This window comes from Rattus norvegicus, chromosome 20 (assembly GCF_021556685.1).
Source record: "Rattus norvegicus strain SHRSP/BbbUtx chromosome 20, alternate assembly SHRSP_T2T, whole genome shotgun sequence".
In the NCBI taxonomy this organism is placed as follows: domain Eukaryota; kingdom Metazoa; phylum Chordata; class Mammalia; order Rodentia; family Muridae; genus Rattus; species Rattus norvegicus.
In genome coordinates, this window is record NC_141553.1 from 27,331,763 (window position 1) to 27,400,782 (window position 69,020).

Here is a 69,020-nt window from a genome sequence, read left to right on the forward strand (position 1 = left end):
AGGGAGACATAACTACAGAATCAGAGGAAATTCAAAAAATCATCAGATCCTACTACAAAAGCCTATATTCAACAAAACTTGAAAATCTGCAGGAAATGGACCATTTCCTAGACAGATACCAGATACCGAATTTAAATTAGGAACAGATAAACCATTTGAACAACCCCATAACTCCTAAAGAAATAGCAGTCATTAAAGGTCTCCCAACCAAAAAGAACCCAGGTCCAGATGGGTTAAGTGCAGAATTCTATCAGTCCATCATAGAAGACTATATACCAATACTATCCAAACTATTCCACAAAATTGAAACAGATGGAGTGCTACGGAATTCCTACTATGAAGTCACAATTACTCTTATACCTAAAGCACACAAAGACCCAACAAAGAAAGAGAACTTCAGACCAATTTCCCTTATGAATATTGACGAAAATACTCAATAAAACTCTGCCAACCCAATCCAAGAGCACATCAAAACAATCATCCACCATGATCAAGTAGGCTTCATCCCAGGAATGCAGGGATGGTTTAATATACGAAAAACCATCAATATAATCCATTATATAAACAAACTGAAAGAACAAAACCACATGATAATTTCATTAGATGCTGAGAAAGCATTTGACAAAATTCAACACCCCTTCATGATAAAAGTCCTGGAAAGAATAGGAATTCAAGGCCCATACATAAACATAGTAAAAGCCATATATAGCAAACCAGTTGCTAACATTAAACTAAATGGAGAAAAACTTGAAGCAATCCCACTAAAATCAGGGACTAGACAGGCTGCCCACTCTCTCCCTACTTATTCAATATAGTTCTTGAAGTTCTAGCCAGAGCAATCAGACAACAAAAGGAGATCAAGGGGATACGGATTGGAAAAGAAGTCAAAATATCACTATTTGCAGATGATATGATAGTATATTTAAGTGATCCCAAAAGTTCCACCAGAGAACTACTAAAGCTGATAAACAACTTCAGCAAAGTGGCTGGGTATAAAATTAATTCAAATAAATCAGCAACCTTCCTCTACACAAAAGAGAAACAAGCCGAGAAAGAAATTAGGGATGATTCTTTCATAATAGTCCCAAATAATATAAAATACCTCGGTGTGACTCTAACCAAGCAAGTGAAAGATCTGTATGAGAAGAACTTCAAGCCTCTGAAGGAAGAAATTGAAGAAGACCTCAGAAGATGGAAAGATCTCCCATGCTCATGGATTGGCAGGATTAATATAGAAAAAATGGCCATTTTACCGAAAGTGCTCTACAGATTCAATGCAATCCCCTTCAAAATACCAACTCAATTCTTCAGAGAGTTAGACAGAACAATTTGCAAATTCATCTGGAATAACAAAAAACCCAGGATAGCTAAAACTATCCTCAACAATAAAAGAACTTCTGGGGGAATCACTATCCCTGAACTCAAGCAGTATTATAGAGCAATAGTGATAAAAACTGTATGGTATTGGTACAGAGACAGGCAGGTAGGCCAGTGGAATAGAATGAAGACCCAGAAATTAACCCACACACCTATGGTCATTTCATTTTTGACAATGGAGCCAAAACCATCCAATGGAAAAAAGATAGCATCTTCAGCAAATGGTGCTGGTGCAACTGGAGGTCAGGATGTAGAAGAATATAGATCGAATCAATCTTATCACCCTGTACAAGGCTTAAGTCCAAGTGGATCAAGGACCTCCGAATCAAACCAGATACACTCAAACTAATAGAAGAAAAAGAGGGGAAGAATCTTGAACACATGGGCACTGGAGAAAATTTCCTGAACAAAACACCAATGGCTTATGCTCCAAGATCAAGAATCGACAAATGGGATCTCACAAAACTGCAAAGCTTCTGTAAGGCAAAGGACACTGTGGTTAAGACAAAACGGCAACCAACAGATTGGGAAAAGATCTTTATCAATCCTACAACAGATAGAGGCCTTATATCCAAAATATACAAAGAACTCAAGAAGTTAGACCGAAGGGAGACAAATAACCCTATTAAAAATTGTGGTTCAGAGCTAAACAAAGAATTCACAGCTGAGGAATGCCAAATGGCTGAGAAACACCTAAAGAAATGTTCAACATCTTTAGTCATAAGGGAAAATGCAAATTAAAAACAGCACTGAGATTTCACCTCACACTAGTGAGAATGGCTAAGATCAAAACTCAGGTGACAGCACATGCTGGCGAGGATGTGGAGAAAGAGGAACACTCCTCCATTGTTGGTGGGATTGCAAACTAGAACAACCTCTCTGGAGATCAGTCTGGAGGTTCCTCAGAAAATTGGACATTGAACTACCTGAGGACCCAGCTATACCTCTCTTGGGCATAAACCCAAAAGATGCCCCAACATATAACAAAGACACATGCTCCACTATGTTCATAGCAGCCTTATTTATAATAGCCAGAAGCTGGAAAGAACCCAGATGCCCTTCAACAGAGGAATGGATACAGAAAATGTGGTACATCTACACAATGGAATATTACTCAACTATCAAAACAATGACTTTATGAAATTCATAGGCAAATGGATGGAACTTGAAAATATCATCCTGAGTGAGCTAACCCAATCACAGAAAAACAGACATGGTATGCACTCATTTTAAGTGGATATTAGCCCAAATGCTTGATTTACCCTAGATGCACAGAACACATGCAACTCTAGAAGGATGTCCAAAATGCGAATGCTTCACTCCTTCTTTAAAAGGGGAACAAGAATACCCTTGGCAGGGAATAGGGAGGCAAAGTTTAGAACAGAGACAGAAGGAACACCCATTCAGAGCCTGCCCCACATGTGGCCCATACATATACAGTCACCCAATTAGATAAGATGGATGAAGCAAAGAAGTGCAGGCTGACAGGAACTGGATGTGGATCTCTCCTGAGAGAAACAGCCAGAATACAGCAAATACATAGGCAAATGCCAGCAGCAAACCACTGAACTGAGAACGGGACCCCTGTTAAAGGAATCAGAGAAAGGACTGAAAGAGCTTGAAGGGGCTCGAGACCCCATATGAACAACAATGTCAAGCAACCAGAGCTTCCAGGGACTAAGCCACTACCCAAAGACTACACATGGGCTGACCCTGGGCTCCAACCTCATGGGTAGCAATGAAAAGCCTAGTAAGAGCACCAGTGGAAGGGGAAGACCTTGGTCCTGCCAAGACTGAACCCCCATTGAACTTAATTGTTAGGGGGAGGTTGGTAATGGGGGGAGGATAGGGAGGGGAACACCCATGTAGAAGGGGAGGGGTAGGTGTTAGGGGGATATTGGCCTGGAAACCAGGAAGGGGAATAACAATCGAAATGTAAATATGAAATACTTAAGTTAATAAAGATGGGGAAAAATGAGAAAAAAAAGAAAGAAAAGAAAGAAATACACTTAAGAGAAGTAGAAGGCAGGAAATAAACTCAGGGCTGAAATCAACCAAATAGAAACAAAAAGGACTATACTAAGAATCAACAGAACCAAAAGCTGGTTTGTCGAGAAAATCAACAAGGTAGATAAACCCTTAGCCAGACTAAGTAGAGGGCACAGAGAGTGTGTCCAAATTAACAAAATCAGAAATGAAAAAGGAGACATAACAACAGAATCAGAGGAAATTCAAAAAATCATCAGATCCTACTACAAAAGCCTATATTCAACAAAACTGGAAAATCTGCAGGAAATGGACAATTTTCTAGACAAATAGCAGGTATCAAATTTAAATCATGAACAGATAAACCAGTTAAACAACCCCATAACTCCTAAAGAAATAGAAGCAGTCATTAAAAGTCTCCCAAACAAAAAAAGCCCGGGATCAGACGGGTTTAGTGCAGAATTCTATCAGACCTTCATAGAAGACCTCATACCAACACTGTTCAAACTATTCCACAAAATTGAAACAGATGGAGCACTACCGAATTCCTTCTATGAAGCCACAATTACTCTTATACCTAAACCACATAAAGACCCAACAAAGAAAGAGAACTTCAGACCAATTTCCCTTATGAATATCAATGCAAAATACTCAATAAAATTCTTGCAAAAAGTATCCAAGAACACATCAAAATGATCATCCGTCATAATCTAATAGGCTTCATCCCAGGGGTGCAGGGATGGCTTGATTGATATATGAAAAACCATCAATGTAATCCACTATATAAACAAACTCAAACATAAAAATCACATGATCATTTCATTAGATGCTGAGAAAGCTTTTGACCACATTCAACACCTTCATGATAAAAGTCCTGGAAAGAACAGGAATTCAAGGCCCATACCTAAACATAGTAAAAGCCATATATAGCAAACCAGTTGCTAACATTAAACTAAATGGAGAAAAACTTGAAGCAATCCCACTAAAATCAGGGACTAGACAGGCTGCCCACTCTCTCCCTACTTATTCAATATAGTTCTTGAAGTTCTAGCCAGAGCAAACAGACAACAAAAGGAGATCAAGGGGATACGGATTGGAAAAGAAGAAGTCAAAATATCACTATTTGTAGATGATATGATAGTATATTTAAGTGATCCCAAAAGTTCCACCAGAGAACTACTAAAGCTGATAAACACCTTCAGCAAAGTGGCTGGGTATAAAATTAACTCAAATAAATCAGCAGCCTTCCTCTACACAAAAGAGAAACAAACCGTGAAAGAAATTAGGGAAACGACACCCTTCATAATAGTCCCAAATAATATAAAATACCTCGGTGTGACTTTAACCAAGCAAGTAAAAGATCTGTACAATAAGAACTTCAAGACACTGAAGAAAGAAATTGAAGAAGACCTCAGAAGATGGAAAGATCTCCCATGCTCATGGATTGGCAGGATTAATATAGTAAAAATGGCCATTTTACCAAAAGCGATCTACAGATTCAATGCAATCCCCATCAAAATTCCAATCCAATTCATTTGGAATAACAAAAAATTCAGGATAGTTAAAACTATCCTCAACAATAAAAGGACTTCTGGGGGAATCACCATCCCTGACCTCAAGCAGTATTACAGAGCAATAGTGATAAAAACTGCATGGTATTGGTACAGAGACAGGCAGATGGATAAGTGAAATAGAATTGAAGACCCAGAAATTAACCCACATACCTATGGTCACTTCATTTTTGACAAAGGAGCCAAAACCATCCAATGGACAAAAGATAGCATTTTCAACAAATGGTGCTGGTTCAACTGGAGGTCAGCATGTGTAGAATAATGCAAATCAATCCATTCTTATCACCCTGTACAAAGCTTAAGTCCAAGTGGATGAAGGACCTCCACATCAAACCAGATACACTCAAACTAATAGAAGAAAAAGTGGGGAAGAATCTCGAACACTTGAGCACTGGAGAAAATTTCCTGAACAAAACACCAATGGCTTATGCTCTAAGATCAAGAATCAACAAATGGGATCTCATAAAACTACAAAGCTTCTGTAAGGTGAAGGACACTGTTGTTAGTACAAAACGGCAACCAACAGATTGGGAAAAGATCTTTACCAATTCTATATCTGATAGAGGGCTAATATCCAAAATATACAAAGAACTCACGAAGTTAGACTCCAGAGAGCCAAATAACCCTATTAAAAATGGGGTACAGAATTAAACAAAGAATTCTCAGCTGAGGATTATCGAATGACCAAAAAGCACCTAAAGAAATGTTCAACATCTTTAGTCATAAGGGAAATGCAAATAAAAACAGCACTGAGATTTCACCTCACACTAGTGAGAATGGCTAAGATCAAAACTCAGGTGACAGCATATGCTGGCGAGGATGTGGAGAAAGAGGAACACTCCTCCATTGTTGGTGGGATTGCAAACTAGAACAACCTCTCTGGAGATCAGTCTGGAGGTTCCTCAGAAAATTGGACATTGCACTACCTGAGGACCCAGCTATACCTCTCCTGGGCATATACCCAAAAGGTGCTCCAACATACAATAAGGACACATGCTCCACTATGTTCATAGCAGCCTTATTTATAATAGCCAGAAGCTGGAAAGAACCCAGATGCTCTTCAAAAGAGGAATGGATACAGAAAATGTGGTATATTTACCCAATGGAATATTACTCAGCTATCAAAAACAATGACTTCATGAAATTCATAGGCAAATGGATGGAACTGGAAAATATCATCCTGAGTGAGGTAACCCAATCACAGAAAAACACACATGGTATGTACTCATTGATAAGTGGCTATTAGCCCAAATGCTCAAATTACCCAATATGCACAGACCACATGAAACACAAGAAGTATGACCAAAATGCAGATGCTTCACTCCTTCTTTAAAAGGGGAACAAAAATATCCATAGGAGGGGATAGGGAAGCAATGTTTGGACCAGAGACTGAAGGATCAGCCATTCAGAGCCTGCTCCACATATGGCCCATATATATACAGCCACCAAAACTAGATAAGATTGATGAAGCTAAGAAGGCATGCTGACAGGAACCAGATGTAGATCTCTCCTGAGAGCCACAGTCAGAACATGTCAAATACAGAAGCAAATGCCAGCAGCAAACCACAGATCTGAGAATGGGACCCCAGTTGGAGGAATTAGAGAAAGGTCTGAAGGAGCTGAAGGGGCTTGTGCCCCATAAGAACAACAATGCCAACCAACCAGAGCTTCCAGGGACTAAGCCACTCCCCAAAGACTATACATGTACGGACCCTGGGCTCCAACTTCATATGTAGCATTGAATAGCCTTGTTGGGGCACCAGTGGAAGGGGAAGCCCTTGGTCCTGCCAAGGTTGGACCACCAGTGCAGGGGATTGTTTGGGGGTGGCAGTAATGGGGGGGGTGGATGGGGAGGGGAACACCCATATAGTAGGGGAGAGGCAGGGGTTAGGGGGCTGATGGAGAAACCAGGAAAGGGAATAACATTTGAAATGTAAACAAGAAATATCCATTTTAATAAAAATGGAAGAAAAAAAATTTTTAAAAAGTTGTCCTTAAAAGTCTTTGCTGGAGGACTGGAGAGATAGCTCAGTGGTTCAGACAACTGACTGTTCTTCCAGGGGTCATGAGTTCAAATCCCAGCAACACATAGTGACACAGGACCATCTGTAATGGTATCTTATGCCCTCTTCTGGTGTATCTGAAGACAGGTACAGTGTACTCATTGAAGGAAGGAAGGAAGGAAGGAAGGAAGGAAGGAAGGAAGGAAGGAAGGAAGGAAGGAAGGAAGGGAGGGAGGGAGGGAGGGAGGGAAGGGGGGAGGGAGGGAGGGAGGAAGGAAGAGGTGAAAATGGCTTCACTGAAGCAATGAGGGAAGTTAAGGCAATACAAATGATACAAAGAGAAAAGAATTTTCTTATTTTCAAAAATCAAATCCCTCACCTCGGAGCTCAAGGAACACTGCAGAAGAGGAAGCAGAAATAGTGTAAGAACCAGAGAAGATGAAGGACACCAAAATCAAGACCTTCTAAACACAGGACTGGCACACATATGAACTCACATAGACAATGGCAGCATGCACAGGACTGGCGTTCATCTGTGGTTCTGGAGCAGAGAGGAGAAGTGAACACATGATCCATTCCTAACCCAGAAACAATCTCCAATTGATAGTCACTTGCAAATGAAAACCTAGTTTTTTCCAAGGGAGTCTCACTGGAGAAACAAAACAGTCTTAAAGACAAAACCAAGGGGCTGGGGATTTAGCTCAGTGGTAGAGCGCTTACCTAGGAAGCACAAGGCCCTGGGTTCGGTCCCCAGCTCCGGAAAAAAAAAGAACCCCCCCAAAAAAAAAAGACAAAACCAAAAAAAAATTAATTCAAAGACATCTTTGGGGGTTCTTTGACACATAATGTCAAATTGGGGCTCTTTAAAAACATATACTTCCAGTTTTTTATTTTAATGTGATTCCTGTGTGTGTGAACATGTGTGTTTCAGTTTTTTGTTTTGATGGGATTCCTGTGCATGTGAACATGTGTGTTCCAGGTTTTTGTGTTAATGGGATTCCTGTAAACATGTGTGAACATGTGTGTTCGGTATCTATATGCATTTGTTATGTTTATTCTTTGCTCTTTTCCATATTCAGTTGTTTTTTCATATTACAACTTGACAAATCATAATGTTTTATTTTATATTTATTCCTTAGGTGTCTGTTAGCTTTTTTATGTTTTTGTTTTTGTTTTTTAAGATTTATTTATTATATATAAGTATGCTGTAACTGTCTTCAGACACAACTGAAAAGAGCATCAGATCTCACTATGGATGGTTGTGAGCCACCATGTGGTTGCTGGGAATTGAACTCAGGACCTCTGGAAGAGCAGTTGGTGCCCTTAACCACTGAGCCATCTCTCCAGCCCTTTTTGGTTTTTTGTTGTTGTTGTTGTTGTTGGGCAACAACAGGGCAAGCGCTCTACCACTGAGCTAAATCCCCAACCCTGTCTGTTAGCTTTATAATGAAAGAGAGAAACGGTAAGGATCCAGTTAGGAGGGGAGGGGTAGAGGAATAAGGGGGAAGGAAACTGTAACTACAACATACTGTATTTTTAAAAATCAATTTTTAATTTAAAACATAATATGCCAACTCAATATACACCTGAGCCTTGTGCTCATACCTATAATAAAATGTGTTTTATAAGCAATATTTTATAAACAAAAAATAATAATAAGGAGAAAAAGTCTTTACCAGCCTACACAGTGACAGAATGGCTGCTCTTTAGAATATTCAAAGAACAAAAAAAACCTATCAAACCCCAAGAAAATAAAGATCAATCCAATTAAAAGTGCAGAATGGAACTAAACATAGCATTTTCAAAAGATAAAACACAAATGACTAAGAAACCTGTCAGAAGCCATCTAGGAAAGGCAAGTGAGTTGCTTGGAGAAGGCCCACCATTTTGCAGGGCTTCAATGGGTGCACTCTAGAGAGGCACAGACCCAGAGACTGTGCCACGATTGTTTCTCACTGCTAAGACGCCTTTCCTGCCACTATTACATAGCCTAATTATTCCTGGGCATCAACCCACCCTATTGGGCAAATTTCCTGCAGCTCAACATGAAGATGAACTTCATGAATTAATGCTCTTGATCCAAATAATTTTAGGAAGAAAGCTTCAGAAAATGGTTTTAGTTGTTTTTCCAGAAAAATGTAATAAAGTTAGAATCAAAAATAGACCCCCTCCTCATAGAATAATAAGTAAAGGCTGTATAATAAGGAATACAATGTAAATTGCACTAAGAAGAGAAACAGGCTTGGGACAGATTTGTGATTAAGGAATAACTGTTAGGCTTCATCCTTGGACGTGTGTGTGTGTGTGTGTGTGTGTGTGTGTGTGTGTGTGTGTGTGTGTGTGTGTGTATGAATACATACATATATGTGGAGGTATATGTGTATGTATGTGAGTATGCATGAACACTTGTAGGATTGATGAAGCAGATTGGTTGGGTCTGGTGAAAATATGTGTGTATGGTGTGTGTGTGTGTGTGTGTGTGTGTGTGTGTGTGTGTGTGTGTATGTGCTAATGTTCTTCCTTTTTTTCTTTTCTCTCTGACTCATGAAGAGGTAATGAACTCCAAGCCAGTGAGGGGTCCTTGAGCCAGAGAGAAAAGAGCTCAGATAACTAAGCTTTTTGTTCCTAATTCCCTGCTGCTATCAGCAGGAATTAAGTTACCAGAAGTGAGAGGCTTTGGGCCACAGAACAGCAAAAGTTAAAGAAGGTAGAAATTGCTGAACGTAAGCAGCTTTGGACCTCTCCCCCACACCCCCACCTCTGCTTACCCTGTGATGCTGGGTTGGACTCCTGAAGAAACCATTTCAGAAGTTTAACATCAAGGGAATGATTATTAAAACTACATTTAGATTTAATGCTAACCAAGGAATAGTGACTAGTAGTTTTTAAAAGAACTAAATTAATAAAAACACATGATGACAAATGTTCATGGATATAGGGGAATGAGCATAGTTACTAAATATTGGTAGGGATGCAAACTGGCTCTATGGCAATCACACAGTGTCGCCAAATGAAGGCCAATAGCACATATGGGAGCCTATGGGGGACATTCATTATTTGAAGTGTCACACTTTCTAACCTGTTTTCCTTTACCTATCTGATGCCATCCCCACTTAAACCTTTATTTCAGTGTATTTGCCCATTCCTTATTGCCATTTTGTGTTCTACTATGCACCTAATTACCTTTTTTTAACTTAAGTTGCAAGTTCCTAGGCCTCCATGTAGCTTTTTCATTCCCACTTCATTTTAGTTAAGCCTTTTCCCACTGACTTACTTCCCCATCCTCTGCTCCTCTCCACGGTTTTTCCTTGCCATTCCCTAGTTCCTGTCTATTTATATTTTACTGTATTTTATTTTCTCCTTTCTCTTAATAGGTATGCTCCAACGACCTGTTCTAATTACCTTACTACCATATGGATTTTGAGCTAAACACTGGGAACAAAAGATTTAAATCTAGGAGCCGCATATGAGAGAGAACATATATACACTGTCTTTCTAAATTTTATTTCTAATATAGTCTGTCTCAACCTTCCTAATGCTGCAGCCCCTTAATTCATATTATAGTGACCCATGATCATAAAATTCTATTCAGTGTGGCTTCATAACTGTAGATTTGCTACTTACATTGATCATTATGTAAATTTCAAATATTCAGGAGACCCCTATGAAAGGGTAATTTGATCCCCAGAGGAGTCTCTACCCACAGATCAAGAACTACTGTTCTAGCTTTTTTTTTTCAAATTTCATCCATTTATCTGCAAATTTCAAGATGTTCTCATACAGTTGAGTAACATTCCACTGAGTCTATGTATCACATTCTCCTTCTCCATTCCACACTTGATGGAAATCTAGGTTGGTATGATTTCCTACCTGCAGCGAATAAAGTAGCAAGGATATGCAAGTTATCTCTGCAGAAGAATTAAAGCTCTTTGACTATTTCCCCATGAGTGATATTGTTGGGTTACATTATGATAGTTCTATTTATAACTTTTTGAAACTCCAGATGTTTTCATAGTGGTTGTACTAGTTTATACTCCCATCAACAGTGTAGAAGAGGCTTCCTTTCCGCACATTCACAACAGTATTGTCACTTGTATTCCTGATCATGGCATTCTGCCTAGTATGAGATAGAATCTTGAATTAGTTTTAATCTGTGTTTACTTAATAGCAAAGACATCGAATAGTTTTCTAAATGTTTACTAGCTGAGCATAGGGGTATACAACTTTACTATCAGTGCTTGGGAGCCAGATGCAGATGCATATCTGAGTTCAAGGCCAAGCCTGTTCTACCTGGTGTTTTCCAGAACAGTGTGAGCTGCATTGTGAGACCCTGTTTCAAATTTTAAAAGCTTACTAGCTATTTGTCTCTCTCTTTGTCATTTATTTTTGAGATTATAATTGTGGGAGCCTATGTACAAAAGCTATAACATTACTGTAAGAGATGGATGGAGTACAGAATGTTCTTTCCAGAAGGCTTCCTTCTAGAAAGAATTACATAAACTATGATAATTGAAAGCAGGGACATGAAGGGAATGCCCTGGCATGTGCTCAATATCTATGTGGGAAAGGCAAAAAAAGACCTGGGAGAAATATTCTTGGCTCTTGTTGTATGACCAAAGATGAGAAGACATAACACAAGGTGTATTCTCTTAATGCACTTATATTTGCTTACGATAACTATAAATGCTACCTCATGTCTTGTTTGCTTTTTCTGAGAAGTGCTTCGTTTGCACTACTCTTAAACTGGAGTCCCCTGGACATCCCATAAAAGTCTTTTCACTTAACCTTTGATGTGCAAAGACTTAGTCTCCCCGACCTGGGCAGCCTAGCAATAATTACATTTCTCCCTTTTCTTTCCTCCCTCAAAACCCTTCTAATGTAATCTTCTCTGCTCTCCATCAATTCATGGCTTTTTTATGAATTGTTATTGCAGACATATATAATATACACATATATTATTAACTATATCCTCTTTAGCCCATGTTACTTGTATGTATGTTTTCAGGGCTATTTGCTACTGGACAACCAACTCACGTGCCCTTCCTTGGGAAGAACCACCTCTCTTGTTCCCAACTCTCCTCAGATGCCTGTAGTTCTCTATGTGGAGTGGGGGCCTAACTGGCTCTTCTCATCCCACTTCACCATATCCATTGATGCATTCCTTGTTCCTTCTTGGGCAGTCACGTTGGTGAGATTTATAGGTGTAGCTTTTGACATTACTAGGAGACAGAATCTCACCCCCAAACTTCCTGATTCTGTACCTCTCACAATCTTTCCAGCCCTTCTTCCTCAATTTTCTCTGAGGTGTGGAAGTGGTTTGGGATGGATCCCTCTGAATACTACTGATGACTGTGGTTTTCTTAGTGGTTCCATCTGTTACAAAGAAAAGTTTCCTTGAAGAGGGGTAAAGACTAAACCCATCTGATGTACAAGGACAAGTGTTCATATTGCAGGGGGTTATGCTGGCTTAGTAAATTAATGGTTGTACACTCTCTTCCAATAACTACAATTTCAGTAGCACCGATCAGTTAGGTTGGTTTCCAGTACAAGGCATGGCTTCCCTTGAGGTATACTTGCCATGCTGAACTCTGACTACCAGGCTGTGCTGGTTATTGTGGTTCATAAGTGGCATACCTGGGAAGGACTTCTTTCCCTCCTCTGGAAGCTTACGTGGTAACTTCCGGTACCAAGAAAACTAGTCCTCAGGGAGCCTATATTCAAGCCAGTTCTAGCTCAGGGTACTGAAGCTGTTTTTATATCATGGGGTAAACACTAGTACTCTCTTTTGAAAATAGTTTACTTTTCAGTTCTTTTCAAGAACTAATGCTTTTTACCTTGGGCTATTTTGCTGTTCTTCTTTCTCCCAAAACAAAGTTGAGAGACCAGTTTGATACAAAACAAGGCATTTCAGAGGGCAATTAAAAAATCTACAGGAAAATCCCACCTCTAGAGCCAGCTTCTCACTGAATTTAAATAGTGCATGGAAATTGACTAACAGTAGGTATTTGACCCACTGTTAAACTGAAGAAAATAACTGTTTCTGAAGGATCAGAGAAAAAAGAGAAGGTATCCAGTTGCTTGCTGTGCTGTTATTGGGAATGAGGATTGAGAGGAGGTAATAATTTTCTCCCCCTCAGAGTATTATCAGGGAGAAAACTTCATTTTGAATGGAAAACCTCTGATGCCTTTATATTTTGTAAAAATCATGCCATATAAATTCCAGAAGCCATGATCAAAACCAACAAAAATACCTGGCTTTTGCCATATGTAACTTTAAACACTCTTGGGCTCTGCTTGGGGTGAGGGCCCAACTGCTTGAAGGCCAGGGCCTGCAATTAGCGTATGCCTATACCTGGAAGTAGACAACCTGAGAAACCTGCTGAATGAATGCCCCATCACCTATGAAAATACAACATGTTGACTAATATTCCCACCCGCAGCCACTTTTTCTGTCCTCTAGTTTATGTTTAGACCATGCTTAACTATAGAAAAATATCAGGGATTTTTTTGAAGGCCTATGTCAGTCTAGGGGTGCCCTGTTATCACTCTATAAGACAATAACGATGAAAATCTGTATTATAATATCTTCCCTCTACTCTCTGCTTCTTCTCTAGAGTCCTCTGGGGTTTTGTTTGGTTGGTTTGGTTTTCCTTATCTTGCCTTCATCCCCTTGTGAGTACCTATGAGGAAAAGGAAGGACTCTCTGACAGAACCCTTGAATCCCTTTACCCTGCCCTCTCTCATTAGTGATCACAAGGGAGGGTGCTTATCAGACACTAGTCACTCTTAACCTTCCCACACTGTGACCTTGGTGAATTCTTTCAGATTAATGCCGGTTTTCAGTCTGATTTCTCCTTTTTATGCAGCCATGGACACCAGTCTGTGGAATGCTGCCACCCACAGTTACTGTGGGTCTCCATAGCTCAATTAATCTTGTCTAGATAAATCTCTCTCATACATGCTAGAGGTTGTCTCCTAGATGATTATAGGTCCTTTCAAATTGACAATATTAACAACACAAGAAGCACCTTAGCCCGTAAATTAATATTTGGAAATACAGAGTCAGCATGCCACCATTTTGAAACTCCTGGGAACGTAATGGATCCCGTGATTTATTCCCAATTACTATTCACAAAGGAAACTATTTTGAACAAGACAGAATTAAGTCACATTAAACTATTTGTTTCACATATGCCTACTAGTCTGGATAGTTAAATTTGTAAACCACATTTTTAAAAACTAGGAAACAAAGTGATAAAAGGAACCTGTGCTCAAGCTTGTCCCTAGGCACAGGACGGTGCTGGGCGACTCAGCATGCTCTGGCTTGGCCAGGGGACCTGCGCACAGAGAACTTCCTCCCAGACACCCAGGAGGAAGCGGAAGTGCCGCTCTGCGTAGCCTTGGAGACGCGGGGGAGGCGTAGTCGCCTCGTTGCAAGACCTTTGACCCGCGCTCCGCCGCCTCAGAGGCGGAGTACCTAGGACGCCTGAAAAGGCCGAGGTGGCCGCGGGTCGCTGCCACGATGGAGGTAACGGTGGGTATCGCGCCTCTCCGCTGGCCCTCCGTGCCTCTCGAGGAGTGGGAGGGTACGGCCTGCACCCTGTCCCCGCCTTCGCGGCGGGACCCCCGCTGCGGCGCTCGACTTTGAACTTGGTGCTGGCTCTTGCTACGGCGACGGCCCAGCTCTGGCCCCTACCGCCTGAAGGGGTCCTCGTCACCACAAATTTAATTGGCTGCCTTGTACCTGGAATTGGGGTGAGCTCTTGTGATGGTTTGTTTTACAGGATTCTGCTCAAGATGCTGTGACTGCAGCACCCTCCGGGACCCCGAAATCCAAGGTGAGGAGAGCATTCTGCCGCCAGGTTCCCCGTAGGGCATAAGGTTAATGAATTGGAAAACTTTGGCGTGGGAAGAATTCTTTCTTTTTTTCTTAAAGAACTAACCTTTCCTCGGGGAGTTCCATTTTAATTTACTATCACTTACAGATTTCCTATTCTTTTTTAATTTCCTGATATGCGAGCCGTTTGTTTACCTCCTGGTCCGTGTTAGCACTATGCTAAGATCCTGCTGTTTTTCAAACATTTAGCTAGTCTGTTTTATGAAAGTTTACACAGTGACACGATGAAGTGGGGATTAAGAGGAAGGAAGAATCAAGGAGCTATATCCTGTTGGCTCCAGCTCCATAGTTAAAAGATGGTTGAATAAGGTTGTTCTTGCAGCACTACAGTGTTTAATGCTAAATGATTCGGAAAGGTAGTGGTTTATTACCAAAATGTATTGTTTGCAGACTGATTTCCAGGCTAAGCACCGGATTCTTTCACGTAAGCTTCGTGAAATAAGTAACTTCGCTCTTCTCATTCTGCAGATGAGGAAACTTCGTTCACAAAGATGAAGTGGTTTTCAGTTAGTAAACCCTAATGTTATAGTCAAGGTCTAAATGTGACCTGATTCACATGTAAATGTAGTTAGACTTTCAACCTACAACAGAATGAATTTTACAGCTCTAGGAATCTTTAGTTTCAGCCCCTGCTTGTACAATTAGAGAACTTAATGTTCTCTGTAAGAGTTTTATGCTGGGGTTTTGTTTGATTTTCAATTCATCTAATTACTTTTAGTTATCAAAACTGTCAATTTAAAAAATATGATTGGCTTGAATATTTAAAGTGTTTCTATCTTTAGGCAGATACTGTGTTTCTTTTGGTGGGCATACTGGAAGCATGGGTTATAAAAGCCAATAACACAACTACATCTTTCAGCTAGAAACATTGCCCAGAGAAGATCTCATCAAGTTTGCCAAGAAGCAGATGATGCTCCTACAGAAAGCCAAAGCAAGGTGTACAGGTACTGGGTTTGAAATTACAGTTTTTTCATTAGACCACCATGCCCAGCCTTTGAATAAATAAAGGAACAAATGAAGTTTTAATTCTTTTTTTAATGCATTTATGTTTTGCCTATCTGTATGTCTTTGTTAGGGTTTTGGATTCCCTGAAACTGCAGTTACAAACAGTTATGAGCCACCATGTGGGTGCTGGGAATTGAACCCAGGTCCTCTGGAAGAGCAGCCAGTGCTCTTAACCACTGAGCCATGTCTCCACCCCGAGGAATATTTTTTCAATGGTAAAATGAAACCCTCTTTTACTTCACATGAATTGTAAATTCTTCTAAATTAGCTATGTCTTTTAGAGAAATCAGCTGGAATATAAAAGTCGCAAAACGTAATCCCCAAGACATTCTCAGAAATTTGAATTATATGTACATGCTGAAGTTGGTTGATTCCCTATTTAATATCTTTTTTTATTCCAAAAGAAAACTAATATTAGTATCTTTTGTTAGTATGATTAGGGGAACTCTTGAATTCTCATTAACTTAAAATTTTAAGCGCCAAGGTTTTTTTTTCTTTCTAACCAGAACAGACAAGTTTATTTTTAGAAGTTGGAACAGTTTGTAGACAAGTAATTTATTTGGGGAGATGACTTAAGCTCTGGGACTAGACATGTATTGAAGAAATATTCATATTAATACATGTATTTGATATGTGTTTAGTTATTGCTCTAAGATTATACAGTAGATAGTTATAACAAAAATAATAGAATGTATGGAACATGTATCCAAATTTTCAAGGTAGTCACAGTGGTGCACACACCTAGTCCCTGATATTCTAGAGGCTAAGACAGAAGCATCAGTTGAGCCCAGGATTTCAACACCAACTTGGACAGCATAGCAAGCCCTCTGCATATATGTGGATGAATAAGGGAAGGCAGAGAGGGAAGAAGTGTGTATAGTTTCAGATGAAACGCAGTTATTCATGTGCACTAAAGCAGGGTAATAAATACTTAGACTACTCTTCCAAATGAAAGTTTTCATATTTAGAGGGAGAAGAAAAAATTGCTATTGTTTGAATGAAGTTACTACTTCTCCAAGTACTGACTTCTTAAATGCATTCTAATTTATAGGCTTGGGATTCTTAGAATGTACTTGTCAGTTTGGTAGTGAATATTTTAGTAATTTTGAACTGGAACTTTTATTATTTAGAATTAGACAAAGAAGTTGAAGAGCTCAAATCAAAACCTGTTGACGGAGGAACTGATGATATGATTAAGGTAATGAAGCACTGTTTGTTCACTTATAGATAAGATTTCTTTGAGGACTCTCTCCCTGCTGCAGACGATCTTGCTTTCTGTTCAATCACCTCATTACTGGCCTTGGTTTAGTCTATTAGTTCTTTGACTCAGAGTGAAGGTAGTATGGGGGAGAGCTGTTGACTCATTTCAAACAGAAAGTTGTTAGTCAGTGCTTCGGTATCTTTCCTGCCCTGATCTCCTCAGGAAACGTGGCCATGTGTAGGCCATCGTGTGCATAGATATTGATAGATACATTGTGTGATAGATACATTGGATAACTGCTTAACCACGTTTGATAGCTTCACTTCTAGCTGCCTCAGGCAGTGTGGGGGATATTAACATTCCCCTTGTAATCTCAACTCAGCTTGCCAGATCCGCACCAGTAGGTGTCATCATTAGTTTTTGTACCATTTAACTTTAACGTTGCTTTCTTTCCTATTTCCTTCCTCCTGCACCTGTGACAGTCACTGCAGACCTGTTGCAGCTTCAGTAGATGGCGCCAGTGTGTCTTCCCCACTTGCTTGGCTCTCTTGCTTCCCGAAACCTTCTGTTTCCTGCAAGGAATTGCTCTGGCTGTCCTCTAGATGTGTTGCAGTTCTGAAACTGCACTTTGACAGTGATCCTGTGAATGTCTGCACAGCTTCCTTATCCTGCACACCTCTTTGCTAGGTTACTTGGTCAAACTTACTGACTGGATTAACATTGGTTTTGATAGATTTGTCCGTACAGGGACCCAAGAATGATTGCACAGGAAATTTTTAAAACAAAAGAAATCTGTTGGGGATTTAGCTCAGTGGTAAAGCGCTTGCCTAGCAAGCGCAAGGCCCTGGGTTTGGTCCCCAGCTCCAAAAAAAAAAAGAAAGAAAGAAAAAAAGAAAACAAAAGAAATCGAGACAGGGTATCTTCTGCCTTCTGCCTCCTGAGTGCTGGGATTAAAGGCATACACCACCATTCCAGGCAAACGTAAATTATTATGGGCTGTTTTCTATTTTTTTAAGGCTTACTCTACTCTTCTTTTTTATTGAGAGCTATGACCTGCTGTAAAACTTTACATGTAAACATTTAGTTTTGTTGAACAGCAAGTTTTTCTTTCTTTTTTTAAAACAGTTTCTCTGTGTACCCTTGGCTTTCCTAGAACTCTCTCTCTGTAGACCAGACCTGCCTCTAACTCAGAGATCCACCAGCCTTTGCCTCCCTAGTACTGGGATTAAAAGTGTATGCCATGATACCAGGCAACAAAAGTTTGCTCAGTTTCAAAGAACTTAAGAATGATTCACGGAAGTATGGAAGTAGGAAGTCCTAAGGAGTCTTTGGACTAGTCGAGACCGACTATCTTTGTTTCTTTGTTCTTATTTTTCCACCCAAGGTGATCAGAAGATTAGTTTTAGCTTTTCAATATCAAAACAGTGGTTGGTTATAAAGATTAAAACAGTCGGGCTGGCTCAGTGATTAAGAACACTGACTGTTCTTCCAGAGGTCCTCAGTTCAATTCCCAGCAACCACATGGTGGCTCACAACCATCTGTAGTGGAATCCAATGATTTTTTCTGGTGTGTCTGAAGAGATGAAGAGAGCTACAGTGTATTCATATAAATACATAAATCTTTTTTTAAAGAGGAGATATAGAGAGACAGAGATAGAGACAGAGACAGTCAGTAGTCAGTCTACAGAGTGTGCCACAACATCTTCTGAATGCTCATCAGGAATTTTCCTTTCGGACTGGAGATGGCTCTGCAGTTAAGAGCACTTGCTGTTTTGAAAAGGACCCAGGTTGGGTTCCCAAGGCTACATGGTGGGTGGCTCACAACCCTATGTGTAACCTAACATCCACAGGCACCAGTCACACATGGTGCACATACATGCAAGTAGGGAAACGCTCATATGCATGAAATAAAAATTATTTTTGTTGCGACTTTTAAATTATTTTAAAATGCTTCATACAGTTTATTGTGCTTATCTTCTTTCCCTACCCCACCCCCAAGTCCTCCCAGCTCTTCTGCTCTTCCTTACCCACCCAATGTCATGTTCTTTTCCTATCAAGGGAAAAAAATCAAACTGTAACAAAGCACAAAAAAAAATAGGTTTTTAGATTGGTCAGCTACCCCTGAGTATGAGGCTTGCCTTGTGGTTGATATACCCAGTGTTACTCTGTTGTAGAAAACTGATTTTCCTTCTCCCCATGAGTATTAGCTCCAAGTATTTTTAAAGAATTATTTGCATCTGTATTCATAAAGGATATTGACCTATTTTCCTTTTTTGAATGTGTGGTAAAATTCTGCGTTGACTGTCTGATCCTGGACTTTTTGGTTGGGAGACTTTTAATTACTGCTGTTTTCTATCACTAGGGGTCATGATTTCACCTAAGTTGTTCATATGACTTTAGTTAATGTTGGTAAGTCAGGCATTCTTCTAATGAGCCTGCCTTTATAGGTGACTTGGTCTTTTCCCTTGCAGCTTTTAATAACATCATTTCTGTTCTGTGCGATTAAGGCTTTGATCAGTATGTATCATGAGGAGATTTCTTTCTGGTCCTGTCTATTTAGTGTCCTTGATTGCTACCTCCTCCTTTAGATTACAGAAATGTTCTGTGATCTTGTTAAAATATTTCCATGCCTTTGACCTGGGTTTCTACTCCTTGTATCCCCACTATTTGGCTTGGTCTTTTTTGGATGGCTTGTTTCTGGATGGCTTGTTTTTGTCCAGGTTTCACATTTCCTTTGGCTGAGCTATCCATTTTTTTTCTACCTTATCTTCAGTGTTTGAGATTTCTCTTCTTTGTCGTAAACACTGTTGACGAAGTTTACTGCTGAGAGCCTGCCTGAGCACTGTTTCTCTCTAGAAGGCAGCTGAGGAGGTGGAGCATTTGCTGAGGGCAAAATTTGGTTTTGTTGAGAGTAAAAGTTGCTTAGTATAAATAATATTTTATCTCGTTGATTCTTCTGTTATTCTGGGGCCAGAAGCGGATGGCTTCAGATGAGTTAATACCTGTTGCTTAACAGCTTGGGGGCTGGGGGAGTTATTAGGTATAAGATTTATTGGGGCTGGGGATTTAGCTCAGTGGTAGAGCGCTTACCTAGGAAGCTCAAGGCCCTGGGTTCAGTCCCCAGCTCCAAAAAAAAGAACAAAAAAAAAAAAAAAAAAAAAAAGATTTATTGCTAGTGTTTCCTTCTCTGACCAGGCAGTCAGGACCCCCTCATTGGCCAGTCTGGTTAACTCTTTGTGAACCATAGAGAAAGGAAAGGAATATGATTAAAATCCTTTACACAGGCAAATATGCACACACACACATACATTCATATACATATTCATACATACATTCATACTTTAGCTAGGCCTAACCACCTGTCTTAACTCTACAAATGTTCATGCATGCATACATACATACACATTTATCTACATACATGCATATTTGGGGGAGGGGATACGGTGTGAAATGGGAGCTCACCATGTTGTGTAGGCCAGCTTCAAACTCCTGGCTCAAGAAATATCCCTGTCACAGTGTCCAAACTAGATGTGGTCCTGATTGGATACATCTAGATTTGTAACATGACCCTTTGATTTACACTTTCTCTAAATTATTTCAGTTAGTTTTTGCATTGCACTGATTTTGTATATCTTTTTTAAAAAGATTTGTTTTGGAAAAGGGGATAACATTTGAAATGTAAATAAAAAAATATCCAATAAAAAGATTTGTTTATTTATTATATATAAGTACACTTTAGCTGTCTTAGACACACCAGAAGAGGGCATCAGATCCCATTACAGATGGTTGTGAGCCACCATGTGGTTACTGGGATCTGAACTCAGGACCTCTGGAAGAACAGTCAGTGCTCTGAACCACTGAGCCATCTCTCCAGACTGTTTTTGTTGTTGTTGTTGTTTGTTTGTTTTTGTTTTTTCGGTTTTGTATATCTTCAATTTTTTTTTGGCTTTTCTTCTGGACAAGTTCATATGAAACATAATTTTCTACTCCTTGAAAACCTAACTTATATTCATTCTTTCTATTTTCTTTATCCCACAGTATTCATTAATAAAGATTATTATGTTTTATAATAATTTCTCAAATAAGTAAAACTGTGTTATTTCAGGAATTTTTATCGATTTCACTTGAGGTTTAAATATTATTGATGATGTAATACCTCTAATTTTGTAGACTATGATTTATATAGAGAACTCCTGTTTTAGTTTGCTCATTTGTGACCTCTGTATTCCCTTCATCTGCCTTGTTAGACCTGTCTTAACTATTTATTTTTTTTAAGAACTGACTTGGCCTGTTGATCTGGTTTCCATTTTATTGATTTGCCTTCCCACACATTTTCTAAAGAAGATAAGGTTATCTAGGTAGGTTTTTTTGCATTCTTTTCCCCCCGGAGCTGGGGACCAAACCCTGAACCTTGTGCTTGCTAGGCAAGCGCTCTACCACTGAGCTAAATCCCCAACCCCTCTAGGGAGGTTTTAAAGGGTTTCTCTGTGTAGCCTTGGCAGTCCTGGAACTCACTCCATACTCCAGGGTGGCTCAAACTCAGAGATCTTCTTGCCTATGCTTACCAATGCCAGGATTAAAGGTGTCAGCTGTCATACTGTGTTGTCAGTCTGTCTTTTCAAAGGAAAGACAAGATGTCCTGCCTGTTCTTTTAACTATACCCTATTCAGCTTGTCCACTAACCTCCTATTTGTTTCCTTGCTTGTTTGTGACAGGGTGTTTCTCTAGAACCAGTTCTCAATGTGTGGGTCACAAACCCTTTGGGGATTGAATGACCCTTTACAGGGGTCACATTTTAGAAATTTACATTATGATTCATAACAGTAGCAAAATTATAGTTATGAAGTAGCAACGAAAATAATTGCGTGTTTGTGGGTCAGTACAACATGAGGAACTGTTTAAGGGGTTGCAGCATTATTAAGGTTGAGAACTACTGCTCTGTAGTATGAACTACTTTATGTCGTCCAATTCTCAGTGTTTTTAAAGATTTTTTTAAATTATGTATATAAGTATATCTGAGTCTGAGTGTGTGTGAGAATGCAGGTACCCAAAGAGGCCAAAAGACTATGAGTTACAGCTCCTGGAGCTGGAGTTATCAATGATTGTGAGTCTTTCAACATGGGTGCTGGGAAGCCTAACTCAGGTCCTCTGCAAGAGCAGTGTGTACTCCTAATCTCTGACCCTACATAGCCTCCAATCCTCAGTCTTTAGATCCACACTTTACACTTCATTGACAATACCTGCTCTTTCTAATTGTTGGATGTTGTCTTGTTTGTTTCTATAATGCTGGAATTGATATCCAGGCCTTACTTGCACTAGGTGAAAGGACTCTACTACTGAACTATTATTCCCATAGGTAAGGCCAGCTTCTGAGATCTCATTTTTCAGAACTGTTTTTCACACCTTCTAAGGTGTGCATCCTAGCCAGGCTCTTTTTAGAGCATTTTCTTTCTGATTTAGTTTATCTTCTGTCACATTGTTTTTTAAAGTATGTTAAAGCTTTCTGTGTCCTTAACATGGTTTTCCCCCATTGTTCTTTTATTTTGTTTGTTTGGTTTGGTTTTTTTTTTTTTTTTTTTTTTGGTTCTTTTTTTCGGAGCTGGGGACCGAACCCAGGGCCTTGCGCTTCCTAGGTAAGCACTCTAACCACTGAGCTAAATCCCCAGCCCCTGGTTTGGTTTTTTGAGACAGGGTTTCTCTATGAAGTCCTGGCTGTCCTAGAACTCACTCTGTAGGCCAGGCTGGCCTCTACCTCACAGAGGAGGAGGTCTTGGTGAACTGTTACGTTGGGGTCAGGGAAGAAATTGAAACCACAGTAGGTTTCCTGCTATAGCTCTTGGGATAAGACTAGAAGGGTGATATCTCAGGAGCAGTTGGAAAGGTATGGGTCTGCTCTCAGCATACTTTTAGCCAGAAAGGAGCAATCCTTGGGTTAGCAGTGAGTTCCTGCTAACATCTGGAACAAAGCAACAAATGGGGCAGAGCAGCTTAGAAGAGGGAGCTCTTTTAGGATCCATGGAGCAGAGAGGGCAAGGAAGGCTGTCATGGGTGTTCTGCTTTAGAGCCGGGAATGAGGCTGAAAGATTATGTTTGGGGATAACAGAGAACAAGATACCATTTTTTTTAATCTCATAAAGACAAATCATGTCATTCCAAAACAGGTGCTAACTGAACGCTTGGATGCTCTTCTTCTGGAAAAAGCAGAGACTGAACAACAGTGTCTGTGTCTCAAAAAAGAAAATATTAAAATGAAGCAAGAGGTTGAGGTAAGACAACATTTAGTGGTCTTTTATCTGTTATACAGAATTACACAGAATAGTAATGAATTTGCAGCAGAATGGTATCTTAAGCATCTAATCTAGCCAAGCATGGATACACATGCTAGTACTTAGTAGGACAGCCTAGAGGTGCTTGCCTCCAAGCTTGGTGAAAGACATAGCTGACTCCTACAAATTGTTTATAACTCCACACATGTGCCATGGCACATGCACACCCCCATCCATTCATCTTCTGTCTCTCTCTGTCTCTCTCTCTCTCTCATACACACACACACACACACACACACACACACACACACACACTAAATAATTTAATTTTTTAAAGGGTATCTAATCCAGTCTTACTACTTTTATCACAAACAAAACAGCTCTGGAAGTACAGACCCATAATTCCAGCCACTCAGAGAGCTAAAGATAAGAGGTTCACAAGCTCAGGGCCAGTCTAGCATCCAGAATGAGTTCAAGGCCAGCTTGAGCAGCTTCGCAACACCCTGTGTCAAAAAATGAAAAGAGAAATAGGGATATGACCCAGTAGTAGAATGTTTGCCTATGTGTGGAGATCCTGGGTTCAATTACTTGTTCAGCTAATAATACTAAAGCAAGCAGTTATGCAGCGATAAACTGATATTTTATTTCTTGTATACTTTAATCTTTCTTATAACTTCTTATAACCATATCATTTCTTAATAAAAATCTTGTATTAAGGTTTTGAGTTTTTCACAGCTCTAAATACTTTTTATCTGTTCAGTTTTAGGACATTTAGTAGCACATTGTTACTTTCTTGTCTATAAAGTTTTAGCATATTTTCTCTAAAATATCTCTTATTAATCTGTTCAGGAGCTATACATTGTAGCTTTTGGCCTTAAATAATTTATTACCTTTAAAAAGATAGTTAAATACAGAGATCTCCTAGTTGCTAGTTACTTTAAATAATAGATTTTGTATTGATGATAATAGTTCTACCTAAGTAAGTCAAGCCCTAAACAAAGTTCTTCAAATTTCAGAATCACATTTCTCTAGATATATTCTGTTCGCCTTTTTTCCCACCTACCTAACCCTTTAGTAAAGGTAGAGATTTCTTTCATCTTCAAAGATTTATTTGTCCTTATTTTTGTAATAGGATTCTGTAACTAAACTGGAAGAGACACAAAAAGAGTTTGAACAATCACATAGAAACTACGTAAGAGAAATGGAAAGTGTTAAAAATGAACTGATAGCAGTACACTCAGAGCACAGCAAAGAAAAGGCTGCCTTACAAAGAGACCTGGAGGGAGCAGTCCATAGGCAAGCAGAGCTGTTAGAACAGCTCAAGTCTCAGAGCGACTCTGAAGATAATGTTAAAAAACTACAGGAAGAGATTCAGAACATTACAGCAGCATTTGAGGAACAAACGTCATGTCTACAAAAGCAATTAGAAGCTACCAGTGATGAAAAACAGCAAGAGATTATTCATCTCCAGAAAGTCATTGAGGACAACGCTCAGCACTACCAAAAAGATATTAATACTTTCCAAGAAGAGATTGTGCAGCTGAGAGCTACACACAAAGAAGAAGTTAATGAGCTGATGTCTCAAATGGAAACATTAGCTAAAGAACATGAGGCAGCAGTAAATAAGCTAAAAGAGAACAGAGTGACACTGTGTGAGACAAGTGAGACCATTCCAGAGAATTACCAATGTGAATCAGAAAGCTTAAATGAAGACACCTCAGATGCAAGCCAGGAGAATCAAAAATGCTCTGTGGCCTTACAGGAAGATCCTTTTGCAGAACATACAGTGTATGATAAAGTCAGACAATTGGAAGATTCATTAAAAGAACTGGAATCTCAACATAGTATCTTAAAAGATGAAGTGACTTATATGAATAATCTCAAGTTAAAACTTGAAATGGATGCCCAGCATATAAAGGATGAGTTTTTCCATGAACGAGAAGACTTGGAGTTTAAAATTAATGAACTGTTGCTGGCCAAAGAAGAACAGAGCTACGTAGTAGAAAAATTAAAATATGAGCGAGAAGATTTAAATAGGCAGCTTTGCTGTACTGTGGAACAACATAACAAAGAAATACAGCGTCTTCAGGAGCACCATCAGAAAGAAATCTCTGAACTAAGTGAGACATTTATGTCAGGTTCAGAAAAAGAAAAGTTAGCATTAATGTTTGAAATACAGGGACTTAAGGAACAGTGTGAAAATCTACAACATGAAAAGCAAGAGGTAGTTCTAAATTATGAGAGTTTACGAGAGATGATGGAAATTTTACAAACAGAACTTGGAGAATCTGCTGGAAAAATAAGTCAAGAGTTTGAAACAATGAAGCAACAGCAAGCATCTGATGTTCATGAGCTTCAGCAGAAGCTAAGAACTGCTTTTAACGAAAAAGACGCTCTTCTTGAAACTATAAATCGCCTACAAGGAGAAAATGAAAAATTATTATCACAAGAATTGGTATCAGAACTCGAAAGTACCATGAAGAACCTTAAGGCAGATAATAGCATGTACTTAGCCAGCCTTGGTCAAAAAGATACCCTGTTACAAGAATTAGAAGCAAAGATAAGTTCTCTTGCTGAAGAAAAAGATGATTTTATAAGTAAAATCAAAACTTCCCGTGAAGAGATAGATGATCTCCATCAGAAATGGGAAAGGGAACAGAAACTGTCTGTAGAACTCAGGGAAGCAGCAGAGCAAGCCGCCCAGCACAACAGTGAACTGAGACAAAGAGTAAGTGAATTAACAGGAAAACTAGATGAAATATTAAGAGAAAAGAGTCAAAATGACCAAAACATTATGGTTCAAATGAAAACCATGACAGAAGACCAAGAAGCATTGTCATCTAAAATCAAGTCTCTTTATGAGGAAAACAATAGACTGCATTCTGAAAAGGTCCAGTTGAGTAGAGATTTAGAAGCTCTTCAGTCTCAACAAGATTTTGCCTATAAAGAGCATGTTGCTGAATTCGAAAAGAAACTCCAGTTAATGGTTGAAGAACGAGATGATTTAAATAAACTGCTTGAAAATGAGCAACTTCAGAAGTCATTTGTCAAAACTCAGTTGTACGAGTTTCTTAAGCAAATGAGGCCAAGCATTTTAGAAGATAATGAAGAGGAAGATGTTGTCACAGTTCTAAAAGCTGTGGGTGAATCCTTAGTGACAGTAAAGGAAGAAAAGCATAACTTAGTCTTTGAATATGATGCGAGAGTATTAGAATTAGAAAGGAGGATTAAGTGCCTTCAAGAGGAGAGTGTAGTTCAGTGTGAAGAACTAAGGGCTTTAGTAAGAGACTCTGAACAAGAGAAAATTCTCCTAAGAAAAGAATTAGATGAAGTCACATCAACAAAAGAGGCCCTGCAGTGTGATATTCTAGAAATGAAGAATACTAATGAAAAAACAAGCCTTGAAAATCAGACTCTTTCAACTCGGGTTGAAGAATTATCGCGGACATTACACAGCAAAAATGAAGTCCATAATGAAAAGGATCTTGTCATAGAACATGAAAACCTGAGGCTATCGCTTGAGCAGAGGGAGTCTGAGCTACAAGATGTGAGAGCAGAATTGATGCTGCTGAAGGTACTGTTTTTGAGTTTTATTGATTTCAAATAAATCCTTAGCTCTGCTCATAGATTGTGGAAAATATATGAATTAACATTTTTATAGTCTGAAATCAAAAGTTAGGTTTCAGCATTTAGGTTCAAGCAACAAATTTCTGGCGAGTGAATTAATAAGCACTTTGATGTGGTATATCTCAGTCAAGTGCGACTAGTCATGAGCAAAACTAATCAAGGACAAGTCACAGCTGCACTCAGGATACAGACTGCTTTTCTTTTGAAAGAATACTTGATCAAGAGAATGAGCTATAGTGGTATTCCATTTTAGTTAAAAATCTAAAGTTCTCTTAGAAATTGTGTTGTGAAGTGATCACCATGTAGTCATTTCTTTGTTACATATGTATTTGGGGTGTGTCGGATTATTCATCTTGCTCTTTGGCACTATTTTAGTAAAGGCCATATACATAATAAATGTAGTATTGCTTACTCTAGCAATAGAAAATAAAAATAACCAAATTGCTATTTATATGGTTTTTCTAGGTAAAGATTTTCTCATGATTAAAATGACAATTTTATTGTGGGGAATGAAATGAATTCTGGTTTAGGGGTTCTTTTGTTTTTTTTTCCTCTATAAAATCTAGGATTCCTTAGAGAAATCGCCTTCTGTAAAAAATGATCAACTTTCATTGGTAAAAGAGCTGGAAGAAAAAATAGGTAACTATGGTTTTATATGTCACCATAAATTAGACAAATATTTTGTTAATGTTTAAGATAGCTGAGAACTATAGTGAGTTATTAATTATACAGTATTGGCTGCCTTTCCCTCACCTCCCAATTGTCTCTGCCATCTGTTTTCCTTCTCTTTCAAATGCCATTTTCTGTCATTTAATCCAAACAAAAATACGGCTGTGATTCTATTCATAATTGATCCTGTAAATTAATTTTGTTTTTTTTTTATCTACATAGACATTTTGAGTAATCAGTTGTTCTGTATAAGAGCAATAGTGAGAATAAACGACGTCCAGACACTATGCTCAAAGAAGTCGTCAACAGGCAGAAGTTAAGTTCAGTAGTTAGATAGGGACAGGAGATGATGCTAGTAGAGAAAGTTGCCTGTTTTAAGAAAAATATCACTTCCATTGGGTCCTGAAAAGTAGCATGTATGACACAAAAAGAAACGGTATTTTAGCAAGAAGTGTGCTTGTCTCTGGAATTTTTTTAAATAATATCAAGGAGACCAGAAAGTCCCAAGAAGTAGCTGATGGTAAATGTACAGTGCACAGAAGAGTTAAGCATCACACCTCTCCTTTTGTTCCTTTAGTGACTTATGGACTAGCTCTGTTGTTCCTCCTCAAAGATGAAGAAATAAAGGCTTCACAAGTGTTATATGGTTGTCCATGGTTCTTCAGTTTAGTTCCCAGATAAACTGGGGAAAGGAGAATGGACGAGAGTTCAGAATGACTCCCAGTTATCTGTCAGAGATGGTCTGAGTGAAGGAAGATGCTCAATTTAGACTAAATATGTGTATCATCACATAGGATGCTACATGCATCTGTAGTTGAGATAACTAGCATAAAGGTAGAAAAACGTACAAATTGTGACCATAAAAAGCCCAAGGTTGAGATCCCAAAGGCGAGACAGACAGACATAGATGAATGAGGACCCAAGTCAGTTCCCATCTTTAAATGACAGAAACAGCAAAAGGGATTGAGAAGCAGCAGCTAGTGGGTAGGAACTCATTGAACAAAAGTCTGAAAGTCAAGCTATGTCCAAGTGACAAAAATGGGAAAACTTTAGCCACGGCAGATGGAGTGAGTAACTGCTCACAGCTATCTATTGAATTAAACAACACAGAGGACAGTTTCCTGGTGTGCTGGGATCAAGGCTTGTTTGAAGTGGCCTTGAAAAAGATGGGGAAGAGAAATTTAAGAGTATATATGCAGGCAACTCTCTGAAAGGTTTTGCTCTGTAAGAGGAGCAGCATGGTTTCTATTGTTTTGGGTTTTTTAAATGAAAAAACACGTATGTTTGTGATATTACATCTCCTATTATGGTCTCTCCCCTGCCCTTTTTAGATTCTACTATTTATTCCTGGCATACTAATATGTTTCATTTTATTACTACTGTAACTATATAATATATAGGACTGTGCCTGCCATAAGGTTAACTTTCAGGAGTCAGTTCTTTCCTTCTACTATGGCTACCAGGAATAAAACCCAGGTCCTCAGGCTTGCACAGCAAGCATTTTTACCTGCTAAACCATTTCATCAACCTTGGTAATATGATCTTGTTGCATATCTATAAACTGTTGAGAATAAAAAATCCACTGGAAAGGGGGAATCACTATTGTGATGCTCGAGTTGAGAAGCAGGGTTGTGTTACATACATGAAACAGGGAAGAGTGACAGTGGCCTCTGGTGCGCACGTCACTATACATGGTACACCCCAAATAATAGGTGTGAACAGAACTCTTAACTGCTGATAAGAAAAGTTTACAAAAATAAAGTCTTAAAGTCGAGTTTAACTAAAAGAGGTCGTCAAATAGGGTGAAGAAAGATGTTTATAGACATGGTCTAGAGGAAGACTGTGCACCGTTATGTACATGTGCCTTACATCTTTCCTACTTGTCCTGATTTACAAACTGTCTCCTAAATCCCCTCTTACGCAACATTAAGAGTCTTAGGAACTCCAGTTCCTAGGTTTCCTTGGAAAATAAACTATTAATAGAGACTTAAAGTTTTATATAACTTATCCTACTTTGCTAATGAATAACTAAGGTTTCTGTTTACAAAATAAAGTTCTGGCTACTTACCATAAATTTCAAGCTGCAAATTTTGTGTTCAAGAGTAAAACCGTTTCTGGGGTTAAGATAAGTAATTTCAATATTTTTTTCCTTTTGACTTCATATATGATCCTTTCATTTTCTATTTTAGAAAGTCTGGAAAAAGAATCCAAAGACAAGGATGAGAAAATCAGTAAGATAAAACTAGTCGCTGTGAGAGCAAAGAAAGAACTAGATTCTAACAGGAAAGAGGTAAGCAACAAAAGCACAAGATTTGAGGATGCTGTGCTGTGGAAAATGAAGCATTTCTGTACATGAAAAACATTCACCATATTTATAATAGGCCCAGACACTACGGGACGAACTCGAGTCCGTACAGTCAGAAAAGGACCGCTTATCTGCTTCTATGAAGGAGTTTATCCAAGGAGCAGAAAGCTATAAGGTAAAACCAGACTTTATTCATACTATCAGGTATACTAAACTATAAAACTATAAAATACGTTGTTCTGGCTATTGAAATTTAAGTTTCTCTGATTTTGTTTTTTTGTTTAGTGTACATAAAAGATTAGTCTTTGGTTGTATCTGGGTTTTTTTTTGTTTGTTCCATTTTAAGTAGGGTTTCACTGTGTAGCCCTGGCTGGCCTGGAAACAGAAATCCATCTGGCTCCCAAATACTGGAATGAAAGGCATTTGCCACCACACCTAGAAAAGTTAGCCTTTAAATAGTGCTTGTAAATTATTGTTTCTTAAAACTAAAATCCTTGGGGGGTTTCCTTATAATAAAATGTAAGGAAAGAACAGCTACTGTGATCTAATACGTTCACAGTGAAGATACCTGGGACTCCAGATAGGTCCAGAAGGAGAGAAGAGCTCAGGTACCTGAGGGAATATGCTTATTTACTTTAATAACACAAGACTCTTAACATTTTTTTCAAATCTAACAAAATCGCTAAATACAAAATAAATATTACATTTCTTCATATATTTATTCATTCAACAATATTTGTGTAGATGGGCTCCATTCCTGTTTCTGGACAGATGATGATCAACAGCAGACTTTCCTAAATCCCTGTCCCCTTACTCTTAAATTCTAGTAACAGTAGCAGGGAGACAAAAGGACAAGATAGGTACTGTATAAGAAAGGTGACTAGGAAAAAAAGGATGAACAATAAAATTCCAATCAGACTTAGATTAACAAAAGGCATAGAGACACCAACACAACGACAGGCTGTCTTTCAATCCCTTCACCTGTCTTATATGGGTATTTTCGGAAGAAATAGTAGAAGTATCTTATCATTTCCAGTTTTCAAGTGGGCCTCTGAAGCATAGAGACTCAAGGCCACTGCCTTAAAAATCTTAAGAGACTAGTAACAGTGCAGAGCTGTAATCTTACCAATTGGTCCCATTCGTTCTGTGCTGACTAAGTTATACCATACAAATTTGCAAGCAGAAATAAGGGAGGAAAGAATTAGAAAGGTAATTGAAGTAAGCTTAATCCAGTCTTTATTACACTATACACAGCAAAACAAATTATGTGTGACACATCTTTTCATATCTAAAATAAAATTCTCAGCTTTTTGCTGACTTCTGGTAGCAAATATTTTTTCATAAACTTAAAAGCAATTCTTGAATTTACAAAGTAGAAAAATTGAAAGATTAAACTTATACCTGGTGTAATTCTGGAGAAAATTAGTAGATTGTGGTATTATAAAGTGTAAAATAAAACAAAGTCCTAATGTAACTGAAATTTTAAAGTATGTTTTAATGGATTTATAAGATCATATATATTAAGGGTACGAATTTTTTTGCCATATTGCCAGATGCTTTTATAGTTTCATATTAAGTATTTTAAGAATCTCAAATGTGCTCTTAAGGTATCAAGATGGCTTGATTATATGTTCTGACCTACTGAATGCTTCATCACTTAGAGTTAAATCTTGTCTTTTATTGAAGAATCTTCTGTTAGAATATGACAAGCAGTCAGAACAGCTGGATGTGGAAAAAGAACGTGCTAATAATTTTGAACATCACATAGAAGACCTTACCAAACAATTAAGAGATTCGACTTGCCAGGTAATTTCAAATTGGATACATTATCAAGCAAATTATAATAAATACATTTCAATCTCATTTTCTCTTGCACAAGAAGTTAAACTGTAATCAGAAGAAAGACATTTTCCATTGTTTTGTGTTAGGAAAGGAAATTGACTAAATAGCTGTCTTAGTTAGGGTTCACTGCTGTGCACAGACATCATGACCAAGACAACTCTTGTAAGGACAGCATGTAATGGGGGCTGGCTCACAGCTTCAGAGGTTCAGTCCATTATCATCAAGGCAGAAGCATGGCAGCATCCAGGCAGGCATGGTGCAGGCAGAGCTGAGAGTTTATATCCTCATCTGAAGGCTGCTAGCAGAATACTGACTTTCAGGCATCTAGGACAAGGGTCTTAAAGCCCACACCCACAGAGACACACCTACTCCAACAAGGCCATACCTCTTAATAGTGCCACTCCCTGGGCCAAACATATACAAGCCACCACAGTCACTAGCAGTATCCTGATTTAATTAAACCTTTCTTACTGTTGAGTTGTGCCGGTTGTTATTACTCATTTTGGGAACACATCATTACTGTGCATGAGCTTGAAAATGTCAGCTAACCTCAGTCTAAAAGGAATTTGTTTAGGTTTTTTATTTTTGCTTTTTGTTCCTTTTTATTTATTTTTTATTTATTCTTTACTCCTTTTTTTACCTCCAGATTTTACCTCCCCCTCCCCCATCCACCCTCTAACTGTTCCATATCCCACACATCCTCCCTTCCCCTCCTACCCCCACATCCAAGAGGATATCCCCACACCCCACCCTAACCCCACCAGACCTTTTCTCTGACTGAGTCCAGACCCAGCAGCCCTCTGCTGTATATATATTGGGGGCCTCATATAAGCTGGTGTATGCTGCCTGGTTGGTGGCTCAGTACCTGAGAGATCTCAGGGGTCCAGGTTAGGTTGAGACTGCTGGTCCTACAGGATCACCCTCCTCAGCTTCTTCCAGCTTTTCCCTAATTCAGCCAGAGGGGTCACTAGTTTCTATCCATTGGTTGGGTATTAGTATCTGAGTCTGAATCTGACTCTTTCCTCTTCTTGTTGGGCCTCTCAGAGGACAGCCATGCTAGGCTCCTGTCTGTAAGCACACTGTAGCATCAGTAATAGTGTTAGGCCTTGAGGCCCTGAGATGGATCCCAAGTTGGGCAAGTCATTTGACCTCCTTTTCCTCAGATTCTCCTCCATTTTTGTTCCTGCAGTTCTTTCAGGCAGGAACAATTCTGGGTCAGAGTTTTTGACTGTGGGTTGGTAGTCCCATCCCTCCACCTGATGCCCTGACTTTCTACCAGAGGCAGACTCTACAAGTTCCCTCTCCTCATTTTAAGGCATTTCATCTATGGTCCCTCCCTTTGAGTCCTGAGAGTCTGGTACATTCTAAAGGGGCCCCCAACCTCATCCCTCCCAAGATTGCTTCTTGTTCTGTGGAAAGTTTCTGCCAGATCACTATCGGCAGTGACTGTTTCTTTACACTTACTCTTGCTTAACAGTCATCTGTACTTAATGGTGAAATCACTTCATTCCACACTGATGCTCTCATTCCACATTCACCTTCTGTATATGTCTACTGCGTGTTCACAGTAACGAGTCATTTTTATTCCAGTATGAAAAACTAACTTCCGACAATGAGGATCTCCTGGCTCGAATTGAGACCCTGCAGGCTAATGCCAGGTTATTAGAAGCACAGATCTTAGAGGTCCAGAGAGCCAAAGGAGTAGTAGAAAAAGAACTGGAAGCTGAAAAACTTCAGAAAGAGCAGAAAATTAAGGTAAGGACAACCCAGAGAGCAGTTCCCATACATACAGTGGGACTTTAATCACATACTGGTTGAATGAACATTCTTACTGAGTACATTTATGAGTACAGTCTAGTTAATTTTTTAACGTATGCCAACTCTACATTGGAGAATCTATTCTCGTTTTATATGCTAGCCACATAGTTTTTAAAGTTTTGAAACATTTGCAAAATCTACGATTTGGGTATGGTATGCATTTTATACATAATGTCTTCCCTAATGTTGGCTGTGCTGTGGGTTTAATTTTAGGAACATGTCAGTACTACAAATGAGCTTGAAGAACTTCAACTCCAATTTCAAAAGGAAAAGAAGCAGCTTCAGAAAACGATGCAAGAATTAGAACTGGTTAAAAAGGTACAGAAAGGGTTGGGGATTTAGCTCAGTGGTAGAGCGCTTGCCTAGCAAGGACAAGGCCCTGGGTTCGGTCCCCAGCTCCGAAAAAAAAAAAAAAAGGTACAGAAATAGTCTCCAGAGAGAGAACTCAGTGACAGAATGCCTACTTAGCATGCCTAAAGCCTGGGTTTGATTCCCAGGACCTCAGAAAGTAGGAAGTGTTCATAGGACAATATAGCTCATACTAATACTGTTCTATACACACAAAAAATATTTTTAAGTATTGGCTATAATACTGAAATAATCCTTTATAAATTGTTAGCCTTATCAAATTAAAACTTGAACTTTATTTCTTACTTGTCGGTTCAGAAGAACCTAGGCTCGCTCATGAGTTTATTTCTCTATGTTTGGTTGCTGTATTGTATGACACATGAAGATTAATTATTGTCAAAACTTAAAATTCATTTTTATTGATTTCTCTCTACTTTTTAAAAGAATATTTCATAAAAGACATTGTAAGTTACCTCAATATTAATATTTCATAAATAAGAACTCCATAACACTAGAACTACTACTCTGAGTAATTAAAGTTAGTTGGAGTTTGAGTTTTAAACTGTTAGAGAACAAGCTAAAATTAGAACTGTGAACTGTTGCGCTCCTTACTGCCTTATTATATTATGTCTATGCTACCAAAAAACATACTAAATCCTGCTTGTTCCTGTGGCATGGCCATAGCAATTTCAAAGACTAACTGCCCTAGTAATATGTAAGTCTTTTATAAAACATGCAGGATGCCCAACAGACCACGTTGATGAATATGGAAATAGCAGATTACGAACGTTTGATGAAAGAATTAAATCAAAAGTTAACAAATAAAAACAGTAAGATAGAAGATTTGGAGCAAGAAATGAAAATTCAGAAACAGAAACAAGAAACCCTACAAGAAGAAATGAGTGAGTAACAGTTCCCTTTACTTTATAACTGCCTCAGAACATGATAAAGAGAACAGCATGTTTCATGATTGATACACGCCTGCCCGCCTGCCTCCCTGTCCCACCCCACACCTCCTCGCCTCACCTCGCCTCTCTCTGCAAACTAGGCTGGTCCAGAACTAGATTACAGAGATCTGCCTGCCTCTGGCTCCTAAATGCTGGGGTAAAAGTTGTGTGCCACCACACCTAGCCATTTATATAGGTCTTTAATCACCAGCACATGTGGCACAGTGTTGAGGCCCAGAAGCAGGTCAAGCCATCTTCCATTCAGAGATTAATAGTCCACATAGTGCTTGCTGTAAGGTATCAGTCATGTTTGTTCACAGTTTATTAGATGTCAGCCAATTAGGAAAATTTAAATAGTAATGAAGCAGTCCTCTTTAAGGTGATTATATGCATTTTACCCATAAAATATGTTCTAACAGCATCATTAAACACTGTAAATTTCACTTTAAGTGCCCCTGAGTGGCTTGTTTTCTTGGTTTGAGTAATTTCAAAAGATTCATTTAGTGATTACTACTTTGACCTCTCAAGTCACATGTTGCATACTTTCTAAATATTGAAAAAATTCTTTTTCAAATACTTTTAATGAGTTCTACTTAAGTCTTTTGCAGTTACAGTACTTCATGGTTTCCAGTCTTTTTCAGTGTATTGAGTTTTGGGTTTGTCTGATGTCTGAGTAAGTTTTCTTAGTGTACTTGACAACAGTGTTAGATGTAATAGTTGGTGACATCAGTTAGGTCTTGTCAGTTGGTGATGGGTTCAGGTCATCTGATTTTCAGGTCAGGATCTTTCTTTCAGCTACTTCTTCCAAAGCTGAGAGCTTTGTTGAAATCTCAAACCATAATTTTGGATCCCTTTTTGTCTTTTTCAGTTCTGCCACATTTTTGTTTCATTTATTTAGAAAGTCTAGTATTGGCTGCATTCACACTTAGAATTCTCAGGTATTCCTAAAGATTTGGTCACTCCTACCATGGATGTTCTTTTCTAGCCCCAGTATTTACTAATACAACTGCAGTCTTTTGATTGTTATTGACATTTGCCTTTTAACCTAAGTCAATGGTGTGTTCTCTGCTGCAACCCCTGGGGTGAGGACTGAACCCAGAGAGTGAGCTAAATCCCTAACCCTTACGTGTCTCTCTTTTATACATATATAAAGACCATATATATATATATATATATATATATATATATATATATATATATGCTTTTTTAGTTGTCTATCTGTAGATATAAGCATCTGAGTGCAGGTGTCACAATAGACAGGATTCAGATCCTCTGGGGGCTAGAGTTACAGGGCGTTATAAACCAACTCCAGGCCTCTGAAAGAGCAGCACTTGCCTTTAACTACAGGGCAGTGTTCCAGCTTCCATGACCTTTTAAATAGCTTTATAATTGGGTCTTACTTTTCCCTCCCAACAAGTCTCAACCTAAAATATTTGAGCCATTTTTTAGAGTGATTGCCCATGAAGTGTGTGCCTTTGTAGTGGTCCTTGTCTTGTCCCGTTTAGTAATTTGCTGTACTTTCACTTTGGTAATTTAGAGTTTTAGTTTACATCTTGAGTTTATCTTTGGTTACTTTGAAGTAGCAAATGCTCCATCATGGAATGGAGTCTCTGGAAGTTCCTACTATTGTGTCTTCACATTCATCGATCCACAGTCTCTCTAAAAGTTCTGATAGGTTCATTTTTAAAATTCTTCTATTATGTAACACTTCTTTGAACACATATAATACCTATTTAATGTCCATGCTTGCTAATTCATTATTTCTGTAAATACGGGTCTGTTCATCTTCCTTTCTTTTCTCCTAGTTGTGTACCATATTCTCTTTCTGAATCCATCTGAGTTTGTTCACAAGGGTTTCTCCTCCCTGGCTGGTAGTTAATGATCATTGTCCTGTGTGAAACCTAAAGTGTTCACATTACAGCACGGCTCGCTGTTCTTTTTCCCGAAGTTATTTACATATCAGCAAGACCAGCAGCTGTTTCAGATTTTCACCCTTACACCATATTCTACAGGATACTCCCATGCACAAAGCCAGGACAGGAAGCATGATTCACCATCTTTGTTTGCCTTCTCTTAGCCATCACAGTCCTCCACTATTTATAGTTCGAGTGTTGGGGAGGGAAAGGTGTTGTTATAATTCAGCTGCTTACTTATATATGACAACAAAGCTTAAGTCTAGACCCTATCACTCTCATGAATTCCCATAAAGTCCTGTGAAGCAGCTACCATGCAATGATTTCAGATCCATAAAGTAAAGAGGAAATAGTATAAAAGGAGACAGGCAGAGCCACACAGTAAAATCAGATAAAAGGTCAACACCTGAGGAGCTTCCTGTGCCTCCTTGCTAATCTGTAAGTGTGTCAGAAACCAGCCTAAAGATGGACAAAAACAGGATCACAAGCTGGAGTCATGGTAAAGAAGGAAGCCTCATAAGTAGGAATAGGCCATAACCACATGGGTGGCTTTCTCAGTACTCTATTACAATAAAGGACTAGACATTTTTCTGTATGTGTGATTTTACCACAGGTATAAGTCTTGTTCTTCTACTCTCCCTTTCTGGTCCACTCTTGAATACCCATGGGTTCCTTCCATTTCTAAGTGCTTTTTTTTTTTTTTTTTTTTCCCGGAGCTGGGGACCGAACCCAGGGCCTTGCGGTTGCTAGGCAAGCGCTCTACCCCTCCTTCCATTTCTTTTTTTTTTTTTTTTTAATTAACTTGAGTATTTCTTATATACATTTCGAGTGTTATTCCCTTTCCCAGTTTCCGGGCAAACATCCCCCTCCCCCCTCCCCTTCCTTATGGGTGTTCCCCTCCCCACCCTCCCCCCATTGCCACCCTCCCCCCAACAGTCTAGTTCACTGGGTCTTAGCAGGACCCAGGGCTTCCCCTTCCACTGTTGCTCTTACTAGGATATTCATTGCTACCTATGAGGTCAGAGTTCAGGGTCAGTCCATGTATAGTCTTTAGGTAGTGGCTTAGTCCCTGGAAGCTCTGGTTGCTTGACATTGTTGTTCATATGGGGTCTCGAGCCCCTTCAAGCTCTTCCAGTTCTTTCTCTGATTCCTTCAACAGGGGTCCTATTCTCAGTTCAGTGGTTTGCTGCTGGCATTCGCCTCTGTTTTTGCTGTATTCTGGCTGTGTCTCTCAGGAGCGATCTACATCCGGCTCCTGTCGGTCTGCACTTCTTTGCTTCATCCATCTTGTCTAATTGGGTGGCTGTATATGTATGGGCCACATGTGGGGCAGGCTCTGAATGGGAGTTCCTTCAGTCTCTGTTTTAATCTTTGCCTCTCTCTTTCCTGCCAAGGGTATTCTTGTTCCCCTTTTAAAGAAGGAGTGAAGCATTCACATTTTGATCATCCGTCTTGAGTTTCATTTGTTCTAGGCATCTAGGGTAATTCAAGCATTTGGGCTAATAGCCACTTATCAATGAGTGCATACCATGTATGTCTTTCTGTGATTGGGTTAGCTCACTCAGGATGATATTTTCCAGTTCCAACCATTTGCCTACGAATTTCATAACCTCCTTCCATTTCTAAATGCTTCTTATCCTATAAAACTTCTCTTGTTCATGTTAAATGTATATAACCTTTGAATATATGGCATCACATAACCTTTTGTGCTTCATAAAGCATGTAGACATGGCTTTACATCATCCTGTAAACTGTCCTCCCACTTCATTCAGTCTTCTTTGACCTCAAAAACTTTGTATCGCTTACAATATCAAAGCTTACAGTGTTATATGTGCTTCATTAAATACTTTCAGGACTGAGCAAATAGTTGTCAGGAGGCGGTGAAGAGGGTTTACTGTAGTAGAAAGCAACTCCTCTCTCTGTTTACCAACGAATGATCTGTATGCTTTGTCTAAGTGCTAAACTAAAAGTGAGAGGAGCCAACCAGTAGGTATCTGTGGCTTCAGACCACAGGATCTATGCCATCTCTCCTTAGCTTGTTTCCTAGCAGATTGTAGCCTGATTTGTACTGCTGATCCTACACAGTCAGTCCACTTACTGTTTGGTTTTTGTTCTTGACCTCTGTTGACAATAATGGTTTTTCCTTTATTATGTTTTGATTTGTTCCTTAGTGAGCACTCTTTCATTAACAGTCCTTCCCATAAAAAGTATGGCCTCTTACTTGCTATCACATCACAAAAGCTAGCCCCAGGTTTACACTGTCTATGTTTTACAACCGTACTTTTTATTTTGTTTTGTTTCATTGAGACAGGGTTGGCAAGCCACCCTTAAACTCATGGTCTTGCTTCTGCCTCCCAACTGCTGGGATTACAGGTATACACTACCACACTTACCTCTTTTGAAGAACTTTTAAAAAGTACTACTTTAAATGTATACTAAATATAAGTATGCCTTTATTTTAAGTGATACATATTAAATATTTACAAATGAACAGATTTGCTTTAAAATTATCCAGTAGGGTTTTATAGTAGATCAAAGGTTTGCACATTTTCTAGTAGTAAATATTTTGGCTTTATAGGCTACACAGTCCTTGTGGTGGTTCCTCAGGACACCAGTGGATCATGCGAATGCAGCCCTAGTCCATATGTGAATGAAGGAGCCTCTCTGTTCTTTTTTAAACTATATTCAGAAAATTAGCCTGTGAACTGTGCTGTTCTGAACCTGCCAGGGTGCAGTAAGATCGGCTGTGTTCATAAGTATTTGAGGTGGGTGATTGGCATTGTTGGATATATGTGAAAATTCCAAATGAAGAGTCAAAATGAGTTTCTGGTACATTAATATGAAGAAAAAATTATCATTTGTGTATCACGTTCACTAATAGAAATCTTATCTCTCTCTGCTGGAATTACTTCATGGGCTAGCTTCCCTGCAGTCTTCAGTACAGCACTACGAAGAAAAGAACGCCCAAATCAAGCAGCTGCTTGTGAAAACCAAAAAGGAACTGGCAGATGCAAAGCAAGCAGTATGTTCATTCTCGATTCCCTTTCAGTGCTCATTCATGGTTGCCAGTCGCTCGTGTTTAATTTAACCATGGCTCTCTTTCTGTAGGAAACTGATCACTTACTACTCCAGGCGTCTTTAAAGGGCGAGCTGGAAGCAAGCCAGCAGCAAGTAGAAGTCTATAAAGTAAGGTTTTCAATTGTTTGAAAAGCTCTTTCCATGTAGAAGTAAGTTACCAAAGGATGGGCTAGAGAGCTGACTCAGCAGTAAGGGCTGTTGCAGGGAACCCAGGTTCAATTCACAGCACCCACATAGTGGCTCACCACCATCCATTACACACACGCCCGAGCACACACACACACCCCATTCTAGGAATCTGATGCTTTCTAGTGACCTCTAAGGGCATCAGGCACATACACTTAGGCAAATATATATATATATACACACACACATATATATATATATATATATATATATATATATATATATATATATATATATATACACACACACACACACACTAATAGAAGGGGTTTTGGGTGTTTGTTTGTTTGTTTGTTTGTTTAGAAAAAAATTACCTTTTAGATGTTTTTCTATCTGGTAAGGAGTTACTCATTAGGGGTTCTTAAAAAGATTGCTCAACACTTTGCTGAAGTAAAAGCAGTAAAGTCTAGTAATACTACACAGTTCAGACTAGTGACTATCATGCCTTTGAGGGTCTAATAGTCTAAAATAGTGCAAAGAAAATAAATATGGCCCAAAACTTCATCTTTACCTCTGACTGAAAATACAGTTGCAAGAAGCAAGCTAATTTTATATTTGCTGTATTTTGTATGTCTAATGTCTGATAGTATTTAATTAAACATTAAATATTTAGTCTTAAATTATGCAGATTCTGATTTAAAAAAATAAATCAGCCTACTAGTAAGAAAATGTTCTTCTCATATCTAAAAATAATCCACTACTATTTAATTTAATCTGTCTCTCCAGATTCAGCTAGCTGAGATGACATCTGAGAAACACAAAATCCATGAGCACCTGAAGACTTCTGCGGAACAGCACCAGCGCACACTAAGTGCATACCAGCAGAGGGTGGTGGCCCTGCAGGAAGAGAGCCGCACTGCCAAGGTGTGACCTTCAGGATTCTAGTGAGCCACAGGGTTCTAGTACTCCAGCACTATATCCCTAGCCGTGTTCTGTAATTAGCAGACGTACACCCACCCGAGCTCATCCACTCTAAATCCAGCCACATGACCCCTCCAACATTACAGGGATGGTGATTCTGTGTGTATGTGTGCGTGTGAGTATATAGGAACCACTGTATGTATGGAGGTCAGAGTCAGTTTTCAGGAGAAGTTTCTCTCCTTATCTCTTGTTGAGACAGTGTTTTGTTTCTGCTGCTGTGCCAGCCGCTCCATGCAGTTCTCCTGTCTCTGCCTCCTGGCTTGCCATGGGAGTACAGAGAAGGTAAACGCACACCTTCTGATCTGGCTTTAAAGAAAAAAAAACAAGGATTTCAGGGCTCAAACTCAGGTTTTCAGACTTTCATAGTTAGTACTTCTAGCCATCGCCCCAGCTCTTGACAGCATTTTTGTTTTTTGTTTTTTTCTAAAATGAAAAACATGAGTACAATTACCTTACATTTATGTTTAGCAATGCGTATGTGTAAAAATGCCACATATTTATTTTGAGAAAGCACTGCAGTTTTTTTCTGAGGTTTAAATAATTGTGACATTCCGCTTCCCTGGCTTCAACATACAAAGCATTTAGTTGCTTACTGTGGCTCCATTAGAAGCATCTCTCTTACCCAAGTGGTTGGTAAGATTGGCCCCATTTTCTTTGCTAGAATTTTAGGTACAGTTACCAGTGAGCGGAGAAATTCTTGGTGTCCCTATATTCCCAGACAATACCTAAGGAGTGAGGTACTCTACAGATCACTTCAAAACATACAACTTAACTTTTACCAGTGAAAGTGAAGCTCAAATGAGTCTGTCTTTGAGAATCAGTTTTTTTCTGTTTATAGAAAGAGAACGTGTCATAGGTTTAAAAAGTCTGTTGTAGGGCTGGAGAGATGGCTCAGCGGTTAAGAGCACCCGACTGTTCTTCCAGAGGTCCTGAGTTTAATTCCCAGCAACCACATGGTGGCTCACAACCATCTGTAAAGAGATCCGATGCCCTCTTCTGGTGTATCTGAAGACAGCTACAGTGTACTTATATATAATAAATGAATAAATCTTTAAAAAAAAAAAAAAAAGTCTGTTGTAAAGTTATAGAAGCAAAGAGTGCTGAAAACATGAAATCGAGCGTTTTAAAAGAGGCCAGGCCAACAGGACTGGGTCTTTGTTTGGGTTAAGTTTGTAGTATTTTGGGGTTTGGTTGGTTGTTCGTTTTATAAGTCAGAGAATTACTCTATATCCTATACAGACCTGGAAACCATAGTATATCCCAGGCTGGCCTCAAACTTTTCACAATCCTGCCTGCCTGCTGAGATTGCATGGATGAGCAGCCGTACCCAGCCCCAGAACTCACTTGTAATAGAGGCTAAAATGAATAATAAGCTATTTTGTTCATTTTTTTAAACTTTATATCATTAGCCTCTGAAAGGACATAGGAAGATCATGTCACAGTGACAATTTTCTCTCTCTTAAATGTTATAGGCAGAGCAAGCTGCTGTCACCTCTGAATTTGAGAACTACAAAGTCCGGGTTCATAACGTTCTAAAACAACAGAAAAATAAATCTGTGTCTCAGGCTGAAACTGAGGGAGCTAAACAAGAAAGGTAAAGTCTAAGGTTTTCCCCATACAAATACAGGTTTTTCCCAAAGTTGGTTAAAAGGCCTGTATTAATCGCTTTTGACTAGAATTTGACTAGAGAAATCTTTGGTGTCACCATATTCCCAGACAATTAGGGAAGGACACAGCATGGGCATTATTGCAAACTCTCAAGGATGTTAAAGCCAAAATCCCATCTCTAAACTATAACCTCTTGTCTCAATAATATCCAAACATAGCAGAGATGTAGGCATTAAAATTAAATGTACCAAAAAAACACAAAGAAAAATTTTGAAAAACGAAATGTACATTATGCTATTTATAACCCACTCCATTTGATTTGAGTACTATGTTAATGTCACTTTAAAATTAGCATCCAGATCCATTTTGTAAATTGCTCAAAAATACACTGGGAACAAGAGATGAGCTGGATGTGCTGGCACACAGCATTTAACCCCAGCACTCAGGAGGCAGAGGCAGGGGGATCTCAGAGAGTTCGAGGCCAGTCTGGTCTACAGAGTGAGTTCCAGGACAGCCAGGGCTGCACAGAGAAACCCTGTCTCGGAAAGAGGGCAGGGGAGTGGCATGTCCATTGTGACTTTATAGTAGAGGTCGGCTGTGTATTGTTTCATATCTGCTCCTAAGGTTCTGAGCAGGGCACATAGTCCTGTAGGTTTGCATGCTTATGTTTATGCTTCTGCTGGTTTTGTTTAGGAACCTGTGAAGGTATTTTCTCTACCCACAGCTATCATAAATATCTAAGTAACTATCATCATTTGTTAAGAACCATACCAAGCATACCGGAATCTTAGGTTCAAATTATTTGAGTGTGATGTTTAAGTTCCTTGCAGTGTTTTACACTTTTTCTTAACCTATTTTTGGAATTTTTTTTTATTAGAGCTTAAGAATTGTCACCTTAGAGAATGTTCATTTCTTATATATCTTTTAAGGAACTAATAATATATGCATTATGGAAGAATTGTGAGTTTTCATTATTTCCACCAAGATTTTATTCTAATTCTAAACAGACTCATCCTTTTCTTCACGTATTGCCTTTCACCGTATTTTAACCTCACTTGCCTTTCTCATAACCGCTACCGGAGAAATGTGTGAGGTTGTTTTCTAACTATGTAACCATAGAACATACAACATAGCCTAGTACCACGTGACATCCTGTTCCATTTCAGTATGAAATATCAAACCCAAACCCAAGCTTTGTGATCCCAGCACTCAGAAAGCTGAGACAGGAGGATTGCTGCTAGTTCAAAGCCAGTTTATGCTCTGTAGCAAGTATCATACCAACCATATAGACTAAACTCAAGGGACTTTTTTTAAAATCTGTAGTGCCTGACATTTGCAATCTCACTACAACATTTTTTAATTATTTTAGTTCTTGTCATTATGTGTCCTTCAGGAATCATGCACAGTAACAAAGAGTCTGGCTCTGTGACAGCAAACATTTGAGGCCATAAAATGAGTTGGCCTCTTTCATAAATGTTGTTAAACTATTTCTGTTTTAGGGAACACCTGGAAATGCTGATTGACCAACTGAAAATCAAGTTACAGGACAGCCAAAACAGCTTACAAATCAGTGTGTCAGAGTTCCAGACACTGCAGTCTGAGCATGACACTCTGCTAGAGAGGCACAACCGGATGCTGCAGGAAACTGTGACCAAAGAGGCGGAACTTCGGGAAAAGTAAGCCTGCAGCAGCAGCAAGTGCCACTGGTGCCCTGGCACTCTGCTGGGTCCCTCCGTGATGGCAGGAAGGAGTCAGAGGCTTGGTGACTTGGCACCACCTGCCAGCAAGCTTCCCTCACACTTTTTTAGCTTTTAGCATTTTTCAGAAAAACTAGCATCGGATATTCCACCTCTCTTACAGCCTTTATAATCCGGAACTTCATTTATTTTTTAAAGGCTTTCTAACCCAGGTGTTAAATTTTAAAAATCCTTTTTCTTTATTGCCATAAAGAAGAATTAAAGTAATTATGTACTAATGAGGCCAACCAATGTTTATATAACCTGCAGAGCCCTACTAATATGAACACCCAAGTCACAGCTGGGACAGATTGATAAGCTTCTGTCAGGACTGGTATTCCAGTTCCATGTGAGGAGTTAGCAAGCAGCTAGCTTGCCAGTAAATCCAGAAGTGTGGCTGCTAACACTTGGAGGTGTACCAAGTATTCTGTATGTGTACGATGCTAGAGATTGAACACAGGCAAGTGCTATGCTTCTGAGCTGTATCCCAGCCCTCAGAAAACTGTCCTAACTGATAATGGTTCCTTCTTTATGTTCTCGTAGCTATTATAAACAAAATCCTTGCAAAACACTATGTACAGTGTCTTACTAGTCACTGTGAACTTGGTCATTAAGATCCCTTTTTCTAAAGCAGAGCATGGTGGCGTATACATGTACTCTCAGCCCTAAAGTTCAGGACCAGGACTACATAACAAGTTTAAGTCCATCATGAACTGTATTATAAGGCTGTCTTTAAAAAGAAACGGGGAAAAAAAGGAAAAAAAAAATCAGTGATTCCTTTTTTTTGTATTACCTTTTCTTCTTTAGACACTAAGTCTGTTTTAACTTAATATGGTGTATATATTTATGACAGAAAAAATCATTTTAATACAATATACTCCCAAAAGGTAAGAATGTTCATTTAACATTGGAATCAAGTTTGGGACTAGCAGGAATGAGACCCAGGAGAGGAAAGATTTCACTGTTTTTTAATTGCTTCTAATTTTTATGAGCAAATGTTTTCTGATTGAGGTTTGCTAAAACCAAACATAAAATAAAAAAGGTATAAATAAACTTTAGAAACAATAGTTGCTCAGGAGACACTTGCTGAGCCAGCCTGGGGATGTGAATTCAGTCCCTGAGCCCATGAAAAAGTGGAAGGAGAGAACTGACAACAGAAGTGTCTCTGACTCCTGCCATGTGTTTGCCCATCACACACCCATCATTCACTCACATACAGTAATAATAAAAAGAATAAACTTAAATTAATATAAGTAGTTGCTCCCAAAGTGTAGGTCTGCTAACTGTCTGTGTCAAACCCGAGTGGAGAACTGCTGTCAGTAGCCAATTTCCAGGACCACTATTACAGAGTCAGCAGCTAGAGTATGAAAAGTAGGTGTCACTGTTTTACAAGATAAACCAGCAAATCTGATGTGCTATCACAGTTAGAAGTAGCTGTAATAAGTCAGGTCTTTGCACCTGCGTGTTTCATGCTAATTCACTCAAAAATCGATATTTTCCTTTGGACTCTAATTATGAATAGTATCTTTTTTCATATGTTCAAGGTAGTATGGAATAGGTAGATTGATCATATATGAGCTGCCTACATAAAAACATATGAAGAAATAGAATAGTGTGTGTGTGTGTGTGTGTGTGTGTGTGTGTGTGTGTGTGTGTGTGTGTGTGTGTGTGTTTAAATGTTTAACAAGGCTTTCTGTCTCCCAGGCTAGTCTTACTCTATGTAGATGAGGGTGACCTTCTGATCCTCCTGCCTCCACCCCTCTGTGCTGAGATTATAAGGATATACCAATGGGTCCAGTGTCTATGGTGCTGGGGACTGAACCAGAGAATCCAGCTCATGGAGGCTGCTTCAACAAGCTTAGTTCAAGTCTGTCATATGAATTTAGCTCTTCTTATCTTCAGGTTATGTTCAGCTCAATCTGAGAACACCATGTTGAAGTCTGAACACGCCCAGACAATGTGTCAGCTGACATCCCAGAATGAGGCCCTCCGTAACAGCTTCCGAGACCAAGTTCGACACTTGCAGGATGAGCACAGAAAGACAGTGGAGACCTTGCAGCACCAGCTCTCCAAGGTGGAAACTCAGCTCTTCCAGCTCAAGAGTGAGCCACCCACAAAAAGTATGTGCATCTGTGTGGAAGGATTACCTCTTTATGTTACGACATGTGTGTATCACATAAAACCATCACTCACAAATTGATGAGAAAGTAAAATGTTGAATGGATCAGTGGTCAAGAGTACTTGCTACCATTCCGGAGGACCTGGGTTTGATCCCCAGCACCCACTGGGTGGTTCACATCCATCTGTAACTCCAGTCACAGGGAATCAATCCAATGCCCTCTTCCAACCTCTGATGGCACTGCCTGCACACAGTCCACAGACATACATGCAAAATACCGAGACCCAAAATAAAAATAATAATAGTAATAATTAAAAACACGTAAAATTTAAAGGAAACAACCTGTGTCGATTCTGTGATTAATAAATTATTGATTTCCTTATTGGACATAAACGTGAGTCATGTAAACCCTTCTTGATTATACTTATACTAAGCATTGCCTTAGACTACTGATGTTCCTAACTGTGTATTTATGTTTTGTTTGGCTTAAACATGCTCCTATCAGTCTAACAGCGTGAGTTCTAATCCTATCATCTATTACTCTACCTCAAACACATGTGTTCTTGGTTGGAAGCTTTGGGCAGAGCTAAGGACTTATGAACTGTGCTTGTCCAGTCTTTTGCCAGTACATCCTCTTCCCTCAGATTTTAGTGAAGTGGAATTGTCGCTTCACCCAATGTCTTCTATTCTGCTTCCAGAAAAAGCCAAGAGAACATGAGTTATGACAGTGATGTTTTAGTCCTATGTTCATGGCACTTCATTTCCCATAGGAAAAAAAAATGTCCTGGAGCATTGGCAGGCACAGGCCACTTAACAAGGTCAAAAACTGACCTTAGGAGAATTTATTTAACTTGCACCAAGAGTTTAAAAGGAAATGATCAGCCAAAGAAAACTGGGCTGAACAAAGAGGGTCGTAATTAGGAATCAGCAGTGTAATAAGCAGTTGGTAAAAATGTCAGAAACTCAGGGAAATGCTCCAAATGGGCAGCCAGAGGTTAAAAGGACTGGGGTGACAGTTATTGAAAGATAGTATTGAAAATAAATGAACTTTGAAACTTAAACTCTGGATTAAGCTATGAGACCTTCCATAGAGTCAATTCCTCATCAAGTCTTTGGAAGTCTTACGAACTTCACAGGTTTGTAAAAGTGTTTGTCATAAGCAAGCAAGAAATCCTTTTTTGAGATAAATCATACTATGTAGCCCTGGCTTGCCTGGGACTCACTATGTCAACCAAATGTTAGGATTAAAGGCACGTGCCCAGGAGTTCTATGGTAACTGACGGTTCCCTACACTGAGTGCTGGGCTCTGTAATCTGGACACTGGAGATGTAAGCAGACAGCACTAAGTACCAGCCAAGATGGCAGAAAGGACAGCAGTGTCGGCCCACTGCAGCGTGTGGAAAGGATGGGTGTTAGCAGAGTAAGCATCAGCCCACTGTTCATCATAGGCAGCAAATAGCAATGTGTATCCTTTCTGTAGGATGATTGGCACAGCTCAGTGTCAAGTGACTAAACGAGTCCAACCACGTAGCATCCTTTCTTCAGATACCATTTGTTTACTTGCTGCTTGTTTAATTTCTTTAACTTTATTAAAGAAATGCTGGGGTCAAGTCCATTTGTTTTTAACAATTTCACTCACCCTTTAAAATATTTACTAGGCCCTGCTTCTTCCCATCAACCTTCAAAAAGCCTCCGAGAAAGACGGACCACAGACCTCCCCCTTCTGGACATGCACACTGTGACCCGAGAGGAGGGGGAAGGGATGGAGACAACTGACAGTGAGTCTGTGTCTTCGGCCGGCACACACATTCAGTCCTTGGAGCAGCTCCTTAGCTCTCCTGACAGCAAGCTTGGTAGGTCACCTCGTGTGAATGATGGTTCTTGGTTCGTTTTGTTTTTACTTTTGCTGGCTTGTTTGATAAATACTACGCTGATTTTTATGTTGTTTCGAGCTATTCCAGTGAAAGATACTACAGAGTGAAACAGATCTCTTTAAATTAAAAACTAAAAACGTAGCCAGGAAGTGGTAGAGAGCACACCTTTAATCCCATCACTTGGGAGACAGAGGCAGGTGCGTTGAATCTACAGAGTGAGTTCCAGGACAGTCAGAGAAACCCTTGGGCTGAATGAATGAATGAATGAATGAATGAATGAATGAATGAATGAATAAATAAATAAATAAATAAATAACACATTAACATAAGTATAGGCCTGAGCCAGAAGTAAAGGATAAAGGATGAAGTCATTAGAAGTCATAAAGAAGTCTTCAATGTTATTAGAAAGCAAATGAACTGTTCCTTTACCCACCAAGAAACTTAAGTTTCCGTTTACTCCTTAAACAGTGAAATATTGGCAAATTTACTGTGATAAATACAGTATAATTTTGGTATCCTTTTTGTTCTTACCTGTAATGAATATTACTGTCAGAATTCAAGAGGATGCTCTGAGACCACATTTATACTGACTATTGTGTTAGCCACCATTCAGATACTGTAACAAAATCCTTGAGAAAGGTGACTTAAGAGAAATTAGTCTTAGTTTACAGTTTCAGCCCAAGGTCACTAGGCCCTACCATTTTGACACTGGCAAGACAGAACGTAATGGTGGAGCACCTTGTGGTAGCCAAGAAGAGGACAGGAATGGGCCAGGGTTCTAGTTTCCTGTCAAAGGCACACCTCCGGTGACCTAGCTTCACTCCACTTTGCCCCATCTCCCAATACTACCTCACACTGGGAACCCAGTGCTCCCTAGTGTACATGAGGTCCTAAATTAGATTCCAGGGCACCATCACCCCCTCCCAAGAAAAATTTCAAAAAGCCTAAACTGTGAGGGACAGACAGAGCCTGTGCTCCAAAACTATTTGTCCTGCAGCAGAAATTCAGTCTTACTTGGTGCTGCCTCCAGCTAGAAACCTTTGAGCTGATGCATGTCATATAGATGAGTAACAAGGACTGTTGTTACAAAGTAAGACATTTTATTTTTACTTAGCATCTGTAATCTCTGATTTTTAAAATTTTTAGAACGTCTTACAGAGGCCTCCTTATGGCATACAGAATTTACCAAAGAAGAATTGGCTGAGAAGCTCAGTTCCACCACGAAGAGTGCAGATCACTTAAATGGCCTGCTTCGGGAGACAGAGGCTACCAACGCCATCCTTATGGAGCAAATTAAGGTGTGGGCAGAAACCGGCTACCTTGAAATGCTCTGTCCCAGTTGCTTCTCTAACTCTTTGTGTACATGTGCCCATTTTACAAGTTCACATTTCAGATACATCCATAACACCTGTGTTATTTATATAGATTTCATATATTTATATATGATGGGAACTATCACTTTGATATTTGTTAAATACTGTTAATTTGTATTTTTCTAGGAAACCATAGCAATTGAGCAGACATGTCCCAGCCATTGTTCCTCACAGACAACTTAAAACATGAGTGTATATCGTTGAATACTGAGGACAATAGAGCACCAATAATTCAAGGCATCCTCTCCCTTCTCCCTTTCTCTCCCCCTATTCTCCCCCTCTCTCTCTGTGTCTGTGTCTGTCTGTCTGTCTCTCTGTCTGTCTATCTTCCTCTCCTCTCCTATTTCTTGAACTGACCTTGAACTTGTAATATAGCCACAGATGGCTTTACATATCTGATTATCCTCCTGTGCACTAGTACTACAAACATGTAGGACTATAGCTAAGAGTGCTCAAATGAGATATTTTCTCCCTCTAAGAATGATCCAACCACTCAGGAGACAGAGGCAAGTGGATCTCTGTGAGTTCAAGGCCAGGCTGGGCTATAGAGCTAGTTCCAGGATAGCCAGGATTTCACAGGAAAACCCTGTCTTGAACAACACCTACCCCCACCAAAAAAAAAAAAAAAAAACAAAAAAACAGTGAATGTTCATAATAACTAGAGAACCTTAAGGGGGAAAAAAGCTGAAACTGAGCCAGACATAGAAGTAATACACATTTAATCCAGCACTTGGGAGTCAAAGCAGGCAGATACCTGATTTTTAAGGCCAGCCTGGTCTACATAACAAGTTCCAGAATTCCAGGTCAGCTGCAGCTACATAATGCAGCCTAGTCCCAAAAAATAAATGAATGAATGACTGTGGAGGAGGTGGCAGAGGCAGGCAGGAGGCAGCAACAGCAGCTTATAAAAATGGTAGGGCAAAACTGAAACTTGTAGCTGCCTAACAGCAAACACATGCTGGTTCTGCCTCTCTATGTTTGTGCCCTACCTCAGTGTAGAGCTGTCAGCTGTCCTTGTCAGGTTGGTTTTTGTGCTGAATTATATTTATGATGACATCTAAATACTTTAATGTTTCTATAGGTCATATAGTTCATGTATTGCACTTATGGTATATCTTAGGCCTCTGTCACGTTTTTAAGTGATCCTGGATCTTAGGAAAGTAGGCCAACTTTTCTATACCAAAAAAATCAGTTTTACATAAAACATTAAAATTATCCTCAAAGATGAGCAGAAAGGGGCTGGAAAGATGGCCCAGCAGTTAAAATACAGACTGATCTTGTAGTTTCAGTTCCCTGCACCCATGTAGCTCTGAATCCAGGGTCTGATGCCTCTGGCCTAAGTGAGTTCCTGCACTCAGGAACATTCCCCCTTCTACTCCCAACACACACAAATTCAAAAATTAATGAGATTTGGGGGTTTTGATTGTTTTTTTGGGGGGGTGTTTTGTTTTTTAACTTTACACTATTTTTCAAATTCTCTGCCTCCATTTCTTTCTGGTAGTGTTTTACAATGTCTAGTGTTCCTTAGTGTTTCTGACCTGAGCTTGTTCTCTTTGCTCTGGACATCCTGATAGCCTGCCTCTGCCTCTGCAAACGGGGCGGGCGGGTGAGGGAAGGGGTCAGTGGAGGCTGCAGGTGTCCCCTCCCCCTTCTCCCAGACTCCCAGTGCTCGAGTGCACACAGCTCCAGAGGAAAGGGGGAAGCACACTCGCACCAGCTTGTGGCTCTGCTTGTTCATTTCATGCTTTCTTCACTGCCCAATCTGCAGCATTTCTGTGATGCCTGTGCTTGGGCGGGAACGTCTCTGTGTTTCACACTAGATGCTTCTGCTCTTCTGCAGTGTTTGGAAACCTGTCAGACTAAAGCACTTCACCTGTTTCTCAGTTTACTCTGTCCTCCAGTTAGTTAATCACTCTCACTGTTGTCTCCGCTCCAGTTTTGTTTTCATGGGGCAGGGATAGCGGAGGAGAAAGATGGGAATGTGTGTGTTCAGTTTGCATCCCCACACTCTCTGATAACTAACCTCTAATACCAGCTTCTCAAAAGTGAAATAAGAAGACTGGAAAGAAACCAAGAGCGGGAGAAGTCTGTGGCTAACCTGGAGTACTTGAAGAATGTCCTGCTGCGGTTCATTTTCCTGAAGCCGGGTAGTGAAAGAGAGAGGCTTCTTCCTGTGATAGACACGATGCTGCAGCTCAGCCCTGAAGAAAAGGGAAAGCTTGCCACAGTTGCTCAAGGTGTGTGATGGGAGACGCTCACCAGCACGTGGTCCTTGGCGCTGACCATTGCTCTTGCGTGAGAATCGCTGTGTGCATGTGACATTTTTCTGTTTACATTTGGCTCACTTGGATTACTTTTGTCATACACATACCTAGGGTTGGAAAGCTGGCTCTTTCACATTTGGGGCAGTTGCAATACATCAATGAGTTTAGTACACAGCAAAATACAGGATGGTCTAGTTTGACCTTCTATTTCTGAAAAGTACATCTATATGCCCTGGTGTTGAGTTGGGTGTGTTTTGTTTTTAGTGTGTGTTCACATGTTTTTCTCCTCCCTCACCTCCCTGACTCTACTCCCACTCCTTGACAGTAGAGGGACAGCGGTCATGTGACCCAATTCTTGTCTCTGGATAGCAGTCCACTTTTCAGATGCTGTCCCATGGTGAACTGTAATGTTCACATCGATGAGGTTAACAGTGTTTCTGTAGGCTCCTTTGAAATGCTGTGGTTGATAGACCTGACTTGAAAATGCAGGTTAAGAATCATGACTTTAGGGTTGGGGATTTAGTTCAGTGGTAGAGCGCTTGCCTAGCGAGCGCAAGGCCCTGGGTTCGGTCCCCAGCTACAAAAAAAAAAAAAAAAAAAGAATCATGACTTTATTTTTTTTTTTTATCTTTATTAACTTGAGTATTTCTTATTTACATTTCGATTGTTATTCCCCTTCCCCGTTTCCAGGCCAACATCCTCCTAGCCCCTCCTGCTCCCCTTCTTTATGGGTGTTCCCCTCCCCATCCTCGCCCCCATTACTGCCCTCCCCCCAACAATCACATTCACTAGGGGTTCAGTCTTAGCAGGACCCAGGGCTTCCCCTTCCACTGGTGCTCTTACTAGGCTATTCATTGCTACCTATGAGGTCAGAGTCCAGGGTCAGTCCATGTATAGTCTTTAGGTAGTGGCTTAGTCCCTGGAAGCTCTGGTTGCTTGGCATTGTTGTTCATATGGGGTCTCGAGCCCCTTCAAGCTCTTCCAGTTCTTTCTCTGATTCCTTCAACGGGGGTCCCATTGAAGTTCAGTGGTTTGCTGCTGGCACATGCCTCTGTATTTGCTGTATTCTGGCTGTGTCTCTCAGGAGAGATCTACATCCGGTTCCTGTCGGTCTGCACTTCTTTGCTTCATCCATCTTGTCTATATGGATGACTGTATATGTATGGGCCACATGTGGGGCAGGCTCTGAATGGGTGTTCCTTCTGTGTCTGTTTTAATCTTTGCCTCCCTATTCCCTGCCAAGGGTATTCTTGTTCCCCTTTTAAAGAAGGTGTGAAGCATTCACATTTTGGTCATCCTTCTTGAGTTTCATTTGTTCTAGGCATCTAGGGTAATTCAAGCATTAGGGCTAATAGCCACTTATCAATGAGTGCATACCATGTGTGTTTTTCTGTGATTGGGTTACCTCACTCAGGATGATATTTTCCAGTTCCATCCATTTGCCTAGGAATTTCATAAAGTCATTGTTTTTGATAGCTGAGTAATATTCCATTGTGTAGATGTACCACATTTTCTGTATCCATTCCTCTGTTGAAGGGCATCTGGGTTCTTTCCAGCTTCTGGTTATTATAAATAAGGCTGCGATGAACATAGTGGAGCATGTGTCTTTGTTATATGTTGGGGCATCTTTTGGGTATATGCCCAAGAGAGGTATAGCTGGGTCCTCAGGTAGTTCAGTGTCCAATTTTCTGAGGAACCTCCAGACTGATTTCCAGAATGATTGTACCAGTCTGCAATCCCACCAACAATGGAGGAGTGTTCCTCTTTCTCCACATCCTCGCCAGCATCTGCTGTCACCTGAGTTTTTGATCTTAGCCATTCTCACTGGTGTGAAGTAAAATCTCATGGTTGTTTTGATTTGCATTTCCCTTATGACTAAAGATGTTGAACATTTCTTTAGGTGTTTCTCAGCCATTCAGCATTCCTCAGCTGTGAATTCTTTGTTTAGTTCTGAACCCCATTTTTTAATAGGGTTATTTGTCTCCCTGCGGTCTAACTTCTTGAGTTCTTTGTATATTTTGGATATAAGCCCTCTATCTGTTGTAGGATTGGTAAAGATCTTTTCCCAATCTGTTGGTTGCCGTATTGTCCTAACAACAGTGTCCTTTGCCTTATAGAAGCTTTGCAGTTTTATGAGATCCCATTTGTCGATTCTTGATCTTGGAGCATAAGCCATTGGTGTTTTGTTCAGGATATTTTCTCCAGTGCCCATGTGTTCGAGATGCTTCCCCACTTTTTCCTCTATTAGTTTGAGTGTATCTGGTTTGATTTGGAGGTCTTTGATCCTCTTGGACTTAAGCTTTGTACAGGGTGATAAGCATGGATCGATCTACATTCTGCTACATGTTGACCTCCAGTTGAACCAGCACCATTTGCTGAAGATGCTATCTTTTTTCCATTGGATGGTTTTGGCTCCTTTGTCAAAAATCAAGTGCCCATAGGTGTGTCGGTTCATTTCTGGGTCTTCAATTCTATTCCACTGGTCTATCTGCCTGTCTCTGTACCAATACCATGCAGTTTTTATCACTATTGCTCTATAATACTGCTTGAGTTCAGGGGTAGCGATTCCCCCAGAAGACCTTTTATTGTTGAGGGTAGTTTTAGCTATCCTGGGTTTTTTGTTATTCCAGATGAATTTGCAAATTGTTCTGTCTAACTCTCTGAAGAATTGGATTGGTATTTTGATGGGGATTGCATTGAATCTGTAGATCACTTTTGGTAAAATGGCCATTTTTACTATATTAATCCTGCCAATCCATGAGCATGGGAGATCTTTCCATCTTCTGAGGTCTTCTTCAATTTCTTCCTTCAGAGGCTTGAAGTTCTTATTGTACAGATCTTTTACTTGCTTGGTTAAAGTCACACCGAGGTATTTTATATTATTTGGGACTATTATGAAGGGTGTCATTTCCCTAATTTCTTTCACGGTTTGTTTCTCTTTTGTGTAGAGGAAGGCTGCTGATTTATTTGAGTTAATTTTATACCCAGCCACTTTGCTGAAGTTGTTTATCAGCTTTAGTAGTTCTCTGGTGGAACTTTTGGGATCACTTAAATATACTATCATATCATCTGCAAATAGTGATATTTTGACTTCTTTTCCAATCCGTATCCCCTTGATCTCCTTTTGTTGTCTGATTGCTCTGGCTAGAACTTCAAGAACTATATTGAATAAGTAGGGAGAGAGTGGGCAGCCTGTCTAGTCCCTGATTTTAGTGGGATTGCTTCAAGTTTTTCTCCATTTAGTTTAATGTTAGCAACTGGTTTGCTATATATGGCTTTTACTATGTTTATGTATGGGCCTTGAATTCCTATTCTTTCCAGGACTTTTATCATGAAGGGGTGTTGAATTTTGTCAAATGCTTTCTCAGCATCTAATGAAATGATCATGTGGTTTTCTTCTTTCAGTTTGTTTATATAATGGATGTGGGCAGGGTTAGGCAGTATTGGTGGTCTCTCCCACTCTGCAGTCTCAAGAGTGCCCACCTATCCAGGCAGTGAGGTCTCTCTCCCAAGGGGTTTGGGAGCAGTGAGCTGTGGGCCGGGATCAGCGAGGTTGGGCTCCAGCTAAAAACCGGAAGTGCCCAGTCCCAGAGGAATTTTGCCTCTGTGTGTCCTGAGACCACCAGGCAGGTCGCTTGGAGCAGAAAAGTTGGTCTTACCTGTGGTCCCTCGGCTCAAGTTTGCTCTTGGGGGCTACTTTTGAGCTCTCCGTGAGAGCGGCAACCATGAGAGCCTGCGCCTCCCATGACTTTATTTTTGAATAGAATGTTTTCATTCTTGACCATACAGAGAAAATACAGTAATGTCCCTTGTAGCTGTCGTTAGTCTGTGGTTGTCAACTCATGGCCAGTTTGTCTAACAGATGTAGAACTAGCGGCTTGCAATCCCTCTTACCAGGCCAGTTACTGCTGTGTCAATCAGAAGTGCCATTAGTTGACATCTCTTCAAGCATCATTCTGTTGCAGTTTTTCAGGTTTAGTTGAGTGAAGGGTTATGAGGGTCTTGTTATTTGGTTTTGTTTGTTTTGATCCCCTCAGAGTTACAATGAGTCATGTGTTTTAACTTGATATGCCATTTACAAATTGAAGAAACAGATCATTTTTTTGCACTGCAGTCCAGCATTCTGAATTTGGTATTTATAGAAGCATCACACTTATTCAAATACTGCATTTATGCAATTTTCTGATTATATCCAGGTGGGCCTGGGCAAAATAAGCACCAAAAACACCTCACAAGTGTCCTTGCTATAGCATTGCAATACTAGGCCCAAAATTTATAGATACCACCTTGTGACTGATGTTCTCGTCTTGACACTCTTTAACATGTTCCTCCATCCTCTAGACATCCTAAATTAATAAATTTAGAATGGTCCTTGAATTTAAGGCACTTGATATTCTTAGTAAGACTTAACCTGCTGGACCTCACCCAAGATTTTACATTCTTAGCAACCCAATGTTTGTGGTCTGGGCCTCAGGAGTTTTTGATCTAGAAGTCTGACGAGTATCAGGCTTAATGTTTGGCAGGATTACTTACTTCATAATGAGCATTGGTAGTTCCTTTCTATCTGTTTTCATGTAACCTGTCTTCCTAGTGAAAAATGTTCTCAATACTTCAGTACTCTTATTTCTGCCTACTGTACTACAGATTGCCGTAGCCACTGTTAACAATTACCAAATGAAGCCCGGCATAGTAGTGTATACCTGTAACCCCACCATTCAAAAGGCTGAGGCAAGAGTTTGAGTGCTTACCCCAGGCTACAGAGTGAATATCAAACCACAAGGGCTATATATTTTCTGTTTTTCAGGCAAAAACAGAAAAGTCAGTGTGAGAATATACCATGTATTTGTGTTTTGTTTGTCTGTTGTTGTGTGTATCTGTGGTGTGTATCCTGTGCATGCTTGCCATGGCTCCCCTGTAGAGGTCCAAGAATAGTTTTGGAACCTGGCTTCTGTCTTTCCACTTGGTGGATTCCTGGTATCCAACTCGGATCCTAAGGCTGGCAGCAGGCACCTTTATCTACTGAGCTGTATTGCTAGCCATGTCATATAAATCTTAATAAATATACTCTCTCAAAGTAAACCTATGTTCTCATTATAACATCTTTGGGGTTTGTTTTTGTGTTTTGTTTTGATTTATTTTGTATGAGACAGAGTTTCTCTGTAGCCCTGGCTGCCCTGGAACTCACTCTTTAGACCAGGCTGACCTCCAACTTAGAGACCTGCCTGCCTCTGCCTCCCAGGTGCTGGGATTAAAGGCCTGTACCACCATGTTTCATTATAAAATTTATTCACACACTTCAGGAATGAAATGTGTTTTATTCCACTCAAATGTGGCTTTTAGTAAAAATATACTCCCCATCATTTATCCAATATGCTTAATATAAAATACTGCAAACACTCAGTATCTCCCGTTTTCAAGTTTAGAGTTTTTAATTTGTAGGAGTCCCTGCAAGCTCCACTGCTGGCAGAGAAAGGAGCTACCAGAGGCAGGAAGGGAACTCAGTTAGTGTGACTTAGCTGGTGTTGCTTCAAACTCTGGAGGCAAACACCAGGCAATTGGAGATGTATTTAAGTACATTACAGTTTTGGAGGAAAAGATTCCTGGTAAAAATTACCTCAATTCCATATGCACAATAAAGCTTTTGGTATGATAATAGCAAAACTCTTTTGCAAAGTACACGAGATCTCTACCGTGAAGGTGGATTCTATAGCTTAAGGGTCTAGGAGATAGAGCAGAGGTCATCAGGCCACAAAGTACATATGGCATCTTCCCTGAAGATGGTTTCTCACCAGCACTTAAATGTAACTCTTAAAGTTTAATTTATTTTAAACAGTTACCTGAGTGTCTTAAAATTATTTGCTGCTTCTCTCACTGACATAGGAAATGATAACCCACAGAATTAAAAACCATGATGGATTACTGACTGACAGTTGGCAGAACAAGTGACCCAAGACACACTTGTATAGAGCATCAAGACATAGATGAAGACCTAGGACAGCAGAGGAAAGAAAGCACTGGACAGATGTTTAGTTGATGTCCTTTCCTTCCATATGGAGGCCTTTCCCTCTGTTTTGAGTCAGAGTTTTAAGACAAGAGGCTGGAGATGTAGTTCTGTAGAGTGTTTGCTTAGCATGCAAAGAGGCCCTGGGTTCCATCCCCATTGGTGCCTAAATATGTGGTACATACTTCTAATGGCAGCTTCATTTGGGGAGGTAGGAAAGGTTTGGGGTTTCAAGGTCACTCTCAGCTGGCCAGACTAAGGTGCAAGAGACCCTGTGTCTGGTACAGGAGGACAACTGTCCTTTGTCTTGCTTTTTATAAAGTGAACTTTCTTGTGGAAAAATGCTTTCAAATGAGTCCGGAAATTTTCTCAGATCCCTAGAGAAAGGTACCTAATACACATCTAGGAAAAGTCATGTAGGCTTGTGACAAGTCTTCAAGATTAGAAAGGGAAATTCGAGAGAAACAACATAGGGAGAAGAGAATGGAAAGGGGAGATTGTGGTTGGACGGTGGTACCTGGGTTAGTCAGAGTGTGTATTTTGGTGTAAACACTCTTCATAAATGGCATCATTTAGCAACAATACAGTTCTAAAGGCTGGAGAGATGGCTCAGGGGTCAAGAGCACTGGCTTTTCTTCCAGCGGACCTGACTTCAATTCCCAGCACCTACAAGGATGCTCATATCTGGTTGTAACTATAGTAACAGGGGTCCCATTGCCCTTTTCTGACCTCTACAGGTATTGTACAAGCATATATGGAAATGAAATAATCAGACTCATAAAATATTGGGGTTGAGGATTTAGCTCAGTGGTAGAGCGCTTGCCTAGCAAGCGCAAGGCCCTGGGTTCGGTCCCCAGCTCCAAAAAAAGAACCAAAAAAAAAAAAAAAATACTGATAAAAGTTCTAAAAGGAGCAGGAGAAAAAGAATAGAACAAAGATAGTAAATAAAGAGATTTTTCTAAGACTGATTAAAGATTCAAAGTGATTTCAATTGAAAAAAAATTCTGCCTCTCTTCACAAAAGTTGGGCTTTATCTAATACCATGCTCCTAAGAAATTCAGAGAAATAATTAATGTGCCTTTTATAGTGCCTGTAATCAATGGAATAGACAATATTTGCTTATACTATACAGCGATTCCATATTTAGTTTTCATATTGATAAGATTTCATAATTTCTACTTTTAATCTTTCAAAGGTGAGGAAGAAAGTGCCTCTCGTTCCTCTGGATGGGCATCCTACCTTCATAGCTGGTCTGGACTGCGATAGGTTGACAGAAAGAAGATTCTTTAGTGATGCAACAGAACTCCTTTGGAAAAGCTGGGTATCATTTGATCATGAAGTGTGCATCTCTGTTCACATCCCCTGATGATTGTACATATGTATAGCCCATGTATATAGAATCTCATCTTGTAGTAAAAGGACAACAGCTTGAAGTAGTGGTACCAATTGTTCATGGTCCTCTAACTCAGCATGTGGCCTCATGGTCTCTGTGATCTCCACCCACAGAGGAAACGGTTCATTCCTGCACTCTGGAACCCCAGGAGACACTCATTTCTAAGTAGTATTGTGAATTTTGATATTGAACTAAATTTTGGTACCAAACCAACTGGGGAATTTAATCTTTTAAAATAATGTTTCAAGATTGAGGAAATGCTTTATTGATAAGGTTGACATGTTTATTAAAAGATTATGAAGTAAATATGCTATGGTTTAATTATGAGGCTAACTTAAATTGCAATTCAGTCAGTTACTTTAAAATAAACCTCCCTCCCATTTGTAATTTTCAAAATTGGCCCTAGTCCTGGTAATGTGACACTGACAGAATAGGTGGGCTCCACCTCAGCTGATGTGTTCTGTGGTGTCTCCAGGCTTGTTTGCTGCCACTCATAAGCCATGAGTCTCTTTTGAGAATTCCCTACATCTCAAAACAGTGACTGTCTTACTCAGCATTAAATCTACATGTGAACCTGGTGCTTCCAGTATTGTTCAAGTATTCTTATTTCCTAAGCAGGACCCCAGAGGGCTCAGACCCTCTATTGGTGAACAAGCCTAGCTGGGGGAGTGTCTCTGTCCTTATGTCTCTGGAAATACTATATTGACTAGATTAAAATTGTGCTCTTAAATCAGATTTGGGGGTTATATTTTAATATGTAATTTGTTAATGAATAGTGCTGTCTGGAGTCTTAAGCTTACGTTTATTCTCCAGTTGTCAGTCTCAGCTTGAAACTGTCCTTTAGTCACTATGAATATTGGTTTCCAACCTGGTTTGACTGAAATTTACTGCTGACATGTTGAGTTTGTTCTCTTAAAGCTGTTTGACTCTCAGTGTTCGCTCTGCCTGTGTTAGAACAGACCTAGCAAGTGAGTGTGCTGATTCAAACACATCTCTCTCAGCTGACTCTAGAAGGTAAGGTTTTCTACCTTTATAAACTGTGAATGTGAGTATGCCCAGCGGAATCCCATGTAATTTCAGTACTATTTAAATAAACTCCATGTTTTCTTTGGGCCTAATATGCCTTTTGAAGTCTGTATAAACTTGTTTTCAAATCTAATCTGTTCATATGAATATAATAAAAATACCTTTTGCATGGTAAAAATTACTTTGATTACAAAAGATATATATATGCTTTTTGTGACCAGCAATAAGAAACTGTAATGACTGATATTTCTATTAAATGCACTTAACTATATTTTTATGACTATTGTTCTTCTATTAAACACTGTCTCTTTATTGTGAAGTGGAGTTGCAAACTCCTTTTCTACTGTACCTCCATGGCTGGGACCTGTTGATACTGAAAATGTGTTACAGACTGAGCTACTCAGAAGGCCACTGTGGAAAAATTCCTCTCAGCTCAGGAATTTGAGGCCAGCCTCTTAAGGCACCCTCCCCCTAGCCTCTGAAGAGGATACAGACAGCCAGGCAAGGTGGCACATGCCTTTAATCCTAGGATGCAGAAGTAGGCGGATCTCCGTAAGTTTGAGGTCAGACGTGCACACACACACAGACACACACCACCTACACCTGGAACAACACATATGTCTTTAGATAATGTAGACATGAATTTGAATAGAGACAGACACCTGGCAAAGGGTACAGGCTCAAGGTGACCTCGGAAGGGTTCTGCTCAGTTCATGCAAATTCTCAAGGACTGGGCTATAGGGAGAGGCAGAACAGAGAGAAACACTGGTCCTCTGAAAAACAAAGGCCAACTGAACTCTGGCAGGGAGTGAGCATGGCCTTTACTGAACCCTGGCAGGGAGTGAGCATAGCCTTTAGGCCTAGGAATTAATGGTGTGTGGTGTTCAACCAGTTTAGTTCAATGCTCATCTGCACTGTGCCCCTAATGACTTGTTTTTGAGACTTTCTACATACCCAGAGATGGGGCTGAAATCCCATGTGAAACAGTGTTATGACCAGTCTGCACTGGTCTACAGCTCGTACTGAAATGCCTTTAAGTTGATAGTGGCAAGTTTCATTGTGGCATTACATACATGTATTCCCTTTGTCCATTGTTCTCCCCCTGGTCCTCCCCTGCTCTCCCCACCCATCAGTGCCTCTCTTACTGATCTCTGTTCTTTCCCCAGATCTTCCTGTCTTCTACTGTCATATCACGTTAATCCTATTACCCGCTCTTTTCTCCTCTCTCGTAGATCTTTTCACCCCTCTCATGGTCCCTTTTCTACTTTCATAAACTCACATACATACTATAGTTATATATTTGTGTATATATAAATTTATATTCTGCATATAAGAATAATAAGATACTATTCTAGACTATTCCAGCTTTTTTTTTTTTGCTTTAACATGATCTCCAATGGCATTTCATTTTCCTGCCTTGATTTCATTATTTTCTCCAGAGCTGCATGAAGCTCTTTCTTTGTAAAAATGGACCAAAATTTCTTCTTCTACTAATCTTCTGATGAGAATCTAGACTGGTTCCATTTCATATCTGTTGTGAGTTGAGCAGCTATAAACATGAGTGTACATATATCTCCAATGATAATAATGCCAACTTAGATTTCTGAGCATATGGGCCTAAGAGTGCTACAGTTAGTCCAAAGTGGTTGTTCAGTTAAATCCCACCAGCAGTGTAGAAAGCTTCCTCTCTCCCCACACACATAACCACCATTTGTTTTCCTGATAGTGCCCATTCTCACTGGCACACGATGGAGCTTCAAAGCAAAGAGTTGAGGACAGTGTCCTTACACACTCTGTAAGCCCTTAGTATTGTCTACATGACGCCTCCCACCAGCAGGGTATGAGGCTCCACCATGTTCATATTCTCACCAAAACTGCGTTTTTTTCTTCTTGCATCCTTGTGGATGCAGTGTGGTATGCCTTCATGGATTCAGTTCCCCTTTTCTTAGTGAATAAAGATGCTGAGTGCTCTCATGTATCTTGCCCATTTTAAAAATCCTGTTTTTCAAATGACCTTAAGTATCCTTTACATGTCAGCTGTATGATTAGCAAATATTTTATACCATTCTGTGATTCTATGGACTGTCTTCTTTTTAATGTTTGAAAAAGTGTGAGTGTGCACGTGTGTGAACTCCTATGCCACCATGTGGATGTAGAAATCAAGAGACTATCACAATCAGAAAGAAGTTGGTTCTTCTTCAACCCTTTCATGGGTTCCAGTTAGGGGTGGAGCTATCGAGATAGCCCATGTTTACTTATTTATTTGGTTGGTTGATCGGTTTTGGTTTTTAAAATTAGAGCCTCAATATGTAGCCTTGGCTGGTTAGAATTCAGTGAGTCGATCAGATTGACCTTGAACTCAGATCTGCCTACCTCTGCCTCCCAACTGCTGATTAAAAGCATGTGCCACACCCATGGCTTCATTTATTTCATTGATAGCACTTTAATTCTAAAATTTTTTTTTTTTTTTTTTTGGAGCTGGGGACCGAACCCAGGGCCTTGCGCTTGCTAGGCAAGCGCTCTGCCGCTGAGCTTAATCCCCAACCCCCCCCCCAAAATTTTTATTGTCAGTGAAGTCTTTGACTCATTTTATTATTATTGTTGTTGTTGTTGAACTGTTTTTTGTTTGTTTGTTTCTGTTGGTCTTTTGTGATTTTGGTCTCATGTGCAAGAAAGTATTGCCTAATACAGTCTCACAGATGGATGGTCATTTTTAGATGGATGGTCAGCAAATATTTCCTACCATTCTGTAATTCTATAGATTATCTTTTTTAATGTTTTAAAAAAACATGTTTGTGTGCACGTGCTTTTTTCTTTGCTATGACCAAATGACTGACTGACATACATACATACACACACACATACACATACATACATACATACATACATACATACATACATACATACATACATACATAAGGATAGAAGGGTTTCTATAAACTCACTGTTGGAAGCACACAGGTCCTTGCCCCCACAGATTACCAGGGAAACTCAGTGTTGTCTTTTCAAAGAAAAAGTTGTATAACCTGTTTTTCTACCCAGAAGGCTGGGAGTTAGAGTCGAGTAATAGCCTGGCGACCATCGTTGCCTGAAGGGCCAGACCATATCAAGCTCTCAGAATCAAGACCAGAGATACTTAGAGTCTAGATGACCCTTGCATTATTTGTATAGCCAGGGGCTCCCCCAAGCTCCCACAACTAGGACAGGAAGTACCTAATAGCCCAGACAACCTTTATACTATGACTAAGACCACATCAGATCCTTCTCTTGACCCTTAAGCTAATACATGTAGCCTGTCTGTGTTTGAATATGCTTATAATAAAGTGCTTGGTATCCACACTGGCTCAAGTCAAGCTGAACTAAGCTTACCTCACCCGTATTATTTCCCTGCTGGGTGACAGTTGTGGAGAACTCCCTTCCCCACCCCCTCCCCCACAGCTTACAGTATGAGGATGGAGAGGAGAGCAGCAATGCAGTTCTGGCTAGACCAACAGGCCTGTGAGGCAGCAGGTCACACCACATCTGCACTCAGAATGCAGAGAGAGGTGAATGCATGACCTGCACTGCTCCCTTCCCTTCTTATTCAGCCCATAAGCCTAGCCTTCAAGATAGTGATGCCAGCATTCTAGGCCAGCCAGGGCTACCCAGTCTCAAATGCAAAACAAAACAAAAGAGTACTATCACACCCAGCAGGTAGGAGAATGTGCTGCCTGCTGCTCTACATTTAGTGATAAATCTTCCACCCGGAGAACAATCTAAGGATGGATCACTCGGATAGGAAAGACATTTAGCACTCCTGTCAGATGTGAGTAGTCAGTGTGCTATTGGGAGTTAGGGACAAAAGTAATTTGGGAAAGAACGGATCTGTTTGGCTTACATATCCTGATCACAGCCCATCATGAAGTCAGAGCAGGAATTAAAGCAGAGACCATGGAGAAACACTGCTTATTGGCTTGACCATCATTGCTGGCTCAGCTTTCTTTTTTATGTGTGTGTATAGGTGTTTTGCTTATGTGTATGCCTAGGTGTCATACCCACACAATGGCAGTAGAGGCCAGACGGTGGTATGGGATGCCTTAATGTTATACACAGTTGTTAGCAGTCGTGGGTGCTAGCAATCAGACCCTGGTTGTCTGGAGGAGAAGCCGTGTTCTTAACCTTTGAGTCATCTCTCCAGCCCCAGCCTCCTTTCTTATACAACTCAGCATCACCTGCCCAGGAGTGGTACCATCCCAGTGGTACCCCTCTCACATCAATCATGGATCAAGAAAATGCCCTAGGGACTTGCCTCAGCCCAGTCCAATTAAAAGCATTTTCTCAGTTGACCTTCCTCTACCGAGATAACTCTAACTTGTGTCAAGTTGGCAAAAACCAAACAAACAAATACTAACCAAAACAACTATCAAGAACTGAAATGATAATACACAGCATAACCCAGACCCTGGGAAAAAAATCACACACTTGTTTCATTTCGTTTTCTCTGAACTTGGCCTTGTCATTTTGCTCTCACTATGTAGACCAGGTTGGCCTTGAATTCAAAGATGTCTGCTTGCTTCTGCCTCCCAAGTGCCAAGATTAAAGGCTTACAAGACCAATTTTCTCTCACTTGGGAGGAAAAGAAGTAAGTGAATATTACTGGTACTTCCTCTGGGATGTCTACTCAGTTCAACCTTCATGGTTTGGTGCCTCTAGACTTCACTGTGTTCTTATTTCCTACTGAATTCTATCTGACTTTATTTTATTTATCACCATCTATAAAATTCTGGGAGAAACAAAAGAGAGAGGCCTATTTGATTCCAAGAATTGTGAGGTGACGTGTAAGCTGTCACAGTATCCAGTGCAATAAAGGACAAGCAGGCCTTCATGGGGCCCCTCGGTTGTGGAATCCCATTCTCTATGGGCTCAATGCCTGTAGTCACTGAATATGCATTTAAAGAAGGGAGGTATATTCAGTCCAGAGAGATAGCTCCTTGGTAAAGAATACTGTGACAGTCAGGATCGCTAGCTGGCCACCATGTCATGAGAGCAGGCTGAGTGCTGGCTGCAGCACTCAGAAGAGCAGACCCTACACCTCACCTAGGCAACCCGTTAGAGCTGGCTTTGGTGGCAGAGGTGGTGCAGGAAAGCCAGCCCTAAGGGCATGAGCACTGGAGAGCTGGCTACCACCACTCATACGCTGTGAGGGTCTGGGGTGATCCCCTCCACCTCACCCCTAGCCATCTGCAGTAGTTAGGAAAGCTGGCCTCAAGATCAGGAGAGCCAGAGAGCTATTCCCCTCACTGACTGTAGCACTTGGGAGAGTGGGCTCTGCCCCTCGCCTAAACAACACAATAGAGCTGGCCCTCATGGCAAAGGATTGGGTGAGTCAGTCCTAAGGGTGTGAGAGTAGGAGGGCCGCCGCAGGCCCTCACAGGCTGCAGAATGTGGAAGAATTGGTCCCCACACCTTGACTGGACAGCACAATGGAGCTGGCTCTGGATCCATTGGAGTAGGTGAGCAAGCCCTGAGGGCATGAGAACAGAGAGCTGACCCTGTTCCCTGCCAGTAGTAACGTTGAGTGGCCTAGTCAGAGAAATGCCAGAGAACTTGCCTTGGTGGTGTCAATAGGGGAGAGCTGGTGGGCGGAGGAGCTCAGCTGCCTGCCAGGCCCAGATCCAGGGCTTTGAGTTGGCCTACTCCAACATCTACCTCATCTGTGAACTGATGGAGCATGTGAAAGGGCCGGTCCTGCCAATCTGAAACCTGCAGGCTCTCCATGACGTAGGGCAACAACAGATAGCCAGAAGGAGTCCCAGTGAGGATCCAGTATTAATAATGTCACAGAAGGGGCTGGAGAGATGGCTCAGTGGTTAAGAGCACTGACTGCTTTTCCAGACGACCTGAGTTCAAATCCCAGCAACCACATGGTGGCTCACAACCATCTGTAATGAGAACTGATACCCTCTTCTGGTGTGTCTGAAGACACCTACAGTGCACTCATATAAATAAAATAAATAAATCTTTAAAAAAATAAATAAATAATGTCACAGAAGCCAGAGACCTGGAACTAGACCAGTGAGTCACTGCAATGAACATTCGCAAATGAAGATGGGTGCATGGAGGGGTACACTGTGGGACACACGGTGACACACTGCAGCCTCCATGATGAGATGTTTTCTATGCTTTGTTTTTCTTTTTGTTTGTATTTCCTATTGGGGGGCAGATCCAAGGGGACAGGGAGATGAGTGGGATTGGGGTGCATAATGCGAAACTCACAAAGAATAAAAATCTTTAAAAAAGAAAAAAAGGGGTCTGGAGAGATGGCTCAGCGGTTAAGAGCACCCAACTACTCTTCCAGAGATCCTAAGTTCAATTCCCAGCAACCACATGGTGGCTCACAACCATCTGTAAAGAGATCCGGTGCCCTCTTCTGGTGTGTCTGAAGACAGCTACAGTGTACTTATATATAATAAATGAATAAATCTTTAAAAAAAAAAGACTATGTGCCACGGACCCTTTAGGCAATCCAGGGGGATTGGTTTCAGGTAGGCAAGGAGTCGGAGAAGGACAAACAGACACAGACACAAGATGGTCTTGGATCTGAGTGCGATTTTTCTATTCAAGCATCAGACTTTTATAATCATAAAGCAAAGCGAAAAGCAATGTTGCGCATACACAGGAACAGTTTTACAATGGTCTTATTAGATATTCATAAATTGGACCCAACTCCAAGAAATCAGTGAATTATTCATTTGCAAGGCACATGTGAAGTTGATGTTAGCTCTAACGTTTGAGACAGTAGCCAAGTTGACAAGCCACTCAGTGGTACCTGTGGTCAAAGGTCAACTATCTGAGATTTTACAGTAACCTTCTTCTTGTTTTGTGAGCTGCCAAATTAGATTCATCAGATATGGGCTTCTTATGTATAATATGTCTGGGGTCTTCTCATTTATTAATGTAATCTTTTATGTTAATATCTTTTATTCCCTAGGTTTCTTCCTAATTTCCTCTAATATATTTAATTCTAACACTAACTCTATTTAGGGGCTTTTGTAACTGTGTAATAATACTATCTCTATTCTCTTTAAATAATAAACACCATGGGGTTCATGATTGTGCCAATTTCTCCATAAATGGGAGTGAATAATGTAATACCTATTCTCCATTGTGATTGATCCATCGATTCCCAGATTCATCATAAACTCCTGTATATGGCAAGGGATCGGGGGAGCACGCTGTGACCCCATCCTGCTTAGAGGGGGAAAACCACCATCCTGCTATAAGCCATTGCCGTCTGCATTCATGAATCTCTTAAGAATGCCACAAAGTCCCTTCTTTTTAGAGATTTCAGCGTCTTTTAAAGAAACAAGAGTGAGTGACTGGAATAATTTCCTGTCTAACCATCCCCACTCTTAAGGACTGTATGTCTTTACAGGGGGCTCTGGTAAAGCAATTCTTACTGCTGTAGTTCAGTCAAAAGTCCCAATTCCATAAGATAAATGGTGACATTTCCCACAGAAAGGTCAAATCCAAAATAGGGTCAGCGGTTACCTCTATTGCACTTTCTGTGATCTTTCTTTGTCCATAGGAAGATAGTAGGGCAGAACATGCCCTGAGCAAAAGTACACAGGGTAGAAATGAGATAGCAAGAAAAGATGTTCAAGCATGGCAGCCAGGACGCGTGAAGCACGTATCCTTCTGAGAGCGCAGCCAACCCCTCCAGGAGACTGACTTCCTGAAGTCGTCACCTCGGATGAGTGTGCCAGGCTTTCGCCCAGTCACACAGACTCTACTGGAAGGAGTGTGGCACCTCTGCTCTTGCAGAGGACCTAAATCCAGCTCCCAGGACCCACATTGAGGCTCACACTCCAATTCCCAGGATTCCATGCCTTCCTTTGGCCTCACATGTAGGTGAATGCTTACACACACAAAATATCAAGATCTGCAATAAAGGGGTTAGAGATGGCTTAGCACTTTTTTAAAGTACATTTATTTATTTGTGAATAGGGGCACAGCATGGGGTAGAAGTCATAAGACAACTGTGGAAATAGGTTGTCCTACCATGTGGGTCTGAGATCATCAGGCTTAGCAGTGGTTGTCTTTCCCTGCTCAGCCATTTCCATTGTTGTGGTGGCCTTTTGGCTTTTGTTGTTTTCTTTGAATATGGACCAGTTCAAAAATGTGTGTGTAGGGGCTGGAGAGATGGCTCAGCGGTTAAGAGCACCCGACTGCTCTTCCAGAGGTCATGAGTTCAATTCCCAGCAACCACATGGTGGCTCACAACCATCTGTAAGGAGATCTGATGCCCTCTTCTGGTGTATCTGAAGACAGCTATAGTATATATAATAAATAAATTTAAAAAAAAAATGTGTGTGTAAACCTTGTGCAGGCCCATGCTAATCTTTACTAAATTATTCCAATTTTAGAATATGTGCTACTAAACACTATGTTCGACGTGGGGTGAGATGAAATCTTGAAGTGGTTTTACTTGAGATTTCCTGGCAGATAAGGACGTTTACTGGCCATTTGTGAAACATAAATATTTTAAACCACATAAGGGACAGTTGAAATTTTCCTCCAATTACTTCCACACTGGCAAAAGTGATCCAAAATGTCTCCTGTCCAGAAGCCAGAAGCTTGCAATTTCTGTGCTTTGTGGTGTTCCTTGAATCTTTTTTGGTACCAAA

At 40.1% G+C, this 69,020-nt stretch overlaps 1 protein-coding gene and 1 pseudogene across 7 annotated transcripts; one reads left to right on the forward strand and one right to left on the reverse strand.

Annotated features, from left to right (window-relative positions):
* The first annotated feature begins 14,401 nt into the window (after positions 1–14,401).
* On the forward strand, positions 14,402–60,625 carry Gcc2 (GRIP and coiled-coil domain containing 2). Of its 7 annotated transcripts, none has more exon segments than NM_001434628.1 (23): positions 14,402–14,471; positions 14,722–14,775; positions 15,694–15,778; positions 16,970–17,037; positions 23,202–23,306; positions 24,439–26,880; positions 27,500–27,572; positions 29,792–29,892; positions 29,984–30,082; positions 31,594–31,713; positions 33,340–33,504; positions 33,781–33,885; positions 34,655–34,817; positions 39,697–39,797; positions 39,884–39,961; positions 40,766–40,903; positions 42,433–42,554; positions 44,068–44,244; positions 46,207–46,424; positions 48,082–48,276; positions 49,444–49,595; positions 51,706–51,907; positions 59,131–60,625. In NM_001434628.1, coding segments are annotated over 23 exon segments (5,046 nt in total). In that variant the 5' UTR covers positions 14,402–14,459; the 3' UTR covers positions 59,202–60,625.
* An 8,057-nt stretch (positions 60,626–68,682) lies between these two features.
* Positions 68,683–68,778, reverse strand: LOC120099052 (U6 spliceosomal RNA; annotated as a pseudogene).
* Between the last annotated feature and the right edge of the window lie 242 nt (positions 68,779–69,020).